Source organism: Dendrobium catenatum, unplaced genomic scaffold (assembly GCF_001605985.2).
Source record: "Dendrobium catenatum unplaced genomic scaffold, ASM160598v2 original_scaffold_71536, whole genome shotgun sequence".
NCBI classification, from domain to species: Eukaryota; Viridiplantae; Streptophyta; class Magnoliopsida; order Asparagales; family Orchidaceae; genus Dendrobium; species Dendrobium catenatum.
Genome location: NW_021389983.1, coordinates 291,745 through 363,833, shown reverse-complemented (window position 1 = coordinate 363,833; position 72,089 = coordinate 291,745). Strand labels below are relative to the sequence as shown.

Below are 72,089 nucleotides of genomic sequence, written 5' to 3'. Positions count from 1 at the left end.
TTGATGGTCAATTGAGCTAGCTCAACTGATCATCTCAATCAATCATTGATTCAGCAGGTTAATGATATTTGATTTGATGAATGGGGCTCCTGAATCAATGATTGATCTTGCACGAATCTCAAAGCAAAATCAAGTTGGAAACTTCAAAATTTAAATTGGAAACCATTTGAACTCCGATTTCAACAAACTTATAGTCGAACTGAAGGTTTCAAAAATATGAACCAAACGACACTAAATTAACCCAATTTAAGCTCAAATAGGTCCAAATCAAAAAGTGAATTTGAAAGGTTCAATCCATAATTCGGATTACCAAATAGTTTTCAAACGTAACATGCTTATTGTCAAATCGAGCAGCTCGACGAGACTTGGGTGCCAAATTATTATATCATTAAGACATTCAAATGCCCAGTATGCGGTCCATGATCAAGGGATTCAACATCATTCGTTCATTCAATCCACTCTCAATTTACCCTTAATATTCCCCTATTTACTAGCTATGACACTCTCATAAAATTATAAATAAACCCCTCATTTCTCATATGGGGGGACCCCAAGCAAGAAGAGAAGAGAATGAAGCAAGGAAGCAAGAAGAGAATGAAGAAAAGGATGAAAATGAGGAGAGCTCTCTTTCCACCAGACTCCTCCTCGACCACCGTCGGATTTCTACCCAGCAGCCGATTGATTTTGGAGTTTTTCCCGACTGCTGACTAACGCCGGAGTTATGCCCGACCACTGACTGATGCCAGAGTTATGCCCGACCGCCATCTGACGTCAGATTTTTGCCCAACCATCAATTGAAGCCGGATTTCCGCCCCACTAAACATCGCCAGATTTCTGATCTCCGTTTGTAATTAGATTTCAACCCAACGCTTGATTATTGTACTATGATTATCCTCAATTTCAGGGACGAGTCAGACACTTGTAATCTAATCAAATTACTAGTATAATTCTCTTAACTCGGCGTGGCCCCTTGATTTTTTCCTTTTCTAGGGTTTCCAAATAAAAATTATTGTGTTACATTTTTCTTCTATTTGTGTGTTGGATATCCATACAATACTGAGACGAAAATTTTCTAACTCTATCGCCGCGAAAATCCTAGCCCACAATACTTGAATTAAATTTGCTTGAATTACATTTTGAGTATTTTGAATGCCTAATGCCTTGTTATAAATACTTGAATTAAATTTTTGCAACTTCATTAACTCATGTTAATGCATATACACCTTATTTGTTTGGTGAACTACCTCCACAAAACAATATCATTGGTGATAGAATGGTTTTAAGTATAATCATATTATTTAAATAGTATTTTTGGAAGCTTCTATTTTAGGAATCCATTTCTATTCCCTCGAACTAATTTATACTCATTTCACTTCGAATCATGAAATTGATTTTATTAGTATTATTATATTGTTTGTTATATGCTATATGAATTTATTTTTTAATAGAAAGTCGTCTTATTTAATCAGAACATATGATTTATTCTATGCAAGTTCAAGACAGGTCCTTTCATCACACCAAATGATATAAGACTATTGGAGTGTGATGCCTTCCTTTAGGGGTGTCAATATTTGACATGACAAGAAAATCCAACACGAAAATTTTGAGTTAGACACGACCCGATTTCAAAATGGGATGGGTTCAGGTTTTCGGATTTGACCCATTTGAAAAAAGGGTCAGGTTCGGGTTGACCCGACAGGTTGGCGGGTCAGCCCAAAAACCCATTTAAAAGGTCTGCCCGTGCCCGTCGAGACTTCCCGCACCTGCATAGGCTGCCTACACACCTGCCCACGGCTGACCGCGCCCTGCTCGCGAGCTCGCCAAAGCTGCCCGCGCATGCCAGTCGCCGCCCGTACGCCCGCCAAAGCTCCCCGCTAGCTCGTGGTTGCCTTCATGAGGGTGTAATACTGAATTAGTATAATGTTTTTATCAATCACCTTAAATCATGATGGTTGTAACATTAAAGTAATAAAGAATCATACTATGCAATAATTCCTTACTAAATTCATCCTTCTTAGTGGGTAGAGGACCAGAGCATTATGTTGGTTGCGTTCTGGAATATTCACGACAATAGAGAAATATAAAGTTTAACATCTTAGCTTTGCACAAAGATTCAACACACAATTAGATAAAATAGAAGAGTGTAGCGTTCATAAGACACGCTAGGGTTTTTACTTGGAAACCCCTAATGAAGGGAAAAAACCATGAGGCTTAACCCAATTTGAATGTCTCCACTAGTGTATGTAGTCGATTACAAATAAGGCCCTTCCTTGGGGGAAAGGCCATGGCTTAATGTAGCAAATATATATCATATTGATTACATTATATGGTGGGAATCAGAAGAATCATTATTGACATGTTTGTTTGGTCAGCAATACCATAGTTAGCGGGCAACAGAGGTTTGAAAGATCGTAGTCAGGTGACGATGGTTGGAAGGACTGTAGTCGGCAGTCAACAGAGATTGGAAATATCGTTGTCAGGCGATGGAGGTCAGAAGGACCGTAGTTAGCGGGTAATAAAGGTCAGAAAGATCGTAGCCGACGGGCGATGGTCAGAAAGATTATAGTCGGGCAACGATGGTTTGGGAGACAATAATTAGTGAACAATTGAGGTCAAAAAGATCATAATCGGCGGGCGATGGAGGTAAGAAGAATCGTTATATGGTAACAGAGGTTAGAAGAACCTTAGTCGGTAAGAGATTGAGTTTAAAAAGATCATTATCTGACGACGGAGGTTGGAAGGACCATAGTCGGCAGTCCAACCTCCGTCGACAGGCGACAGAGATTAGAAAGATCATAATTTGGCAATAGAGGTTAGAAGGATAGTAGTCGGCATGCAACAGAGGTCAAAAAGATTGTTGTCAGAAGGACCATAGTCGTCAGGCGATGGAGATTGAAAAGACCTTAGTCAGCAAGCGACCGAGGTTGGAGAGATCGTAGTCTGGCAGCTAAGGTTGAAAGGATTGACTACAGTCGGTGGTCAGGAGTAAGTTTGGTGATAATCGATAGCCAGGCAGAAGTTTGGTGTCAATAAGTGGTCGATCAGAAGTCCGACGTCAATGGGTGGCCAGGCGAAAGTCGGGCATCAGTCAGTGGGCCAGACTAAAATCTGTTCTTTGTCGGACGAGACCGATGGTCCGACGGTGGTTGAGGAGTGGTGGCAAGAGAACTCTAATTTCTCTCTCTCTCTTCCTTTTCTTCCTTGCTTTCCCTGCTTCCTCCTCCTTTCCATGAGCAATGAGGGGTCTATTTATAATTTTCTGAGAGTTGCATAACTAGTAAATAGGAAGGAGATCAATGGAATGTTGGGAGTGTTTTGAATAGCGTCTGATATCGATTTCTTTGATCAGGGACTGTTTATCAAGTATTTGAGTGCCTTAATGATGTCAGAATTCAATGATCTTGGGCTTCTTGGATTTGAATCGTCAAGCCGCTCAATTCAACTATAAGCATGTAACGTTTGAAAACTGTTTGCTTATCCAATTTATAGTTTGATCCTTCCAAATACACTTCGGGTCTTCGATTTGGTTCCATTTGGGCTTGGATTGAGTCGAATTCGGAGTTGTTGGGTTCGTCTATTTGAGATGTTCAGTTCAAGTATAAGTTTGCTGAAATCAGAGTTCAAATGGTCCCAAATTTAATTTCGGAAGTTTCCAACTTAATTTTACCTTGAGATTCATGCTTAATAAAGATAATATTTTTATGATATAAATGTTGAACCTAATATATTGGCCCAAAGGACAGCTAACAACTATAGGGATCATTATCAACTAAATAGGAGCTTAATTCTTATTTTATTTTTGATGTGGACTATTCTTCGCTCTCTTAAATATTAAGATAGTTATCCTCCTCTGCTACCAAGTAAACCCCCTAAAAAAAAAAACAAAATCTTTCAACACTATTAAGCATATAGCTCTATCATAATCACATGAAATTTACATGAACATCACATCCTCTTCAAATTTGCTTGCGCATTGAAAACTTGTCCTAACCATCAAATCCAATATCACCAACATAGAAGTTGTAACACTAAAGATCTATGTAACACAATATATTAATAGATGAATTCTCATTTATTCAAAAAGCAAAAAAATGATAGGCATATGTAACTAAGATTTCGTTTGGGAAGTCTTTATTATTTTTTAAAATAAAATTTTAGTACAAAAAATTTAACAACCAAAAAGGCGTCCCAAACAAAGCCTTTTATTGTTTTACACAAGCACGATCTTTAGCTTTGATACATCATCAAAAAATTATCTTGATCGGGCACGAATCTTGATGCAAAATTGAGTTGAAAACTTCAAAAATTAATTCAGAAACCATCTTAACTCCGATTTCAGCAAACTTACAGTCAAACTGAGCGTCTCGGAAATACAAATCCAACGACACTAAATTCGACTCAATCAGAGCCCAAATGAGCCCAAATAAAGGACCCAAAGCTCTGTTGGAAGCTTCGTAACACTGTTTGAGTTACCAAATGGTGTTCAATTTTAACGAGCTTATACTCGAATCAAACGACTCGACGAGACGAATCCAACGAGCCTAAGATCACCGAATTCCGACATCACTAAGGCCATCAAATATCCAATGAACGGTGCACGACCATAGGATTCAGCATCGGCCGTCCATTCGATCACTCCCTATTCGCCCTTGATCTCACGCCTATTTACGGGCCATGCCACTCCAGAAAATATATAAATAGAGCCCTCATTTCTCATGAGAGGGGATCCAAGTGAAGAGAGAGAAGAAGAAGAGAAGGGAAGGAAGAAGCTCCTCCTCGACCACCGCCGGATCACCGCAGGAGCATCGCCGGACCACCGCCAAACCACCGCAGGAGCCTCGCCGGACCACCGCCAGACCACCGCAGGAGCCTCGCCGGACCACCGCAGGAGCTTCGCCGGACCGCCGTCGGAGTTTCATTGCACCACCGTCTTAAGGCCCGACGTTCAGACCCGACGTTCTGCTTAAGGCCAGACGTTCAGACCCGACGCTCTGCCATCCTGTTGAAGACCCGACGTCCTGCTTAAGGCCCAACGTTCAGTCCCTACGTCCAGCTGAAGACTCAACGTCCCGCTTAAGGCCTGACGTTCAGTCCCTATGTCCTGCTAAATACTCGACGTCCCGCTTAAGGCCCGATGTTCAATCCCGACATTCTGCTTAAGACCCGACGTTCAGACCCGACGCTCTGCTTAAGACCCGACGCTCAGATCCGACGTTCTGCTTAAGGCCTGACGTTCAGACCCGACGTCTTGCTGAAGACCCAACATCCTGTTTAAGACAGCTTTAAAAAATCGCTTTCTCTACAGCAGCTTTACAAAGTAATAAGAAAGACATCTCAAATGAAGCCTTTGTTTAGCTACTGATTTTTTACTACATTTTTTTTTTTGATAGGAAGCTGCTCTCGACAAAAACTTTTAAAAAAAACTATTTTATTTATAACAATTTTATAATTATCTTTTAAAAAAGCTACATTTATCCCAAAAAAAAAACCTAATGATACTATTAGAAATTAACTTTTATTTTAATTTTTTTACTTAGAATTAAGGTCAAGAAAACTTCGCTTTTACAGAAAACAGCTTTGTTTATTTTTACTTCTTATTATTGTTGGCCTGATAAATCACTCTTTCGTGATTAAATATATGATTGATAAGTGTATCTGTACGCGCTCTGTGGTTGCTCTCATTTTATTAAATGCTGATTAATACTGTTGGATGGTACCCTATATCTAGTTGACCGTCTTGACGCGCCAATCTTTCGAGATTATATATGTGGGGGCCTCAACTTTAATTTCTAATTTATTTCCATCGCTATGGAAAGCCTTCAGGATATAGATCTAATAGCTTCTTATTGTCACTTGAAAATGATTTATTCATCATGATTGATATATATATTCACTTCTCCTCAAAAAGGCGTGTAGTATCCGATACCGTATCCGACACGACACTCATCCGACACTCCTCCGACACGTGTCGGAGACGTGTCTGACTAAAAAATATTAAATAAAAATTAGACACGCCTGCCTGACATCCGTATCTTAAATATTTTATGAATTTTTTTTAAATATAATTTCTTGTATTTGGCGGCATTTAAACTAAAATTCTTATTTCATATCCACAACATAAAATTTACGTCCGCACTTAATACCCAGTCATTGAATATTCTCATGTTCATTTCTTTTTTGCAGTGAATGTATTTTCATCTCCTCTCTCGGTGACTGATAAACGGCATCGACGCTTGACTCTCGACATCCTAATACTAATCATTTTAAGCACAAATTCTAGTTAAATGACTTATTATTTTCAAATTATTTTTAAAATTATACTTATTTAATTTTTATACACTATTTTTAAAATATAAAAACCGTAATACCGTGTTCAACTCATGTTCGTGTCCTATATTTTCAATAACTAACGTGTCCCGTGTCCGTGTCGTGTCGTATCCATGTCGCCGGGTCCGTGTCGTGCATCATAGGTTAAGCCCTTGCTTTTACGCTATTGACCACATCTCTTGGAGGGTTTTAAACATCACCTGTCATACAAACATTTTATTATTTATAATTTATTGTATCCCCTTTTTGCATATGACCACCTGCAAGAAGAACATATATATTTCTACATTATTTACTTAAAGGCAAGTGCCAACAACCCAGACAATCCAAAGGCAATCACGCTAAATCATCAATCATATGTGTAGAAAAGGAAAAATCTTAATCTTAACATAATTAGGGGTTGTGCACCTAAGTGTGTGAGACTTGTGTGACATATCATTACAAGATGTATTTCACTTGAATTTTGACAGCCTCCTAGCAACTTCCCCATATAGGGGGCATTATCGAATGTGCTAGGCCTTTTCATGATACCAAGAAATATGTGCATGGTCCATCATAGGACACCATAACTGGGTGGCCTCCACTCCAAAAAAAGGCGTGAATTGGTTTTCATATACTTATTTGATATTTATAGTGTTTCCCCACTTGTCAGCATATGTATTTAAAATTTCTCCATTTTGTGAAGAAAAGCACGCACAAGACTTACTAGTTGCTTGCAAATGTCCCTTTCAAGTTTCCTACTCGATGCTACAAAAGGTGCAAACATGTTTCACTAGTCACATTGATGGCATCATACTCGAAATTTGGATAGTTTTTAATGTTTGCGAGGAGTGTGTACCTTAAAGTGAGGCCATTAGAGATGACGAGGCTATGAGTTTGTGACGAGGGTGAAAAATATTATTTATTCTCTATTTTTTCTTGAAATTCCATTTATTCTCTTTTTTTACTATTTTTTTTTTTGAGAAAAATTTTCCCTATTTTGAGAGATGAAGAGTGTGTTAGAGAGAAACTATAGGGAGAGAAAGGAAGGAAATGATAGGAAAGAGGTCTCTATTTAGGGAGAGAAATGGAGGGGGGAGAGTGATGTAGTGGATCGGCGGAAGTCGATACCTGCAAGAAGGATTTGAAAATTCCCAATTCAGGGAAGAAGAAGAAGAAAGCTTTTCAAGCTTCAAAAGGTGTATATATCATTCAATGTCTCATTCCTTACAATATCTTGAATATATAGCCATAATAGAAGACTCTAGAACCATACACTTAAGCTAATAAAGGATAGACTATTCCTAAGGATTAATTCTACTAAAGATGTTCCTACATCATACTCCCCTTGCTTGAAAAGAGCTCGACTCCGTCGAGGCGCATCATCGGAAGAGGGACATCATAATGAACCCTCCAGGGTCGAAGATTTTGCGTCTTCGATGCATGTCTGCAAGCTCATTCCTTAGATGCGAGAATGACTTGGACCTTCCACAATTTCGCATACCTCCATAGGTAGAAATCAGAAGTTGGCCAGCTCTTGCATTCCTTGATCCTAAACGTTGGATATAGAGTTGGACAACCTGGACATCTTGAAGTCTGTTAGAATTGATTGCATCAGTACTGAATAATATATTGTGGATATTTGAAATAAGGATGTTCAGAGGATCAACTAAAGGTGGATTCAGCCCTTCAATATCAAAGTGTTCTGCAATCGACCAAGTCAAACGGGCACATATCCACATATCCTTGAGCAGTTGTAGCTGTAAATTTTGTAGCCTTGTCTCATTCAAAATTGTTGTGAAAAAATAAACTTTTTTAAAGCTGTGTAAAAAGCAGAAATTTCTAGAAAATAAAGAGGAAGCGTTAGCAGCTTCATTTGCGGTGACTTTCTTATTGCTTATTAAAGCAATTTTTTAATATAAATATTTTAATTTTTATACTATAAAAATGTTTTAAGAAGCAATAAGAAAATCGTATCAACCAAAAGCCTATGACTCCGATTTTAAAAAATTAAAATAGGAATAAAGTTGTCTCGAATAGGAGAAATTATTCCATGCCGACACTGGAAGGTCCAGAGACCAATCAGAAGGTGTCATATCACCTGGTACGCAGCGGTACCGAACAAAAAATTGATGTGGTTCATTCTGGTTGGTCTTCGAATTCCGTCCGGAATCCGCACAGAATAATTTTTCCTCAAATAAACACTAAATTAAGATAAATTATGTATTTATTATGATTATTTTAACTTTTCCACAATATAAACTTTTATTTTTAATTTTTTTAATTAATTAAATTTCTCTTTTTTGGCGCATCACAGATCTGTATGAATTTGACTTCAAATCTAACTACAATTAAGATCACACTCTCTCATATCTTCTCTTAAAAAAATTATGCACGATAGCCCACGCTTTGGGCAATCTGTCAGTTAAATGAGAGCATCTGCTCGGCCTTTTAATTGTTGGAAAAGGATATCTGAGCAGCTTCAGTTATTGCTGCGAACAGATCTCAGACGCTGACCTCCCTTTTTGATGAATTTTTATTGCGTCCTCCTATCTGATCTAGAGATACGTCCTCCCACCGCTAAAAAATTGAGTTTTTGCTCGGTATTGGTAGCTATTATTTGATATTAACGAAGAATATTATCATGTGAAGACCAATACCGCGTTATACCGAGCTATACCGAGCTATACCGATCAATACAAAAAAATACCTAGATTTTCCTAGAGAAAACTCGGTATAGCTCGGTATAGCTCGGTATAACTCGGTTTATGTCTTCACATGATGATATTCTTCGTTAATACCAAATAATAGCTAGCAATACCGAGCAAAAACCCAATTTTTTAGCGGTGGGAGGACGTATCTCTACGTCAGGTGGGAGGACGCAATAAAAATTCTTGTGATCAATTAATTTAATGCGGTGGAAACTTATTTCTAGCCATTGGTGAGCCTATACTTCAAACAAAAAGCTGTAAAATGATTTATCTAAAATTTGGATGGTTACATAAATCAGCTTTCTACCATAGGAATTTTTGAGAAATGGTAAGTAAGCAACAATAAAATAGATAGAAAGTTGTCCCAAATAAATTCTTAGCAGTTTGAGCACTGAATTTCCTTACACAACTTTTGAGTGCTCGGCCTCAATATATATAGAAAAATAAAAAATGTCGGGACATCAAAATATTGAATTTGTGTTGATAATAATATAATTGGGTATAAATATGCAACATCAATTTCAATGCAAATTCAAAGCTTTAAAATCCTTAGTCAATTTAGTTTTGAATCTCCTATGCTTGGCCTGAACCATAGAAAGAAAGTTATTTTGAGTCTTGAAATTTTTTTTTTTAATTTATGTTGAGAATAGAATAATTCAGGATATTATATGTAGCATAATTTTAACGTTATTTTAAATACTTGAAATTCATTCTGCCTAGTTTTGCATCACGATATGCCAACACAATTTTTTATCGACAATTGTGAAGTCCGTGAGGATGATAACATCAGCTTCAGGAGAAATTATGATGTGCAGTCACCGGATTATTCGGGGGCCAATTAGGACGTGTCACGTCACCTGATATTCATTGGAACACAATGAATTGATGACATGGCATATCCTGATTGGCCTTCGAATGGTGTCAGATGACCGCACGTAACACTTTCATCGTTTTCAATGAAGTCGACTTTATTGAGATATTGGTGATCAAATATGAAGCAAACGAGATCGTATAGAAACCTTACAAAAAAAAACTCTATTGGAGATAATTTTGAGGGGAATAAAGTTACTATTTTTAAAAATGATCATTGCGCATCATGGATTGACTTAATCCAACAATTTGAAGATTTGAAAAGCATTAATTATATTTTAGCTAACTTCTTCAATAGGGCAACCTTTTTGGGTAAAGCTAATAAATGATAGTTGTTGGTGCTCCTTGGGTTACTTTTAGTATCATTAATCATCTCATGACTATTATTGTGGCTTAATTTGGTGCCAATTGGATTACTTTTATAAATTTGTTTGTGGTGATTGTTTTGTGTTGAAAAATTAATAGTGATAGAAAGTGAGAGTTTTGGCTTAATTTGTATGTAAGTGAGAGTTGTGGCTTAATTTGATGATACATGTGTTACTTTTAAAATTTAATAGTGATAGAAAGTAAGAGTTGTGGCTTAATATTATAAAAATTTTGTAATGAAAAAAATCATAGGACCTTACTCAATCAAAACAGATTTGCTAGCGATTTGATAATATAAATATTCATCTTATCCTGAGAAAGCGAGAATAGAATATATAAATTCAAAATATGATGATCAACAAATGTATAATGATGTGGTTTGATGAGCATTCGTGCAAAACTAATATGAGTATTGTGAGTTGAATATCAATAAATATTTGGAGCTATACATTAGTAACTGTTGGTCATATTGATTGACAAATGTATAATGTCAATAAAGAGAAACGGTGGGCTTCTACGTGATAAACTCGCTCAAAATTTCTCGATGGTACATATGGAAGGGGACATCCAACACCGTTGATTAATGAGCATTGGATGTCAATTATTGGATGATGTTAGATATTGATGAATGGTGAATTTTGGGAGATGGACATCACTAGACATTGGAAGTTGGAGATTGATGGATGTTGGGATTCGAATGCAAAGGAATTTCAATTACATGCAATAAAAATGAACAAATATGTAGTAAATCAATGGGATGGTTATTTGGTAGCTTTAAAAGTTACAAAGGCCTCATAATTTTATAATTTTTGAATGGATCAAGGTTAGACATTTTTTAATAAGAAGGATTAAAACCAATTTATATATTTTCAAGAGAGCAATATAGTTTATATCCAAAATTATAATGGAATGTTTCTCATTCTTAGAATTGCCCCCAAATGAGATCAAAAAATGGCTAAACAATTCAGCCACTTTGCTAGCCAAATCAATTAGCCCATGTCTTGGCCAAGTTGTTAACTACGATGATGGTCTAATGATGGTCTCTAGTGATGTAAGTGATGTTCGAAATCGCTTGTGTCTGACTCGGGAATCAATGGTTCCTTATCGTTCGATAGAGATAGAGCAAGGAAGGCGGGCACTCACTGTCGATTGATTCTCACTCCTATGCGATATTCTACCAAAGCTGATACAAGATGAATTACGACCTGCACGATAGTCGTCTTCTATAGAAGATACTGCCTTACATGCCTACAGGTTTAGGTTTGACTTCTTTGCCCGAGCAACATTCTTATGATACTATGAAAGACAAGTTCTTAGAGAGACCGATCAACATTTAATCAATGAATAGAATTGATACGGCATCACAAAAATTATCTTGTATGAATGCTACACCCTCTCACTTATCTGCTTGTGTGCTGGATCTTCGTACAATGCTAAGACGTTAAACTAAATATTTCTCTACCGCCGCGAATACTCCAGGACGCAACAAGAATGTACTATCTTAAATCTTGATGTTATGAGTATCACTAAAATGATGAATAAAATGTAATTAATTAGTTTGGAAGATTAAAAACTCGCTGATAGTTATGAAAAAAAAAAACAACAACAAAAGTGTAATGAGACTTTTGTGTGATTTTGAAATCCTATATAACAAAGAAGTGTTGGGGAAGATGTAATGAGACATATAATGTGTAAATTCATATCTTTGATGGCAAAGAGAAGCTTGAGAATTTATTATTGATGAGATTGGTAGCATCTGAAGTTTGTCAATGAATAAGCCGTGATGGAATCTCGCTATGGAGCGATGAGATAGGGCATCAGAAGGGCCGAAGATATGAAGTTATTGAGGAACAATAGGGAAGGGCATTGATGGGATGATCGACATGCATAGGAGAAGCTTTGATGGAAATTAAGAGTAAATAGTTTGTTTTGTTCTTATTTAAAATTTTAAATATTACGTGAAAAAACTAGAAATTTTAGTTGCTAAATATGTAAATAGAATAATTTAGTATGATGTATCTAAATTCTCATAATTTTTAATTTAATTTAATTTAATTATTTGTTCATGTTCTTAAAATTTTTATATAATTATATAACCTATAGATTTAGTTTTAAAATGAGATATTTACTAAAAAAATTAAAAAGAATTTCTGTTTTTTATCAGATTTTTTTTATTTTAAATTCTGAATCGTACGACAAGTGTCGCATAAAGTAAAAGACCGCTGTATTTTGATTATTTCGGACCTTTCGTTTTTTATTTTTTAAATAAGTACGGTATAAATGTATAATTTGTATTTTTTCTTTTCTAAAGTGACCTATTTAAGTGATAAGCAGCCTAAACGTATCAAACAAAGGAGGGATCCGCTTGGCCGCTGTAGTCAACTTCGGAAGCTGAAAGGCAAAGGAGCATTAGAGGCTAGAGAATCGAAGGATAGAAGAAGAAGAAAAATGGCGATGGATTTGGAAAGAGTTGTTGAGCAGGCAAGGGAGACCTTTGAGAGCGGTGGAACGAGAAGTTACTTTTGGAGGAGATCACAGCTTAGAGCTCTTAAGGATCTCCTCCATGAGAAGGAGGCCGCAATCTGCGAAGCCCTTAAGCTTGACCTCGGAAAGCACCGCGTCGAAGCTTACCGCGATGAGGTATCCTCCTTATCTTGAACCAAACATCTCCCATTTCATTTTCCCATTTTCGAATCCTCCCTCCTCCCCGCCTTTTTTTTTTGTTTGCTTTGTTCCCTGAAATTTTGTGAGCAAGCAATGGTTATTTATTCGTTCTGGTTTGTAGATTGGATTTTTAATTAAGTCAGTGGATCATGCGCTGCAAAATCTCAAGAAATGGATGAAACCTGAAAAGGTTTGGAGTCCCCTGCCTCCTACTACTTCACCATTTGGTATTGTACGGAATGCACTGTTAATGATGGATTACCCTACGATCCTTTTTTTTATTCGGAATTTTGCAGGTTAGCGTCCCACTCGTGGCTTTTCCGACCACGAGCGAGGTGGTGCTAGAGCCGCTCGGCGTTGTCCTAATCTTTGCTTCTTGGAATTTTCCAATAGGTCTCTCTCTCTCTCTCTAACACATGATGACATACTTTGGTTCTTATATAGTGGAACAGAGGAGGGGGATGGCTTGAAATATATAGTTGAAAGAGCTGTAAATTGTTTACAAGTAGAGATGGTAGGGCATAAAAAACAGTTGGAAGGCTGTTAAGATAAGTTTTTGAACTATTAGTAATGATACTTTATCTGGGATCAGTGATTAGAAATATTGATGAGTGGGAATAGAAGTTCATAGTTTTAAATTATTTGTAAAGATAAATTTGAAATTATATCAGTTTACTAAGACAGTATTTTTAAACAATTTTCGAATAAAATATTATTACTGCTAGCACCATTAGAGAATTAAAGTGTTATCAAAACTAGGAATGAATTGAAAAACTCCTGCAGTGATCAGAAAATTTTTTTGATACCAACCTCTCAAATTTTAGATTTTTTTTTTAGCAAAATATTAATTTATGTTTTACGTTTGAACTTTTAAAATTAAAATCAAAACGATTTATCTTTTTTTCTGACTATAAAATTAGATAGATGTCTAAGTTTATTGATTTTATAATTATTGAATTTTCAATCAAATATCTTAAAACTGTAGACTAATAAATTGTTCAAATAATGTGTTATTAAATTTCATATATTATATTGAACAATTTATTTAAATTGAATAAAAATTTATCTACATGATGCTAAAAAATCCATCACTTGAGAAGATCCCTACTGTGGGACTAGTGCATGCAGGCTCTTAGAGTTGTATATGTAGAGCTAAATTTTCACATTATAAAATATTTACAAAATATGGTTGAATCTCCTCATTAAATGCATATATTTTACTAATCCATTTTTTGCAGGTTGTAAAAGGTTTTGGAGATCTTGTATTAATATAAAGAACTTGAAGAATTATTTATTTTGTGAGCTCTTGTGAGATTTCTTATTGATTTTAATAGATCTTGTCAATTTTATGGAATTGTGTGCTCTGAAAATTCGCATCCCGGCCTTTTTAAGGCCCACTTCTTTTTTTTGGGTTGTCGATGAGAGTTTTAATGCTTAGGTTCTGAGGCAAATTTTCAGAATGCAGATTGAGTGGGTTTTAGATAAGACATTCTCCAGAGATTTTTCACTCATTTTGCAATGACTTTATGATATGAGTTCAGGTTTCCTATAGGCACAAACCCCTATAGTTAATTATCCCTCCCGATAACAAGAAAGAACTTTTGATTAAGGCTAGTTATCAAATAAATATGTAGTATTCGGTGTATAGTAGCAGCATAATTTGATATTTGAAAATTAAAATTTATATCACTGTGCATTTAAAGCGAATGGTGTGGGAAGTGATGATGAGCCCGATCAAGATCCTATGGTTCCGTCATCCCGAGGGTGTCTAGTCTACTTAGTCATAGGAGGTAGTCGACCCAACTTGACAGAAGGATCCTTGTTGGCAACGATGGGTTGTTTCGTTCAAGGGTACCTTGTAGACTTGGGGTAGATATTTTCCTAAGGGGATAAATTTGAATTCATCTCAACTAACAGAGGGCTTTATGCCCTATCGATCATATCCTATTGATTCATTGATCAAGGATTTGAAGCCGTTGGGGAACATATGGGCTCTAACCATAACCATAATTTAATGGTGTTATTTGGCGGCAAAACCACCCGGTCAGAGGGTCCAGGTCATAACTATTTACTTATGGTGCCATTTGATGGCTAAACCACCGGTTAGATGACACATGCCATGTCCTTACTGGTAGGAGATAATTTGAGAATAAATCTTAGTGATGTTCTCGAGTGGACATTTGCTTTTTGTGAGTTGAAGTAATTTTTAAATTTGTTCACCTTGACAAACTACTTTGAAGGGTGGATGAGCATTTTGCTTTAAGTGTTTTGACATTTTATTTCAATTTTAAACATTAATATTATTGGAAAATATGGAGCTTTAGATCTTTGATAGGTCTTTGAACATTAACCCCTCTGGTTGAGATTTGTATTCAACATGATCATTATCGAGACAACATTGAAGTCAACTTAAATGCTTGTGTTTTATAAGAATTTTTAAGGCATTTTAAATATTTGGGGTCCCCTTCGACTGAGATTTTCTGTCAATACGTCTATCATCGAGAATTATTAAAATATGTCGTGTATCTATTCTGACCGCCCGCTGATAGAGGATTGTGTTCAATTATTGATGTTGTGAGTTATCATATAGATATTGAGAATCAAGAGTTTTATGCTTTTAACATTAATGAACCTTTTTTGTAATAGATGTTGAAGACTTAATATGAACGTATAAAATCAAATACTCCTGTCGACGCTACGACTGTGTATTTGTTCAGTAGTTCAAGTCGTATCAACTTCGGTCATGTGTGTATATACATCACGTTCGTCGGAGCCCATGCGGGTGTATACTTTTGAATGCATTTTGCAAGATGTATTTGCATAAGCATGCAATGCAACAGGTGCATATAATATATTTGCATATTCACACACTTTCTTATACCTTCATTTGCATGCTAACATACTCACGTATGTATTTGTGTCGGCATATGCATTTGCGCACTGCTTAATAATTTTTTCATTAAGCCTTTATCCCCCTATTTGGAGTCAGCTACATGAATCTTTTTTTCTCAATCGTGTCCTATTAAGAGTCAAATTCTCATTTAAATTTAACCAAAAAAGATATTTCTAATACCTTCTAATATAATCTTTTTAGGTTTACCTCTACCTTTCTTAGCATAGGCTTTTGAACAAATAAGATAGAAAGGGTGTATAATATAAGTTATTACATGATGAATAAAGTAAACAGGGAAAATAAATCTGATAACAGTAGCTTTTTTAAATTTTTTGAGCATGTATAGGGCCTGACATGATAGTGCCTAAATATCTGAGCTAGCTCTTGAGCCGACATGCCAAGCCTGGTCAAGCTCTAATTCTTGCTAATTTAATATATAAGCTCAAGCTCATGTCTCTAAAAGCTCGGCTTGCAAGCTCGTTAGTGAATCAAGTTCTAGTCGGCTCACTTACACCCCCTAGCTCGCATCATCTCAATCAAGCATGAATGTCTTGCCTGTTTTTAACAACTTCAATGCTCATCATGCCTATATGTGGGAAATCTATGCTAGTACACATTGGCAGATAAATACTCATTTATGTGCATACAACCGTCGAATGCTCACATTTCTACACAAAACACACATCATGATCACACAGAGAGCTCAATGAGGATTTTTGGTATTCCAAAAATTGTTTCCTTCTAGGCCATCCTACTTTTATAGATTTATGTTATCTATGGACATCCATTTTCAATTTATTGTACTTCATTCACATTCACGTTTGATTGCCCTTGTACCAGTCACCTTGATTTTACATAAAATTATGTGTACTAAATACTTCATTACTATTTTTGTTATATTTTGCTATATTGTTTTTAAATGCATTAATGTCTGCTTTTTTTTTATACAATAACATTATATTTGAAATGGAAGATAATAAATGAATCAGTTTGATAAAGCTGTAAATCCTTACCAACAGAGCAACTTCTTTGCAAAATGCTTTTGAAAAGCTTGTTAAAGTTGAATATTAATCCATTTCAAACATTGTTCTGATCAATTGAGATAATAATATTATTAATTTCTAGTGAATAATGTCTCATTTGCATTACAATGAGCCGCCAGTTTTAGTGCAAAGATTTTCAAATAATGTCCTTCAGGCACACAGATCATGTTAGTTCTAAGGAACAGCGCCCATTCTAAAATTTAAGCTGTGCTTGATAGGTCCCTTCATTCCTACATTCCCAAAGCAATCTTTTACTTTGAATCTAGCAAGCATATGATGAAGTCCATGTTAGGAATGGCTTACTTTAACTTACTTTTTATGGTTTTTGCTCAAGATTGCTCTTTGATTCTGAAGGTAGATATCATAAATTTGAGTCTTGTTTGTGGGTTTCTATGAATAATATTTTTGTAGTTCTCTATATGAATGCAAACTACAACTAGTTATATCATCTTTATCTGTAATTAATATTATAGGAATTTATTCGTAACTATCATTATGCCATGTTTTCAATTAACGAAATATTTGAGAGTTTTTGTCGCTTAGAAGGCCAAAATGGTTGAATTTGATAGCCTATACTATCATCAATTCTTTTTGCAGGCTTTGCCAGTTAAAATTCTCTTATTGTCATTTGAATTAGTCTGGCATATTTGAAGTGCCCATTCAAAAATTTTCATCGTATTTATGGTAGATGGAAAATACTTTGTTTCTTTGTTTCTTCTTTTGCTTTTAATCGATAAAGCATCCAATTACAAAACTCTTAAGGTTCACAACTATAGATTTCAGCTTCATTCTAGAGAAAGAAGGAATTAGCAAATTCTTCTAAAGGGTCTAACTATTAGAAACAACAAACTTTGTCTCTGTTAAGCATATAATGTTCTAAATATTATCTTAATCAACAAAACTAATTTCTTTTAGAGTGACGCTCCTTTTACTAACCTCTTAGTCCCACTAAGCCTCATTCTTATGCGCTGAAATATGAGGGAGTCCACTTGATGTAGAACGGGTAGGAGGGTTTACTAGGGAGAGGGACTCTTTGCAGGAATTTTCAGGGCAGCAGCAGTTTTGAAGCTTCAAGTTGATGAAAATCCAAAAACCACTGCAGGAATTATCTGGCAGCAGCTTTGGAGAGCAGGAAATCCAACGTGGGATAGGGTTTGGGAGGAGTTTGTAGAGGAAAAACAGCACAGGAGCCTTGGGGAAGAGTTCGGCCAGCAGGGGAGAAAAAAAGCCTGAGAATAAATTCAGGTTTTTTTAGCCAAAATCTGAGAGAAATCTCAGGATTCTGGGCTTTGACAACTCGGCTAGCAGCAGATTGAAATTCACATCTGTTGTGTGAGAGGGAAAGGGAGAAGCAAAATAGCTTCAGGTTTCTTTAGTCAAAACCTGAGAGAAAATATTCCAACTCAGAAACTCTTGCCTTGGGGAGCTTTCTCGGGCAAGAGGGAGAGAGGAAGATGGCGGTGGAGCAAGAGGGAATTCAATTCCTTGGTTCAAATAGCTATTTCATTAAATCTGAAAATTGATTTCAGATTTAAAAGATTATGAAAGTTTCCTAGCTAATTTAAGAACATGTCATTTGGAAAGAATTCAAAATTCAAATGTCATGAACTTTGGATTGAAAGGGGCTTAATTTGGGGAGTTAATAAGGGAGTAATAATGGCTAGAATTAATGAGAGAGAGAGGGATGGGGTTATTTCAAAACCTGAAATTAATTTCAGGTTTTGAATGAAATTTGGGGGAACTTAATTTGAAATTTGATTTCAAATAAGAGGCCATTAATTGCTTTAATTGGGGAATTAATGGGAGGAAATTGAAGGGGCATTTAACTCCTAATTCAAATTTGAATTTTGAATTGGAGAGTTAAAACCTTCCAAATGTGGATCAAACCCAATTAAGAAAAATTTCAAATTTGAAATTTGAAATCCAAAATTTGTCATGGGTTTATGATTTCAATTGAGCACTTTCCAAAAATAGGTGAGCTAAATTAGGAAAGAAATTTGAATTTCTAATTTCAAATTTTGAACAATTTGAATTTCAAATTAATTCCTAATATCATGCACTCCTAATTAGGAAATCCAAGGAGAGAGGGGCAAAGATGAGGCCGGCGGCTAGGGGGCCATGACCGATGATTTTGTGGTGGTCATTCGGGTGAGGTGGTCGGCGGCTTATGGTGGAAATGGAGACGACGATGGTGGACGGAGGTAGAGGATGACACAACAAGAAGGAACAAAAGAAAAAAAACAAAGATAAAATAAAAGGTAGAAGACAAGAACCGCGAGCCTCGGACTCTTCCGAAGACTGACGGGTGATGCTTTGCCCTTCTCCAAGGGACTTCAAATTACGAGCCCGGACCCATCTTGCGGCTGGTGACAACTTCGATTCCTCTCATAGGAACCCACTAACACTCTCTCACAAGAAGAACTCAAGTGTGGAAAATAAATTTTTTTTATATCAATAATTCATCCCTTTTACAATAGCTTAAGGCCCTATATATAGACCACAACATGAGAAAAATAAAAATTAATAAATTGCCCCTTGGGCCACATCACTCACATAAACTAACCTATGGGTAAAATAGGAAATAACATAAAATAGAAACTAAAATGCAGAAAATAATTCATAAATGACAACCTAAATCATAGCCGTCGATTTACGACGCCTCCTGTGATAGATGCGCCAGATTTTCGTGCCGATGTCCGCATCACCACTCATTATGCATCACATAAACATGCAGGCTAGAGAGGAGGATTATAAGAACATTAATCTTTATTTAAAAGAGTGAGAGTGCCGTGAATTCATGTGCACACACTCAAATGATTTCTTGCAATTATTAATTTACATCAAGGTTAGTGTGAGACATTTTCATTTAAACATTCTGATATATCATTTAGTATTTTAAATGATTTGTTAATTGTTAGATCACACTAATGAACCTCAATCACAAGATACTTAATCGACGCTATCTACACCAGCTTACTGAGGCAGCACTACTCCACACTGTAGGACAGTCTATCATTAGTGACATCACCATTCTCTGCCTCTCTATTATCTCCTAATTTCCTATTTATATCATTTGTAAAGCCTAAGTATTGAATCAATGGAGATGAATCATTAAGCCTTCTCTTTTCATTATTCGACAGATCTCCTTCTTTAACAATTCTATGCAGGTTTCTCTCATGGTATAAGAGGTGTAGGTTCAGCTTCTCTGCGCAATGGCGGATCAGGACTCTACCTCACCTGCGTCCTCCCTCTCCGCCTCAATGGCCGAGTTCTCTATTCCCCCTTCTCTTAAGTTTCTCATGAGTGACCTTAAATCCATAGTCTCCACCATTCTCACCAATGAGAACTATCCCATTTGGCGTCTCTAGGTATTCAAGTTGTTCTATGCCAATGGTTTCGAGGGATACCTAACAGGAAGTGTTTCTCTGCCCTCACCTTCTCTCATCGATCCAAATCCACCAGATCTTTGTCTCTGGAATTTAATAGACCAAAACTTGCTCTCAGCTCTACTTTCCACTCTTTCTCCGTCAGTCCTACCATACATCCTCAGTTACTCTTTCAATTGCTCATGAGATTTAGTTAACCTTAGAGAAACGCCTGCAACCAACCAATCGCTTAAGGGTGATCCAGCTTAAGACTGAATCGCACCACACTCAGATGAAAGAGATGTCCATGACTCAATACCTAGCTCAAATCAAAGCTCTTGTTGGCAATATTGCGGCTGTAGGGGCTCACATCGATGCTGAAGATGTCATTATGTACACATTAAATGAATTATCATCCATCTGCAATCCCTTCAATATAGCAATTCGTACACATAGCAATAGATCAACTTAAAAACTCTTTATTCACTTCTATGTAGTGAAGAGATAAACCTATAAACCAAACAATAAAAGGAATCTCCTCAACCATCTGAGCACACTGCACTAGTAACAATCACTCTAGTGCTCCTCAGGTAAGGCAATTTTTCGCTCAACCTGAAGAAGAGGAACTTCCTTCAGACCGAATTCACCTGGACTGAATCCAGGTCGACCTTCGACGCCATCTTCTTCGTGCCCAACCTTTCAGATATGTGGGAAACTTGAACACGTTGCCTTGAACTGTTGATTGTTGCAACATGCAGTATGCCCCAACTTCACCTTCAAACCATCGAGCTTTCCTGACCAACTCCAACAATTCTGCCATCCCACTTGTTATTGAATGGGTCCTGGACTCCAGAGCCTCCTCTCATCTCACGTCTGAGGCTCATCATCTGCAATAGTCGACTCCCTACAACGGTCTAAATTCAGCATAAATCGCTAATGGAGGAACTCTTCTAATTCAACATACTGGTCAAGGCATTCTCCCTCTCCCAGACACCAATCGTAAGCTTCGTCTCTATAACCTTCTTCATGTTCCCTTACTCTCTCACAATCAATTATCCATTTTAAAGCTAACTTCTATTAACAATTGTTCAATTTCCTTTGATGCTCATGGATTCCTTACCAAGAATCTTTTGGACAATAGCATCCTTCTTCGTGGCCGCTCTAGAGATGGTCTCTATACTGTTCACATAGTTTCATCATCCTCTCTAAAAGCTCTTCACTCCACAGCTGTCACCACCGAGCCATGGCATGCTCGACTTGGTCATCCCAATATTAGAATTTTAAAATTGCTTACTGATGTAATACCCCGTGATGCATACAAATTACTGTTTATTTTCATTTTTATTGTAATTTGAATATTATAATTTTTGATTAGTTTTTTTTATGCTATGAGTAGTTAGTGCTTGGGCATGGAAAACCTTGGGTGTGCTAGCTTCTTGGGTTCTTTGGTCTTTTGGGCTGCTGTTGCTTCTCGGGTTGAGCCTTGGCTGCTCGGGTTTGGGCTGTGTTCTTTGGGAGCTTCTTGATTCCAGCTCATTAATGCTTAAGCTACTACTTTTTCAGCTCATAATTTGCAATTAATGAGGCTCTTTCCCCCTTGCCTATGACCCTTTGGTTCCCCCACTTGGCTGCCTTTTTTCTGGTTCCTGTGTGGCTGCTCGGTGCTGTTCTGGAATGAATGCTGGCCCCCTTTTATGGCTGTTTGGGTGCTGTTTTTGTACAGCCCCATGGCCTTCCATATTCTCTTGTTTTAATGTGCTTAATTAGTGGTTATGGTGGTTGTTTAGCTACCTCTTATCTCCTATATATATATATATATATATATATATATATATTTGATGTTTAGAGAGTTTAAAAAAGTGTTATGATGTGATTTTTGGAGCCAAAACCTGCGGGTTTTCTTGGAGAAGCTTGCAAGCTTGTTCCATTTCTCTATTCCTTCTTGGGAAAGCTTGCGAGCTTGTCCTCTCCTTCGTCTTGGGCTTCTTACCTCTTTCTTCTGTCCGCAAGTTCGACGCCATATTTATCTTCTTCTCAAGCGATGCAATACAAGTTTAGGACCTTTATTTCTTAAGTTTGTAAGAGTCATTTTAGAATAAGAAAGTTGAATTTTAACATGTATTTTGTTATTTTTCTAAGTCTTTTAATATGCTTGCAAAAATTGGGGTCTGCCCATATTTTTGCTTGCATCACCCTTTATATGTACTCCTCCCTTCTTTATATGTACCTCATGTAATGTAGCCAAGAGTCACAAACTACCTTTCCTTCCCTCAAAGTCATGTAACTAAACCATTTCAGTTAATATATTCTAATGTTTAGGGACCATCACCTGTTTCTTCGTTTTATGGCTTTCATTATTATGTTGTGTTTATAAATGACTATACTCGTTACACATAGCTTTATCTCATGTACAAGTACACCAAGGATGAAACCATCTCAAAATTCAAATAATTTCATTAGCTCATTAAAACATCGTTTAATCATTCCATTTAAATACTTCGCATTGATGGTGGAGGAGAACAAACTAGTTATGTTTTTCAAAATTTTCTCCTTCAACAGCATCACACACCAACTTAGCTACCTGTACACCCCAGAGCAGAATGACCTTGCAGAATGCAAGCATCATCTTCTACTTGAGACAACCCAAACTCTTCTCCATGCATCACATCTCCCTCAAATCTTTTGGGCTGAAGCTGTTCTAACCTCTAATTATCTCATCAATATACTACCTACTAAAACTCGCAATCTTCAAATCCTATATCAACTTCTTCATGATCATCTTCCTTCATACACTCACTTAAAAACGTTCGGTTGCCTATGTTTTCCTTGGCTTCAACCTCTCTCCATGCTCTCACGAGTGTGTCTTCCCGGGTTCGCTGTCTTCATCTTAATACCAACAAAATTCATGTCTTCTGTCATGCTGTTTTCTTTGAAATATATTTCCTTACCAATCCTCTTCCCCAAATCACATTCCTACCTCTACCAAACCACCACAAAACCCCTTACTTTTCACTCCTACCTCCATTCTTCCCAACACTTTCAAACAAATATCCATACCCCACGTCACTCCACCTACTTCAAGCACTTCTTATCCTCCCCCATCTCCTTTCTCTTCAAATACTCCTAATTCTTCATTACCATCTTCCCTATCTCCATCAACATCCCAACCTCCACCACAGCCTATCACATCCATACATCCCATGCAAACCCGGTTAAAAACCGGTCACCAACAACCCAAAGTTATTTTTGATCTTTTTACAATCACTCAATGCACTATCATCCCTAATTCTTATAATCAAGCTGTCAAATACAAGCCTTGGAGAGATGGCATGTCGGATGAGTTCTTAGCACTCTTGAAGCAAGGCACTTAGACCCTCATACCTCCACCTAAAGACAAACCAATCCTTGGATGTAAGTGGATCTTCAAGCTCAAAACCAGCTCGGATGGTCAGATTGAATGTCGCAAGGCTAGACTAGTAGCTCAAGGCTTTACTCAAGAGCATGGAATAAACTATAATGAAACCTTCAGTCCGGTGGTCAAGCTACCCACGATTCATATTCTACTTCTTCTTGCTCTTCATTGAAACTGATCCTCACTTCAATTTGACATCTCAAATGCCTTTCTACATGCCGATCTCCATGAAAAAGTTTATATGAAACAACCTCTAGGTTTTACTGATGCTCAACACCCTCATTTTATTTGCAAACTACACAAGGTCATCTATGGCCTCAAACAGGATCCTAGGCAATGGTACAACAAGCTAACACATTCCCTTCTCCAATATGGCTTCATATTCAGCAAGGCAGATCCTTCATTTCTTATCTACAACAAATCTGACATTCAACTTTATCTGCTGATCTATGTGGACGGTTTACTTCTTAGCGGAAATCATTCTCAGACCATTCAGTCTTTACTCAAAATGCCACAGACCAATTTTTCCCTCAAGCAAATATGTTATGTTTCCACGTTCTTAGGTATCCAAGTCCACCGAACTTCCACTGCCCTACTTCTCCATCAAACGAAATATGCTACAGAACTTCTGGACTCCGCAGGCTTCACCAATTACAAAACTGTGGCCACACCACTCACTCTTATGCCATCGAAAACGGCTCTAGCCACACAACCATTTTACATTCCTCATTTATACAGACGGCTCGCTAGATCCCTCAATTATCTCACAATAACAAGACCAGATATTGCCTTTGCTGTAAACTCTATTTGCCAACATATGCATATCCCAACGAATGCTGACTATCTAGCCCTCAAACTTATCCTTCGATATATACAGGTTACCAAATCCTATGGCCTACCTTTGGTACCTAGCAATCTGCACCTTAGCACATATGTGGATGCGGACTGGGCCTCCGATTCAGCTGACAAAAAAATCCATAACAAGATTCTATTCTTATCTAGGTGCCACTCTCATATCTTGGTGTGTTAAAAAGCAAGTTACTGTTGCCAAATCATCCACTGAAGTCGAATACCAAACCCTCTCCTTAGCCACTTCTGATGTCCTCTAGTTGCGCAAATTACTGGCATAATTCCTGGAGCCTCAGAACACACCCACAGTCATCTATTGTGACAATACGTTGGCCATTGCACTAGCTCATAATCCGGTCTTCCATGCTCGCACCAAACACATAGAGATAGACTTTTGTTTTATCAGTCATCACATCCACAACGACATAATCTCCATCCTTCATCTCAACTCAGTGGATCAACCTCCAGACATACTTACTAAACCTCTTTCTCCACTAATATTTTTGAAACTCAGGGACAAACTAACCATTCAGTCCTCGAATGATTAGTTTGAGGGGGGCTGTTAGAGCACACAAATGAACCTCAAGCACAAGATAATTAACATATTCGTACTGCATCAGCTTATTGAGGCAGCACTACTCCACACTGCAAGACAATCTGTCATTAATGGCATCGCTGTTCTCTACCTCTCGATTATCTTCTAATTTTCTATTTATATCATCTGTAAAGCCTGAGTATTGAATCAATGGAGATGAATCATTAAGCCTTATCTTTTCATTATGCTGTAGATCTCCTTCTTTAAGAATTCTATGCAGGTTTCTCTCAATAATGACTAAATGCCTTGATTCATGGCGATATGCTTTGGTGCCAGAATTAATAAAAATATCCGTTTTTGAACTTAAACAGTAATTAACTACCAGTACTAAATCAGAACAAATTATATAATTACTATTTTGGAATCAAAATAGTCCCACCATGGAACAAATTATGCAGAACTTTCTAATTTTATTTTTTCTGTTTTCCTTTGTATACATTGTGACAGCAACTTGTATTTATGTGTAGGATTGTCCCTGGAGCCATTGATAGGAGCAATATCAGCTGGGAATTCTGTAGTTTTAAAGCCCTCAGAACTTGCTTCTGCATCTTCCAAATTTCTGGCAACAAACTTGCCCAAATATTTGGACAACAAGGCTGTGTCGGTTATTGAAGGTGGCCCTCTCGTAGGGCAGCAACTCCTGGAACAGAAATGGGATAAGATCTTCTTCACTGGTAAGTTTCAACCATCATTGTGCAATCTTTCTCAAAGGAAAAGCCAAAAAGAAAGATAAATTCCTCCAAACTAAGATATTAAAAAAGAACAAAAGATTTTATTCCTTAATTTTTATCTATTTCTTTCTTTTTAGTTTAACACCGTAAATCCCTGAGGAAGGTTGCTCGTTCGCTTTTGGTTTCATGCTGCTAGATTTTATCTATTTATTCCTTAATTTTTTTCGCAAAGCCAGCATATGCCGTTGTTTTTTCTTTTGGATCATTTGATGCTTTAGCCGCATAAAATTTCTGATATTAGGAATAAAATTAGGGCTAGCATGTGTTTATGAAAATGGCATTTATTCATACACATATATTCAGAAGTATTTATGTTTGCTTTTAAGCATACACACATATATATATATATATATATATCCAGACATATGGATGCATTCTTGTAGATTGGACTAAGAATCTAACTTAAAAGGTAGAAATTGGCCTAAAAATTGTATTGATTTTTGGTTTGTAATGAGATTGTCAAATTTATGAGCCAAGTCTAATTCCAAACGAGATCATGTTATGCCAATCTATAGCTATGCTCAACATAACTTGAGTTTAGATCAAATTAAATCAAGCAGATCTTGTGTTAGTGTCAGATTGACTCAAAAAAATCAAGATCACATAATTAACTACACTATTAACATAGGTTAATGGAAGGCTCTTATTGCTTTATTTTAATAGAAGTTTCTAATACCAGGGTGAGGAAAATTAAGGATTTCTTAAGCTTTCTTTCTCCTTCTGGCCAAGAGACTTAAGGAGGAAAACTTTAATTTTGTCCCTTATATCGAGGTGAACCGGATGCTTGCATTTGTTGATTCCCTATAGATGAGAAGAGGATGCAATCAAAGAAAAAGAGCAAATAATTTAAGCAATGATACTTTGTAATCAGGAGAGTAGAGCGAGAATGGACTCAATACGATCCACATACACATCATAGATTTATCTTCATTGAAAACTTGGATCAAATGGGAGAAAGTGTACACAACTTTGTTAAGGATAAAGTGGTTGATTTTATCTTCAGGCTTTCATCATTTAATCATCAGTCATCTTATGCATATATACATGATGCATATTTAAAGCAACAAAATCATACTTTGGACTAAATTACCCGTAACTTAATACATTCAAAATAATCAAGAAATTACATATAAATAATATAAAATTTAACCAACACAAGGGGAAGGTCTATTAAAGCATGAGAAAGGCTTATTAATGATTTGATTCATCTATCTTATTACTATATCTATATAGTCATATGTGCTGGATCATATATAACAAAAATCTTTAATATTCATTATCATGATATCCCTTTTTTTGTTTAGGATATTATTCTTTATTATTATTTTATATTGCCTATATATAGGCAAATATATGCTTGCATTAACAAAATAATTCAATGGATTACAGTTCTCCTATTTCTCCATATCTTATCTTATGCTATCTACTACGACTCGTAGAAGCCATCTTAGTGTCATTAGCCTCATCTTTGTGGTATGCTATATCTCTCTATACATCTCCTCTTAGTGTCTTGTTCATCCAACCACCAAGCGCTACTATGGTACCTACTTTTATGGCAGTGTTATTGATCATTCTATGGACATCACTTCTTCCTTCGCCAAAATACCTTGGATGACTGCAGCCTTTTCGTATATTCCTCGTATATGAACACTATGTCTTGCAACATCTCATTGCTAAAGTCATACTATTCACATATTCCTTGCTCCTTAAGCCGTCAATAAAACATTTGATGAGGACATCGTCAGCATTTTCGACGCCGGAGATCGACGGCCACGAGCATGAGTTGTATTTTGTCATTTTATGTAGTAGTTTATTTTATTTCTATGTTTTTCCGCTTTTGCCCTTGTGGGTATTTAGTCGCTATTGTAGCCCAAGGGGCATTTTTGTCTTTTGTTTTCTTTGTCATTTGGTGGCCTATATATATGGCCATTTTCTCATGTAATAGTAGTTTTGATGAATGAAAATTTGCCACTTATGTTCTCTTTGTGAGTTCACCCTCCTCGATCTCTTAGTGAGTTCGTAGGAGAAACTAGATCTCTTTGTGAGTTCTAGGTTTTCTTGTCCTTCTCTTTTCTTTGTTTATCTTGATCAAGTCATCATTGTGTGGATTTGGATTGAAGCTTTTCGTGGGAAATTGGATTTTCACTCGCCGAATCCCTAGAAATTTTCCCTGTCTTCCTTCCCCTTGCATTTGCCGCCGCCTAGCCTTGAGCTGCTCAAGCCGCCGACCACCTTAGCTGCCTCCTCCCGCCGGCCAGCCCACTCTCCAGGCTTTTGGCCGCCGGCCTAGGGTCCTCCCGTGCAGCCACCCCCCTCCACCGCTCCCCAAATCCACAGCAGGCAGCCCAAACCGTGAGCCCAGCCCACTGAATGTTCCTGCAGCCCTTGCCGCCGGCTCTCCCTGTTTGCCCAACCCGTGAATTTCAAATTCCTAATGTTTGATTAATTGCCTAATTAATAATCCATATTAAGGCAGGAAGTTAATAGCATTTAATTATATTTGAAATTCAAACTCCTATTTCCCTCTCATTTCATATCAATTTTGGGAGGTTACTTAAACTTAAATTAAATCTGAAATTAAAATTTCAGATTTGATTAAGAGTATTTACTCTACCTTGGGTCCCACCTATTTAATTCCAAGCCTCTCTCTCTCCCATATGGCCGGCCACCTTCCCCTATTGTTTCTCCTCTACTTGCCACCTCATCACCACTTAAACACCTCTTTAATACCCCTCTCTCTCAGGTTTAATTTCAGTTTTCCTTGATTTTAATTTCAGATTTCCAAATCTGAAATTTGAAATCAATTCCTCCCTCTTTCCCCTTGAAAAAAATCTGAAACTAAATTTCAGATTTCTTCTCTCCACCAAATAACTTCACCCTCTCTACTTCAATCCGCCGCCTTCCCCTTCCGCTCTCCTTCTCGGACGCCACCTTACCTCCGGGCGAGGATGCATGGCGGAACCCGAGTGGAACTTTGGGTTTGTGCATGACGACCAAGATCAAGTTGACATCCTACAATCACCATTCTTTGACGTGGGCTTCGATTTCGACGACACTATTGAAGATTACCTCGACCGTATCCAGTACACACTAGTTGATGTGATCGACGAGCAAATATTAAAGGGACGTTGGATCATCATCGGACGACCATCATCCTCCACCACTCCGGCCACCTATCCAAGAACGATGATCTTAGGTTCCTTCTTCCTCGGAGTGACCTCGATTATAATATGGAGACTCTTCTTCCGCTAAAGCCTTGACTAGTTGAGCGTATGAGCTCCAAAGGTGAAAGTTCTCTTTATTAAATCGTGGATTCTTGTTTATCGTCGTAGCATACACTTACTCTTTGCGTTTTCTTGAATTGTTTGGTTAATCGGTTTTGCTCTTCTTTGCCTAAGCAAGTTAAAAACTAAGGACTCCAAGGATCAATCTATTGCTATAAGTAACAATTTTATTTTGGATTATTTTGTTAAATGTACTCTCTTTAATTTCCCTAAGTAATTCCATGCAAATTTTGTTTCACATCAACATTTATATTGTTCACAACATTGTTGTTCTCAATCTACCTTGTGCTATTACACTTGCACAATCTTGAGCACTCACTCATTTATAATCATTGCTAATCCCGTTGATTACACTTACATCTCTTCCTAGAAATCATGATCCTTGTCTCCGTGACCTTAATTATTTGATTGCCAATCTCACCACCCTTCGCCTTTGGTTGCTAGCCACATCACCTCAACATCAATCTTTCTCGTCATGCCTTAAACAAAAAAATGTTATAAGCTTCTATTCAACGGTCTTCAATTATTTCAGCATTATCCAAAGATTAATCCTCTTGTATTATCTTTGTCAAAACCACCATCAACATCAATACATCTATATTTATGTGGATGATCTCTATCGATACTTTTGTTAGTGCTCTCTATCAATGCCTTTGTTGATGCCTCGATCAATAATGTGGTTTATGTCTATAATCAACACCCTAGTCTAATTGTTCATAGCGTTCCTTGTCATCTAATGGTCTCTATTCATCCTTTGTTTGAGATTTTGTTTATCATTTATGTAAACATCCATTCATCCTCTATTTAAGGATTTGTTTATTCTCTATTTTAGCATCTATTCAACCTCCGTTTGAGAACCTTTTATGTGCCTTCTTAGTCATGGTTCTCAATGCTATACCATTGAACCCCAATATCATTTATGAAGGATTCTCCTTCATGGATCTCGCAAGCTTTAATTGCTTTCATATTGTGATACTTAACAACCTCTAGACAACAAACCTTTGACTACATCCGAAGTCAGGTTTTCGTAACTCAAGTTGGCATCTTTTATGTTTTGAATTTGCAGTGACGAATTATCATACTTTTATTATCATGAGTACTAAATCATATATAGTAAGAATCTTTACTATTCATCATCATGATATTCTCCCATTATTGAAAATATTCTTTTTATTTTTTATATATGGGTACATAGATGCTTCAATTAATAAAAAAATTCAATGGAGAATAATTTCTCTCTCTCCTTTTTTAACTCTAATTTTCTGGTCTTATTCCTTGTGATTGGCTTGCGTAATAGGACTTGGGATTGATCCCGGTTGAGCTGAATTAGTTGTAGTCAACCAACACTTAATATATCGCATCGCTTATGTTATATTTTTCACCAACTTTGCTTAAATTTATTTCATATTGGCCTCTACACAGAGATCCTTCCATTTTCTATGTTCTGGCTTTTCTTTTTTCAGGGAGCGCAAGAATTGGACGTATTATAATGACAGCAGCTGCAAAGCATCTGACTCCAGTCTGTCTTGAATTAGGAGGAAAATGCCCTGCTATTATTGACTCTCTTTCGAGATCAAGAGATGTAAAGGTTTGCAAATTGAATATTTTGTAAAAACTAATCTTCACTACCAAGTATTTGTATATAAAATCCCTCGTGTGTTCCACCCACCTGAACTTGGCTGCCTCCGTTGCGCAGCTTACTAATCAAACATTTATTTTATTCTCGTAAATCATTTGAGTATATCATAGCATGACCATTTAATCTTCTGGTAGTGTTTTTTTTTCTTCTAGGTGGCCATCAACCGAGTAGCTGGAGCAAAGTGGGGGTTTTGCAGTGGTCAAGCTTGTATAGCCATTGATTATTTACTTGTAGAAGAAAAATATGCTCCTTTTCTGGTATTATCTTCTTATAACATGTCTTCCTTAATAGAGATGCATGTAAAACCACCGCAATAGATGACCAATGAACCGTCACTTACTCTTCCTACATCTGTTTAGGTTGACTTGTTAAAGGAGAAGATAAAAAATTGCTACATGAGACCTGCAGATCTCACAAGGATTGTCAATAAGCAGCATTTTCAAAGATTAAGAGAAATGATTGAGGATCCATTGGTTGCAGATACTGTAGTTCATGGTGGCTCCTTAGATCAAGAAAGCCTGTAAATTCTAGTCCTTTCTCTTTTTGACACATTTTTTATCTATTTGTGGATATGTTAATTAGACTCTTTTTGTTGCAATATCTTCAGATATATTGAGCCAACCATCTTGTTGGATCCACCTTTAGATTCTGAAGTGATGAAGGAGGAAATTTTTGGCCCATTGCTTCCAATAATTACAGTAAGATACCAAGGTTTTGGTACCCTTTTAATGAAATTGATCAGAATTCAGACGTGTCTCAATCTTCTTCTTTCAGTTAAAGAAGATCGGGGATAGCATTGAATTTTTGAAGGGTAGGCCAAAGCCTCTGGTTATTTACGCCTTTACTAATGATGAGAAGCTGAAGAAAAGAATCATAGAAGAGACATCATCTGGGGCTGTTACCTTTAATGATGCAGTCATACAAGTACGCTTTTTTTTACTCTAAAATTTCAATAGCCCTCTCGCACAAAGTTTTGTTATGCAAGAAGTTATACATAGTTCAAAATTTAATAATTAAAACTTGAGTTGGAATAATTCAATATTAATGGCTGGTCCTTCTCCGTTGATTCGAGCTACTAGGTGATTGACGACTAGTGCTTTGAATTCATTTTGATCTCCTTTAGAACCTTATTCATTTAAAGTTTGTTTAGAGATGAAATTTCAACTTTGGTTAGAATATCAAGCCCATATAAAATATTGAAAAATACTTTACTGTTCATATACTAGGAATTGCCTCTCAGATATTAATATAACCTTGCAGTTGCAGAGCAAATAATTGTTTGGATGGCCACTAATAGCAAGTCAAATTTAACCGCTTGGTGATCGACATCCCTTGCTCCCAATGTTTCATCTCCTGTTGCGAGACCGTCGATTGATGGCGAGCCAGAGACAGAGGCATGCTGGAGGAAGATGAGAATGGGAAAGTGAAATTTCCCTTCTTACTGAAAATTATTACATAGTTTTATATAAATATGAAACAAGAAATGAGCTATATGGCTACATCAACAAAGATAAATGAAGTGCATGAAGGGTGGTCGATTGTGTAGCCGGTATGCTGTTGTAGTACTCCCTTTCAAGATGCATTGCATATGTTTTTGATGGACATCAGTGTTGAGAGAGGTCTGCGAGGTAGAGGTTTGGTAAATATGTTCGCAAGTCAATGCAATAACCGCATAGACACGAGCTTGGTGGATTCATCGGTGACTTTGACTTGGACGAAGTGGCAATCGATTTCAATGTGTTCGGTCCATTCATGAAATGTTGGTTTTGTAGCTATATGGACGACAACTTGACTATCATAAAATATAAGAGTTAGAGTTTGTATGTGTACTTCAAAAAGAGTTGAGTTATCCAAGTTAACTCATTTAACTATTGATGAGTACACGATATTTTGCTTCAACTAAAGAGTGAAAAACGATGTTTTGCTTTTTGGATTTCTAGGATACTAATGATTTTCTTAGAAAAATACATATACCACTGACAGGATTTTTAGTGTTTGGGCAAGATTCCCAATCGGCATTTGAGAACGCTTTGAGTTAATATATGGAATTTGTGGGAAAATAAATTCATTGTCGGGGCATAGATTTGAGGTAGCATAGGAGAGAGTGCATGGCTAGAATGTAATACCCCACAATACCTCTTATTAGTATTGTAGAGTGTCACACACATAAACATAACATTTTTATTCTTAACATGTAATACTTTTCATTATCTGAATATTTATATAAAACATCTAATAACATTACATTTACTATATAACGGAAGCATCTAATAACTCAAATTATATCAAACAAATATTTACAGAGCAACTAATAAAATCGCAAATAGTATCCACCGAATTGTCTACATACTTCAGCTGTAGACTTAAAAACAGAGTTAAACACTAGCATATGAAATAAAATAACTTGCTAATTATACATCGACTTCTTATTTTCCTTTTTCTGTAATAACAGCCAATATGAAAAAAACTGATGAGTTATGAGGCTCAATAAATTATGCAAATTAAATAGCAATTAAATTGCATGATTAAATTCACAACATTGAAATAATTAATTAACCAAACTTAACATTATTTATAATACAACTTAAAATCACAATTAGCATTAACCTTTACTTCATTTGAAGTTGATACTGAATATCAATATTAGTCTTTTAAAGATTTGACTAAACTTTCATAAGAATATTCAATGGAGCTCAGGTAAGTCTGATATTATCGCCATTAAATTACATAGAGGTCCATTTTGCCTCTTTAGGGGTCCATTTTTCCACACCTACTATGAAGGTATTATGTTTTTGGGATCTCTTTTGCCCCACCTACAATACATATATCATATCTGAGATCCCTTTTTTCCTACCTGAAATTACAGGTATCGTATCATATTATAGTCAATCTTTACTTATTTTATATTCAGTAGACTTTACATTTTCATAATTCATATATGTTTATTATGGTTGTATACATTCTATAATTTTTATAACCATATATCTATTGCATAAAGAGAACATATTCAATATCTAAAGAATTGAATTTCTTTTTAAAATCTTACTAGCTAAGAAAAGATTTAAACAATCATGCTAGTTTGTATGTTGACACCTATATATCAAACTATGCACAAAGGGAGTAAAACCAGTGAATCAAACAGCAAGAGCGTCAACGCGACGAGCCACTTGAAGGGTCAAATGACCTTTGATTGTCAAACGGATTGCGTCATTGCAATTAGAACGTCTAATCCGCCTGAGTGGGGACCCCTCGCAGTCAAATCGGACGAGATCTGTCCAAAGAGACGATCGACGCCTGAAATTAACTCGCAGTGTCGCCTAAACGATGTCCGATCATAGAATGGATTTTGTCGTTGCATTCGGAACATCGTTAACATCCAAAAACTATAATTAATTTGTTTAGTCATGGTTGTCTGAGGCGGTGGTATGAATCCTGAGGCAACAACCCGCAAATCAAGGAAATTAGCCCACGACATCGCCCAAACAATGTCCGATCGCAAAACAGACTTCGCAGTTGCTTTCGAAACATCATTAATACCCAAAAATGATAGCCAATTGGAGCAATTAAAGACGTATGAGGTGGTCGGCATGCATCTTAGGGCAATGCAAGCAAAACAAGAAAACTAGTACGCGACGTTGCCTAAACTGTAACGTCCCAGACATCAATAGTGAAAGGATTCGTCTGACATTCTTTTTCTTCTTCTCTTTTTTTTTTCTCAGATCAATACAGACATCCAGAAATGATAATTGCATTACAGAAAATAAATACATCAAAATACTATAATTCACATTCCGATATTTCATATATACAGTCCAAAATAACATTTACATCCAAAAGAACATTTACAATAGCCACTCGGGCTACAAAAAAATGCGAGAACCAAAAACTACGAAAAGACTATACTAGCACCTTCTGCACATGAAATCATTAACCACATATAATGAGCTTAAATAGCCCAACAGGTCACCAAAGCTACAACTGAAATCAAAACACGGCACGAAAGTAATATGCATGTCAAATAGTCAAATCAAATCCATAATAGTCAGTTGCACATGATCAGTGAGTCGATACAGATACGGAAATCACTACAGAAACAGAAATTAATGCATAAACAATAGAATCCCAAAATCATCAATGATAGAATCAGTGAACAATAGAAAATCCATAAAGCTCAATAAATCAGAAATCAGTTCGTGCATCAAATCTCTTTAATAGTCGTCTTATCTATCACATCAGTCTATAACACCAGTCAAATCAATGTAGTAGAATCGTATCAAAACATACACTTGCAAATCGATCAGTTATTCAATATAACTTTCTCAATAAATCATATGCAATCCAGTAATCGATATCACATATTCAGTAAATCACATACCACTTGATCAGTATCTCAATCAGTAACAGCAACGTATGTATCAATATCAATAACAATCCAGTGACGACATGAACGATTATACGATAACAGTAAAATCGTGTAGTAACAGTAAATCCGTAAATCCGTCAAATCAAATACGATTAACATCACTCAATCATATCAATAGAATCAATCAAATCAATAAAGAAATCGCTTACGGTCAATAATGTCAAACGGTATGAAATCACATAAAACAATCAAATCAATAATAATAATGAAAAGCAATCAAATCTATCAATACAGTAAAATCATATTTTAGATCACGTGCTCAATGTATCACATGAATCACATATATCGGTCAGTATTCGGTGTATCACGTGCTATAAGATCAGTACAATGAATCAATAGTATCAGTGAATCGGTAGTATCGGTATCGGTATCGGTATCGGTATCAGTAGTATCAATAAATAAATGGTATCAATAAGTCTATCGTATCGATGAATCAATAATATCGATATCCATAAGATCAATGAATCAATGAATCGATGCAATATCAATATCCATATCGGTATCTGTAATTAGTGACATGTACAGTATGTACTATCAATGAAATCGTGCAATGACAGGAAACTCATAAATCCGTACAGAATTCAGATAATCACAGAAATCGTATATAATCAAATGAAATACGATATTCAGATACTTGATTAGAATCAAAGAGCTGATACAGAAGAACTGAATTTATTTCGAACAGCAGGATATTCAAGTCAGATTTTGCAGAACCAACAAACAGAATAAACAGAATCGTACAGAATAAACAGAATCGTACAGAATAAACGGAATTGTACAGAACAAACAGAATCATACAGAATAAACGGAATCGTACAGAACAAACAGAAATATACAGAATAAATGGAATCGTACAGAACAAACAGAATCGTACAGAATAAACGGAATCGTACAGAACAAACATAATCATACAGAATAAACGGAATCGTACAGAACAAACAGAATTATACAGAATAAATGGAATCGTACAGAACAAACAGAATCGTATAGAATAAACGGAATCGTATAGAACAAACGAAATCGTACAGAATAAACGGAATCGTACAGAACAAACAGAATCGTACAGAACAAACGGAATCGTACAGAACAGAATTCAAATCATAAAAGCACATTTCACATAACAGATATCAGCTTCCCGGACCCTGACAGAATCTCAACGGATTCTGGCCCCTTATGCCTCCCTTCCCTGACACTCACAAAATCTCAACGGATTTTGGCCCCCTATGTCTCCCTTTGTGCTTAAAGCACCAGAACAGAACAGATATACATAATTTTCAGAACAAAACTTATTTTCACATAACAGATATCAGATTCCTGGACATTGACAGAATCTCAACGGATTCTGGCCCCTTATGCCTCCCTTCCCTGACACTGACAGAATCTCAACGGATTATGGCCCCTTATGTCTCCCTTTGTGCTTAAAGCATCAGAACATAACAGATATACAGAATTTTCATAACAGAACTTGCTTTCAGATAATTTTCAGAACAGAACTTGCTTTCAGATAATTTTCAGAATAGAACTTGCTTTCAGATTATTTTCAGAACAGAACTTGCTTTCAGATTTCCCAAACCCAGACAACGGAATCACAAAGGATTCCGGCTCCTTATAACTCCCTTTGTTCCCGGACCCAGACAACGGAATCACAAAGGATTTCGGCCCCTTATAACTTCCTTCTGATATCTCTGCACATCAAAACATTCAAATCAGAAAAATCGAATACTTCAGAAAATTCATCAGCGGCATAACGGCAGTATACGGAATTTTCACAAAATTCACAAATTCAGAAAATCACCAAATTACCAGAAATTATATAAAACAACGTTACAAAGCTTTACTTGTACTTAAGTAATATTTTTCAATAACCAGATAATTTTCTATTCGATAAAAATCGCACAGAACTCAAAATAACCGGTAGAAACTTTCCAGAAAATACTCAAATCGTGTAAAAATATCATATCAGAAACATATCAAAAGTTGTGTGGTAAAACTTTCGTCAATACAAAATTATGCGCGTTTTTCGGTAACGGAAACACAAAACTGAGCAGAAAAATACCAAAACTCGAAATCTTTGAAATCAGAAATAGGATTCGGATTCCTTACTGCGAGACGAACAATTCTTTCAACAGTGGTGTCGTACGAAAAGTGCACCGCGAGCTCCAAAACCCAGCTTTTTTCCTTTCTTTCCTTCTCTTTCTCTCTCCTGCTTTCTCTTTCTCTCTCTTCAAAAATGATTCAAAATTTCTCAAATCCGATACTTATCAAGCAGGATCGTCCAGGACGATGCCTAGATCGTCCCGGGATGAACTCCTCTGGACACGGATCGTATAGACGAAAATTAATTCTAATTTGTTTCGTCCCTAGAAGATGCTCTCTGTTCGGTTCGTCTCGACGGTTCGTCTCGACCCTTACAGGATCGTCCAGACGAAATTGACAGATTCTTCACAATTTTCTTCAGTTCGTCCGGGACTAAAGTCAGTATGTCCGGACTATCAACACTCAAAAAATAAGCTTTGGAGGGGTTTTACATAAACAATATCCGATCGTGAAACAAAATTCATCGTTGCGTTCAGAACGTCGATAATACTTAAAATTGACTGCCAATTTGGTTAATTAAAGTCGTGCAGCAAAATTGATGCAACTTCCAAGGCAATAACATGCAAATTATGAAAACTAGCGTGTGAGTTGCCCAAACAACATTAGATCGCAAAACGGACTTTGTCGTTGTGTTCAAAACGTCGTCAATACCCAAAATGGACTGTAATTTTGTCCAACGAAAATCGCTTGGCGAAAACGACATACAAAATGGGACCAAATACACGTAAATCAAGGAAATGCATGGATCAAGGCAAGTTTGTGGTAATCAACGCACTGTTGTCACTTCAAATTAAGGATAATAATTTATTATTAATATTATTATTAATTTTAAGGAAATCGTCAGAAGTCAAATGGAATTTCAAATTCAATTAATGCTCATTAATGCAGCTAACCTCGTTCTGTCGAAGCAAATCCCGATTTCTCCCTGAACTCTGCGTCGCTTCCGTCTATCCCATGCCTGGTTGTTGACCTTCATAACAAAGCCAAAAGGAAACCAGGGAATAAAAAAAAAATTGTAAAACATCATTACCTGTCAAAGCCCAGCTCAAATCGCTGCCCACGTCGTGGCTATAATACCTATCCCGATCCCCTGAGAAAAATCTTATCGCAGCTTTACAACGGCATCGAAGTGTCGCTTCCTATGCATGGGATCTCACCTCGAGCTCAATCCATTTTGCGTCAATAAAAGAAGGAAGAGCTGAAGCCTTCGGTTGGCTCTCGCTCATCTTCTCCCACACGCAGAAATCCCAACCTCCTCTTCTTCCATTCCGCCTCTTCCCCCATTCAGTCCGACCGAGCTCCTCAAGCGACCAAAGCTTTCGACCTCCCCTTTCCTGTCCAACCCGACGTGCGACCAACCCCCATCTCCCTCCTGCTTCGTCCTAGCAAGCCGGAGAGATCGAACTCCATCCGACTACACTTCGATCCACACAAAGAGAGAGAGAGAGAGAGCTCCCCACCTTGTGTGACCTCCATCTTCTCAAGCCACTTGTGTTCTCATACAGATACTTTGGAAGACCTCATACACGCTCTTGTAGCGTGGTGGGATGAAAAATGTATGGCCCGGTGTCCCCCAACACCTTCCATACACGATCGAGTAGCGTGGTGGGACGGCTCAGTTTCCTGTAGTTTCCCTTAAACGGGGGAGATGTCGGGAGGTTACTAAAATTTCTGGTGAACGTAAGACTGTACGTGGACTTGATTGAACTCAAATGACAACAGAATTTGGAATCGAACTTGTGAACCTTTGAACATAATTTGAACTTGATTGAACACATACAAAGGACATGATTTGGGACTCCAATGAATGAGCTACAAGGACTTGTATTTGAACATAAATCAAGTGACTAATCAAGACTTGCACCTTGACTTTGAAAGATTTGTTCTTTAACTTGAATTGAACATAAATCTAACTCAAATTTGAATAAAGCAACAAACTTAAGCCAAGTGCATAAGAATTTGAACTTTACTAAACGTCTAAACAAAAGGATTTGAATCAAATATGATCAAGGAGAAGTCGAGCTGAACAAGACTAAAGGGAACAAGACTTGTACTACAAAGAAACTTTGGATCAAGGAATTAACAAAACTGTAAATCATGGATTTATGGGTTCAAATGCATATATTAATTGGTCCTAATCATCTAAATGAAAGCCAACATATGAGAAAGGGATTGATTTGAATAATAACACTAAGCTTTCGACAAAGGATAAAGAAGTATCATTTCTATTTGAAAGAGAATCCTAAGTGAACTTGTGGGGGATGCTGAAAGTGAATTTTAACATACGACAGGGGACTTGTGATGGAGGAAACTTCAAGCAAATGAAAGCTTTAATGTGTGTAATAATCCATACATAAGCAACACAGAACTTCTAATGAGTGACAATTAAAATGCAAACAAGGACTTATAACATGTAATATGAGTCATGCATAAATGGTGAATAATCAATAATATACCCGACAAATCATTTAGATGCATATAATAAGAAGCAAGTAATGAATATGATGACATGCTAGCAATCATATATGCTCACAAGTGAAACAAGAGACTTGTGAGGAAATAATCTCCTTGGCACCGAGCAATCATCAATTGACAGATACATGTAACAATTTCTTGTGAACACTAAAAGACATGCAACAAATACAAACACTACAAACTATGTAGTAGGAGGCAATAAATGATACATCATCCTTGCGCGCAATCTCAAAATACAAGCAAAAGTATTCGACCCTTGCAAGCAACGATGATCAACATATGATGGATGTAGATATATGTTGACAATGACATAAGACTTTTTTAGATTGCCACAGTGGCCCACCCACAGGTGAAAAAGATCATCATACATGAAGAGGTTGATAATAAAATACAACTCGCCCATGGTCAATGAATACATTGATCTACTGCAAGCAAAAGGGTCCAATGGCGCTGTGAAAGACATCCCAAATTCAATATGTCAGTCGCAACCAAAGGGATTCGACATGCAGTGGAAGTAACAATGTGGTACATGTAGATGTATGCAAGTGAATGTCATCGTACTCTGCATCATGTCCACCAAAATTAATGAGCAATGTTTGACAAATGTGTTGTTAAAGATTAATGCAATCTCGGTGGCCTAAACTTGTAATTACAAGCGAAAAATACACTTTCTATTCCAATCATCCCAAGGGCGGCAACAATTATTTCAGAATGGATAACTTGCAAGGATCTCCTAAACAACTTGATGTATCTTCCATCACTATAGTTGTCAGTTCAAGGTAGTGGCCACGGATTTCTATATGAGTTATTTGAAAAGAAAATCATATCAAATCATCATTTTCAAAGATGGGGTGAGTGAACCTCAGTTCAACCAGGAAAACTACAGCAGGTCTAAGCTTCCAGGAGCTACTGCAGAAGATCCGTCATACATCTAAAAAAGCCCCCGCACATGCACATTAATTTGTATACACATAGGTACACAAAATGGGTAAAGGCAATCATGAAACCCGCACGGGCCTCGGCAAGCGTGTTAAGGGTACACACGTGACGTCTAGGGATGCCGTGCGAGTCAATAAATTTGAATCCGATCTTCCTAAGCATGAAAATAGAAGTCGACAATGTTCAACAAATAATTATAAAATGCCCCCAAATACCCGCATGTGCCCCGACGAGTGTGTTATGGGCACATGTGACGTCTAGAGATATGCGCGGGTCAATAAATGAACGTAGTTCGAACCCGATCCTTCTATATGGATAGATAGGAGTCGACATTGCTCGAAATATCAAATAGATATATGATCAAAGCGTTGATCGAAATATCTATTTTATATGTTCATATAAAGCATTCAAGGCCTCCAACAAAGAAAATCCATCAACAAAGCCATAAAGCCTACGAGAAACTCGATCCTCCATCGATCGCACGATCAAGTCGACAATGTTCAATCCACAAATGGAAGTAATCCCAAACGCCCCAATAATGGCCTTGTTGAATAGAAAATCTCAACCGGAGGGGTTAATTTCAAATATTTCAAAATGACATCCCAAGTACCCGAAATCCAAAAATCATTCCAAATTCCATATGTTTAAAATTAAAATTATCCATTATTGCTTAAAATAAAATCCATTCACCTTCCCCAACAGTTTGTCGGGGTGGAAAAATTGAAATTTATTTCAGCTCATATGAAGCTAATGCCTAGTCGAAAATATCACTAAGAACTATTCTCAAATAATCTCCTGCCAGTAAGGACGTGGTACGTGTCCTCTGACCTACGATTTTGTCGCCAAATTTCACCGTAGGATAAACTGTCATGACTCAGGACCCTCTGAACTGAGTGGTTTTGCCATCAAATGGCACCACAGATAATGGTTATGACCAGAGTCAGTATGTTCCTTAGTAGCATCAAATCCTTGAAATATGAATCAATAGGGCACAAAGCTCTCTGTTTGCTAATGTGGATTCAAATTTGTCCCTTTAGGCAAATATTCACCCCAGGTCTACAAGGTCCCCTTGGACGAGGCAACCCATGGCTGTTGATAAGGATCATTTTGTTAGGTTGGGTCGAATATCTCCTCTAACTAAGTAGACCAGGGACCATGATGGCTCGGGATGACGGAACCATGAGTTCTTGATCGGGTCTATCATCCATTCCCCCACCATCCGCTTTAAGTATAAGATGACGAAATTTCTATCTTTAAATATTAAATCTTCAAACCTTCAAACTCCAAGCCCATGCTGCTACTATATGAGAAATAACATGTATTTTTTTACATATCTGATGGACGACTAGCCCTAATCTATAGTTCTCTCTCGTTATCGAGAGGGGTAATTAACCATAGGGGCTTGCGCTATAGGAAACCAGAACTTAGATCATAAAGTCCTCGCAAAATGAGGGCGAAATTTCTGGGTAGTGTCTTATTTGCAAACACATCTGCCTTCCAAAATTTACCCCGAAACTTAATTCGGTTAAGACTCCCCCAGAAATGCAAGCAAGGGAGGCCTGAGCCGAATTTTCGGAGCCCACAACTGGCCTCGCTTCTTTGTTAAATTGAAATGAAACAAGTGTCTTGGGCTAGTTCTCACGCACAAATCTGCTGCACGCAGCCGCTTCAGCCAACTTCAACCTCCGACTACAGCAATCGCACGACTCAGCTTCATGGCCAAATCACTCGTGTTTCTCCAAACTCCCTCACACGAACTAGCCGTCCTTTCTTCCCACTTCTCGTCTACTTAGCCGATGCCTCCCACCCTGTCCGAGTCAGCAAACAAGCCGTTAGAACTCCTGCAGCAGCTCCGTCACGCCTACGTCGCCATTCACGAACACCCTGCCCGCACCTTCACTGTGGCCTTACCTCTGTTAAGGCTTTTGTTGCAGCCGCACACTTCCAGCCGCTCATTGATACCAACTGTTGCTCTCTACAAGGTTCATCCTTCAATCTCCCAACAGCCCGTTAAAGTCGGACGGCCGAACTCCACTTCTCCCTTTCAGTCATTTGTTCACCTGCGCAAGCCATTCCCTTCCACGCAAACCAAGCTCAACCTCTCCATTCGTTTGAGCCCTCCACTTCCCCGTCAACACCCGAACCGAACCATTAGTTCCACACGTCCCCCCCCCCCCCCTTGCAGATCAACGTCCAAGCTTTGTAAACCGAAGCCTTCTCCATCCACCTCTTTGCTTCAGCCGAATACTTTACCTTCTTTAAATGCAGGAATTGTACTCTTGTTATTGTTTCACGTGAAGTCCCCCTTTATTCTACTTACACTAACGTCCAAACCAAAAACTGCTTCTCACTTCACTCTTGTCTCCTTTGCAGTAGCCTCCAATCACTTCAATAAATCCATTTCAACATTCACGACCCACCACTCTCATCACAACAAACCAAAAGCCCAAAACCTCTTTAAAAAAAAATCCCCATATAATCAAACAGTAAAGCCTTTTTGCATGTCTTACTTATCTTCTTTTTATTATTATTGAACATTTGCTGTCATTGATGAGATTAAAGTTACTAGTTGCTGGTAAGCCAAAGTCAATAGTTATTCATATTATCATCATTGATTTTAGATATATATTCATATATGTTTACGTATATATATGCATATGCATAGCTATATCTATATATAAGTGTATTTACCTATATATATGTATATACACAAAAAATAATAATGATGAATACAAAAAAGGGTAAAAGAGAGAGGATCTTATGTATATTCATGCATCTTTGCAATTTCCGTCGTCATCGTCATGTGCAAATGTATAAATCTCTAACTAAAAAATCCCGCACTCGACGCTTGCGACGAGCCGGCGGACCACCCTACTTGCTCACGTAGCACAGTAGGAGGAAAACTAGTGCGATGCTTGCAATGAGGCAGGTAGGCCTCGAAGCGCTCACGTAGCGTGACGATGACGAAATTAAGAACCCTTAAGCGCTTGCATAGCATAGCGGACGAAAGAAAATTGCTTCGGCTTCACAGCCGCTACTTTTGATCAGAATATGTTTGGAAATTAAATGAAGAAAGGCATGTGTTGATGTTTTATATGTTTGTCTCTCTACTTGGTATGGTGGAGCTCAAGTTGTTGGAGATTATTTTTAGTTGTTGTTGATATTGATGCTTGTTCAATGATTGGAAGAATCTTAAATCACTGGGGGGTTCTTGAACTTTTTTTATCAAAATTTGATTAATACCTTTTAGTTGCCTACTTGGATTTATCGAACTTTCAATTTTGATAACTAGGGGGGATATTTGTGTATCTTGTATCCCACCTGTGACCATGAATATTGCAAAATGTACAAAATGATCATTTCTTCTTAAGATCCTTTACTGTAGGAAGGATCAAAGTTTGCGGCTTCAGATTTCTAGTTGGCATAATTGTTGTTGTTTGCGGATTTAATGGTAAATGCTTGACCCTCTTCTCCTAGGTATGAAAAGAATTTATTTAGGTGATACTAAATTGGTTTTCTTCTTGAGATATCAATGCGAAAACCTTATTAATTAGTGGGACAGGATCCATTAGAAGGATTTTCCCTCTTAGTTGTATGAAAAGTTCATCTGAGTTCCATGAGGAATGATATGGTGTACTCATATTGATAGTGAGAAATAATCTGCTTGATTCCCTCACAATAACACATACCACAAGTGCAAACGGGTATAAAATTATACAATTCTTGCCAAATTATTTTTAGTTTTGTGAAGTAAACACTAATGACATTCTGTTCTTATTTCAAGTCGATCAATTCATGTCTTGGTTGAAAATTTAGAGATTTTGGGGTCGTTGGTTTGCTGAAATTGATCTTTAAGATTATTCTAAATGTCAGAAGCATATTTCAAGAATATAATACTAGCTGAAATTTTCTTAAATACTGAGTTGAGAAACTTGGAAATGACAATATAATTGTTCTTTATCCAAGAACTTACAAGATTTGAATTAGCAGCTCCTACAAGTTTTGTTAGAGGCCTTCTATGAACCCTAACTTATTTTTAGCTGATAGAGCAATTACAATGCCTTGACTTCAAGATGCATAATTGTCGCCAATGAGAATTTGTGAGACCAACGATAAATGAAGTATTTGAGGTGTGGCCAGTTGTATAGCTGGTATGCTGTTGCAATATCTCCCAGTATTTTAGTTTGGCCTTAGTTACATCAGAACAATGTACAAAAGTAATCTTAAATCAACAATAATCTGCAGTTCTGACCAATTACCAGGCAAGTTTGTCAGTTAAAATGCTGTGGTCAATGCATTTTCTTTCATTTTAGGCCTAGACCTTTTTTATTCAACTTCTATTATTTTCTTAAAAGAATAATACTGTTCTGTTTGAATTCGTGCAGTCAAACCGCATTCATGCATTTTATGCAACTTTTAGAAAGTTTCGCCCCTACAAGTTATATTTCAAACTGCTTCAATTGCAGGAGTACTTTTTTTTGTTTTTGTTTTTGTTTTTTTTTTTTTTGACATTTTGGTCAATTGAGGTAAACTCACACATAAAAACTCACACATACATGACATACGCAAGACTCTAATTCAGAACCTTTTAGTTGGTAGCTAAATCTCCAAACGAACAGACCAAGGAAGCTGCATGAAGTAGTACTTTTAGTGAGAATGTTTAGGATTCAAATCTCCCCCTGTTATTGCATAAAATTGGCCAACGACAAAGTTTCATATTTACCAACAACAACATCAAGCCTTTGTCTCAGTACGTCGGGTCCGCTATATGAATCCTTTTTCTCCATTGTGTCTTCTTAAAAGTCAAATTCTCATTTAAATCTAATAAATAAAGAACATTTCTAATATTCTTAGCCAAGTCTTTTTAGATCTACCTCTACCTTTCTTAACATAAGTCAAAACTAATACCTCAACTTTCCTAACCGGCTCATCAAAAGACCTCTGTTTAATGTGACCAAACTATCTAAGGCGACTCTCTCTAATCTTATCTTCCACTGGAGCTACTCCAACATTTTCACGTATATGCTCATTTCATATCCTATCTCTAAAGGTAAAGCCACTCATCCACCTAAGCATCCTCATCTCTGCCACACTTAACTTAACTTCGTATTATGCTTCTCTTTTAATGACCAACGTTTCATATTTACCAATCGAAAAGAATTTCATTTGCCATTTGTTCTTGCAGTTTGCACTAGACACGCTACCTTTTGGAGGAACTGGCGAGAGCGGCTTCGGAAAGTACCATGGCCGGTTCTCCTTCGACCAATTCAGCCATAGAAAAGCCGTCATGAGAAGAAGCTTTTGTTTGGAATTTTCATTCAGATACCCTCCTTGGAATGAGAGGAAGCTCCAGTTCCTCAGATATATTTACAGCTTTAATTACGTTGGACTGCTGCTTCTGTTCCTTGGACTAAAAAGATGCAGTTCCACATAGTTTCTTCTGCATCATAACTGTTCTGCCATTAATACCGAAAACATGTTCTGCTCCAGATTATTTTTTATTCTTGCTTTGAGCTCGTCATAAATATTGTTAAGCTTTCTTTGATTTAATATAGTTAAAGACAAGTTTTAAATATTTTCCAACGTTCGGCTAAATTGAAATTTACCATTCAAAATTATTGACTTGTCCTTCAAAAATATGCAAGTTTTATAGGGAAGATATAATTGTAAAAAAAAATGAAGTTGATGTGTTTTTATTCTATAGAGGACAAATCAACAGCAAAATGTTATTAAGCATAGAAATGTAAATCAAATCAAAATCCAACTGAGCAATTTTATTGAAAATTATTGATTTGGATCAATATTAGATTTGGTTTGGGATAATTTTCTTGTTGATTCTTAAAGCAGGTTTTTAGTATAAAAATTTTAATTTTTGTACTAAAGAGGTGCTTTAAGAAGCAACAAAAATATCATCCCAAATAAAGCTGTAGCTTTAGATTTTATTTGGGATAATTTTTTTATCATTTTTTAAAACATTTTTTTTAGTTAAAAAACTTATAGAAATAAAATAATTTATACTAAAAAAATTACTTCAAAACATTTTAGACAAATTTTTATACTAAAAAAATTATTTATATTTGAATATGAGAAAATCCAATAGAACTATATCTAAAAGTTTTAAACTACATTGATTACTTTTTAGGATGAATTCTTCTAAGATTATATATGGTTGGTCATCAATTACTTTTTTTAGTCCTGATTGTGAATCTTATTGAGAGAGTTCAATGTCTCACATTACACCAGAGCATAAACCCATACATTTATAACACAAACAATGTGAAAAAACTAAATGCAAATTTGTAAAAAAAAAAAAAAAAAAAGACTTAATGGACCCGCAGGTCGATCAATGAAATTCAAATCTGAATTAATAGTACAATTCGATTGATTGACACAATCAAATTTTACAATGAACTAACACAATTTTTGGCTCACAATAGATTATTCTATCTCTCAATATAATAGTAGAATTATTTTAATTTAATTAAAATTTATGAAGTTTCCATTTCATATTTTTTACATAAGAAATTTTTGTGCCTACTATGAAATATAGTCTATATTCAATTATGTGTGCAATAAGCTTTTATATAATAGTTGATGCATCACCAAATTCGCATTGATCGAGCATGAATCTTGTTACATATTCTAGTTGGCAAATTCCAAAATTAAATGCAGGACCATCCGAGCTCCAATTATAGCTAGTCAGATGATCCCAACGACATCAAAATTGATCCAATCCGAGCCCGAATGGGCTAAAATCATGGGCATAAAGTATATTCGGAAATTCCAAAGCATTAATTGGATGACCAAATAATATCCAAATATGACATGCTTATAGTCAAATTTAGCATCTCATCTCGATGAGACAAATCCAATGAGCTCAAGATCGCTTAATTCTGACATCATTAAGGCACCTAAATACTAAACAAACACTCCATGATCGAGAGAATCAATATGGAACGTCAGATGGAGCACCCTGAATTTAACGTGGATTTCTCCATATTTTATGGAGCATGCCACTTTTAAAATATATAAGTAGACTCCATCTTCCCACATGAGGAGGAGCTTGGTGGCTTGAGCATTTGGAGGCTTAAAGGGCTAAAGACTCAAGAGAGCTTCGAGGCTTGAAGCATTCAAAAATTCAACCTCAGCACCACTGTCGTCGAATCCTCCCCACAAGGGCGCCGCCACTAGATCTTTGCTCTACCATTGCTAGCATAACTCCATTTTGTAGCCATCATTGGGCCTTTGTCCTACCTCTACCACCCGTCGATCCCTTCGACCTCGGTCACTAGCCAATTACAATCCCTTCGACCTCTATTGCCCACTCATTGCGGTCCTTTCGACCACCGTTACCTGCCAACTACGATCCCTTATTTTTGGTTGACTTGAAATAAAATGAATGTAGTGTAAACTGCAAAGTATGACTGGTTGTAGCTAGCGACGGTGGTGGTTAATGGTGGTGGCTGGCAATGATCGATGGTGGCCGTCAACGAACGATAGTGGAGATGGGCGATTCACGGTGATAGCAATGGCCGCCAATTATGGAAACACTTGGTGCTAGTAGTGGTAGTTAGTAGTGATGTCGGGCAATAGTGGTGGGGGTCAATGACAGTGTTTAGTAGTGGTAGCGGGCGACAGTAGCCAAAGGGTGTTCCAGCGTATTTAGAAATTACTCAAATCTTAGAATTTCAAATACACTGAAAATGAACTAAAGAGTGAATTTTAAATATATCAAAAATTTACACTGCTTTTGATTTATTTTAAGGAGTTGCTTGGTTGCGTGATAAAGGAATGCGAAGGAAAATGAATATTTTTGGGTTCTTTGGATGTGTCTAAAATGAATGTTTTTTTTTCTTTTGATTTGAAGTAAAGTGAATGCGATATAAAATTGGAGGCTGACGGTGTTTGGAGGGGGGATGGTGGCCGCGATTTTCGGTGGCGCCAACGGGATGATTGGCTAGAGGGCGGCGGTAGTGGCTATCAACAGTGGTCAAGCAAGCGAGTGAGCAGTGTAAATACTTTTGGGTCAGAATGGGTGAGAACGATTTTATCTAAAAAATGAACTAAAATAGAATAAAGTCCATTCACTTTATCTTATATGTACTTTTCGTTCAATCAAAAACCAAAAAAAAAACAAAAAAATAATACATTTTAAATACGTCACATTCACTTTTCTTTCACCCCAATAGCCCCTAAATAAAGAACTTTTATTCGGTCCAGTGAACGTACGCTCCTCTACGTTCGGCCACCAATGTCTTAGCGCCACGTAGCATGAAGAAAAGACGTCTACCCGACCCGCTGTTTTTTGGGTTCTCGCACGTGCGTTTTTTTAAATCCTTGACGAGCCGAACAGCAACCCATCACCTTTTGGATATATTTCAAATACCTAGCAATACCAAGCAAATACCGAGTTGTACCTAGTTTTTTCTAGCAATACCGAGCAAATACCTAGCAATACCGAGCAAATCCCTAACAATACCGAGCAAATCCTAAGAAAATACTGAGTTGTACCGATTTTTTTCTAGCAATACCGAGCAAATACCTAGCAATACCGAGCAAATATCTAGCAATACCGAGCAAATCCTGAGCAAATACCAAGTTGTACCGAGTTGTATTGAGTTGTAGAAAAACTCGGTACAACTCGGTATTTGCATGGTATTGGTCTTCACATAGCGGTATTTCTCATTTTTGCAAAGCAATACCTAGCAAATACCGAGCAATACCGAGAAAATCGCGAACATAGCATTCCCGGGTTCCGCTACGGGTCAAGTCGTCGGGCCGCGCGGTAAAGAGTAAGAGCACGTGACGACATGTTATTGGCGGCCGAACGTAGCTCTACGTCAGGTCAGAGGACGTAATAATTGTTCATAAATAAAACCTCACTACTCTTCAAATACTGCATTTAGAATATTTACACCCTCCCTTTCATTTAAAACCAAACCCTGTTTTCATTTAAAACCAAACCCTGAACTTTTATTTTAAGCCTAACAGTCCCTATTGAGAAAAAGTTGCCGAACTCACTAACACAGCAAGGGGAAGAAGCGCAACTGCTTGAACTGTTCATTAAAGTCTCATTTATTGCTCCTCGTGCTTTCCCCCTGTTTCCTACCTCACCTTAAATTTGTGCAGCGGAAATGCCTTATTTAAGCGGAGGAAGAGGAGGCCGAGGTGGAGCGCAGCGCCGGCGACAGTCAAGCTCAGAAGGATGGAGGTGAAGAGGGTTGTGAAGGAGGCAAGAGAAGCGTTTGAGAGCGGCGTCACAAGGAGTTATTCTTGGAGGAGGTCTCAGCTGAGGGCTCTCAAAGCTATTCTCCTCGAGAAGGAGGCCGACATCTTCAACGCTCTCAAGCTCGACCTTGGCAAGCATCGGATCGAAGCTTACAGAGATGAGGTTACTAATTGTCGTTTTTTTTTTTTCATGCGTTTTTATATTCTCTTAAATTTCGTTTGGCACAGTTTTTTACAGCTTTCAGAATGAGCTTTTTAATTAAAAAATTGTATTTAAAAGCAGTAAAATAGCTGTAAAAAATGAAGCTTTACTATAATCAAATTATTAGATAAATATTATTAGATTATCTGATAATTTAATGACCAATTTATAAAAATGGGCATGTTTTAAATATAAATTAGTTTAAGAAGCAAATTAGTGAAAATTTTTAAAAAGGAATTTCTATAAATTACTCTTATTTAATTTAATTTAAATTTTTTTATATTTTCATATTTGAGAAGAAACCGAGATATAAAAATTCGGTTTCTTAAGAAATCAAATTTTAAAAAATCAAAATTAAATAAAATTTATATCCGTTCTTAACAGTTATAAATAATGATAACTTTTCAAAAAATTAAATTAAATTAATTTTACTTTTTTTCATAGAAATTGATAAAGATAGGTTAAATAATGTTTTAAAATTGATTTCTTAAGAAACCGGATTTTCATGTACCGGTTCCTTCTCAAATTTGAAAAAAAAAACAAATAAAATTATATTGAGATAATTTATAGAAACTGGAGAAGTAAGTTTCGTATTTATTTATTTTTATAATTTTTCACTAATATGCTCCTTAAATTAATTTAGGTTTAAAATATGCTCCTTTTTATATTTTTATTAATTGGTTTAATTTAATTATATTATCTAATGATGCAATTTATTAACGACCCTCATTTCATTTAATTTTCGATTATCTCTCTCTCTAACATAGATCTTGAAATGATACTTACATTCGGGATTTCAGCTAGGGTTGCTGATCAAATCTGTGGATTACGCGCTTAAAAATCTTAAAAAATGGATGGCACCAAAAAAGGTTAGTTTTTTTTTTTAATTAGTTAATTTTATGAGTTATTTAAATATCAGTTCAGTTATTGGTTGTAATTTTAATTTTAATTATTGTTTTTGCTTTTTTATTTTATAAAAAGTAAACAAATAAAAAAAAAATTATACTAATTGTTTAAATATTAAATTAATGAAATTGATGAGTTATATATAAAAAGAAGAAAGATTAACATGATTATTATTTATTTTATTTATTAGAATCATAAATTTTTATGAAGATTATTTGTTAGTTCTTTTAATATAGATTATACAAACAAAATATAATTATATTTATAGTTAAATAAATTATATTTATATTCATCCATAACTAAATTGAACCGGTTGAATTTAAGTTTGATCGATTTAATTTGGATTGAATTGACTACAATTTTTTTACTAAGGATTCATTTGCGACGGCTTTTCTCCCACTTCTTAAAGCAGCTTTTTAGTACATAAATTTTAATTTTTATACTAGAAAGCGTTTTTTGTTGTTTTTTTAATATTAAAAAGCTATTTTAAGAAACAATAATAAAGCCGTTCCAAATGAAATCTAAATCTTTGCTAAATGTGAGAGGAGTCAATATTTGACACGACCCACAAAATCAGACCCAAACCTGAACCGGGTCAAGTTCATGTTAAGGATTTCGACCATTTTATAAAACCAGGTCAGGTTTGGGTTGACCCAGAAACCTAAATTACTCTGTTTGACTCGTTTTTAATTAATTTAGGATGGTTTTAAAAGTTTGTTATGAAATAAGTAAATGTTATTTCTAAAAAATAATAAATTATGTTGCCCAAATTGAATTAAGCTTGATTTATTTTAAATTGATTGAAGTAAATCTTAGCTTTATTCAATTTAGGTTTAAATAAATCAATTAAATAAAAAAATTTAGTAAAATATACTCAAAGTGGGTCGGGTTCAGGTCCAAAAAGCCGACCTGTTTGCAAAAATGGGTCAAGTTCTGATTGGGTCGAACAATGACGAATCAATTCCATGTTAGACCCAAACTCACCTATGACCTGATTTTGACAGACAATTGTATTGATTGCATAGGATTTGAGCCTTTGGGCCCAAGAATCAATAATGTTTGCTAGAATAATATTTGATGAGTAAAAAAGGAATTTTGGTCACTGAGTTTGCTGATATAGTTTGCTTTATAAGCAACGAATTGTTAGACACAGATTTGAAGAGTTACGCTCAGATTAAGAAAATGACAGAGCTTTTTGTGCTTTCAGGTTGATGTCCCGTTAGTATGCTTTCCAGCCACCGGAGAAATAGTGGCGGAGCCGCTCGGTGTTGTTCTTATTTTCTCTTCATGGAATTTCCCCATAGGTTTCTCTCTCTCTCTGTCTCTCTCATCTTTAATCTTTGCTGTTATTTGTGAGCAAAAAAGGTCTTTGTCCTGCAATGTAGAAAAATATTTGTTTTCTTTTTGAAAAATTACTCTTAGCATATCCTTAGTCATTTGTCTCACTTAGGTTTTATTTGGGATAGCTTTTGACCATAGTTTTTTTTTGTTGCTTTTAAAATATTTTTCACTAAAAAATTATAAAACCAATTATTCATAACGAAAGTTATTTATATTCAAGTCCAATATCATTGAAAGTAGTAACAAGCATTATACTTAGAATACTTTGCTCTCTATATTAGAGATTGAGTATTACACTACAAATAGTAGATTGGCCTTAGAACGGATTTCCTTACTCTTATCGCCTCAAAATTTTGATCTTTTGTACACAACCAAAGAAAACATTAATATCCTCAAATTACAATAACTTTTCTAACATACCAACTCAATTTTAAATCAAAATTACATTAAAATACTCTTTAAACGTTAACATTTTAGCAATACAAAATGTTTATTCTATGCAGGGTTGTCGTTTGAGCCTCTGGTTGGAGCTATAGCAGCTGGAAATGCTGTAGTCTTGAAACCCTCAGAACTTGCTCCTGCTTCCTCTGCGTTTCTGGCAACCAACCTGCCCAAGTATTTGGATAATTCTGTGAAGGTTGTGGAAGGAGCTTCTCACATCGGAGAGCAACTCTTGGAGCACAAATGGGATAAGATATTCTTCACTGGTAACTACTGAACTATCATTAGGATCTTCTTGTTCAAATGAGTATCCTATTGAAGCCTCCTTTTTTCTTTCCTAGGGAGCTCGAGAGTTGGACGCATTATTATGACTGCTGCTGCTAAGCATCTGACTCCAGTCACTCTTGAACTGGGAGGAAAATGCCCTGCTATTATAGATACCCTCTCAAGAGCAAGAGATATAGAGGTTTGCTGATACAATAATAAAGCCTCAACTCCTCTTATAGTTTTTGTGTTGGAAAATTTTCCTTTTTTTTTTTGAAGCATTATCTCTATTTACATCTATGTATTCCACGTCTTTTTTCCCCAATTTTTACCTTACAATTGTAAATTTCTACATTAAGTTTTCCCATAGTCTAAGGCTTCATTTGAGACGGCTTTTTTACTGTTGCTTATAGCAGCTTCTTAGTACAAAAATTTAGTTTTTGTAATAAAAAGCTGATTATGAAACAGTAAGCCGTCCCAAATGAAGCCTAAGCCTAATTAAATAACACAACAATGAATTCTAAAATGCAAAATATAAGACACATTTTCTTTATAGGTGGACTAAATTTAGATTGGCATTCTTGCTATCGTAAAAAATTTACAATTGTAAGGTTAAATAATGACTCATTCCTTGTGATCTATCTTTTTCTTTTGAGGTATTTTCACTTGCCATGTACGTATGAATGCCTTAAGTGGTTGCCTTTTCATGATACCTGTAAGCAATAGCCTCTTGTTGTTCTCTTTCTCAAAATGCGTGATAGAGAGAAATACATATGCATGGTTGTGATAAGTGATATTTGGTTAACTCTTCCAATCACTGTTTGTGACAAAACATAAATAGACAACATATTTTGTGAAAAATCTTTCTTGAGGTGGTTTTATAGTTTGTTATCGAGAAGCGATGTTATATCTCTTGAATAGTATTTAATCAGAATTAGTCATGCATTCATATAATTTATGTTTAGTTTACAGAAAGATCATATGCAAATCTATATATGAATTACTTTATGATTTGTTTCAAAATAAAAAAGAGTTCCAACACATACCGGTATTTGGATTATTCTATAAATGGTTCCATGTAAAATACTCATGCAACTTTATCATAGTGTGATTCATGATTGAGTAGAAGAAGTTTATATATGAATTCATGTCGCTGTGCAATAGTCCACATACATGAAATTCTTCTTTTGGAGGATTCTCTATATGTTTGAATATACATTTTATATTTTGATGCTCGCATTAAGTTTAGATATGTGCTTTGTGCATGGTAAAGGTATGCATATATCCATGTACAATATAAATGTCAAATTGTTACATTGGAGATATGTTTCATGTGCTTCTTAGGGTGCAAGATGTGTGCCTTCTTGTGTTGCTTGGTGAATAACTTTTCTCATGACACCGATAGTGTAAGCATGCTTAGCAAAGTTCAATATGTAGAAATGTGCGTATTCAAGATTATGTTCCAACACCATGTATTCATTTGACTACATTAGAAGATCTCATATGTATTTTTGTGTTGGTTGTTAATATGAATGCAATCAACTCACCTATTCAATTCAAAGATTTGTAGCTTTTTTCAAAGCCTAAATATGCACATTTCTCTATTCTTTTAATATCATGTCCATCCATTCAATAGAGAATTTGTACGCTAATCAAGGTAGAAGACATCTCATGTGAATATCTCATGAATGATACTTGTTTTATGTTCAATCAAATCATATTATTGGTAAGTATTCATTGTATAAATGTTAAACATCACTCTACTTATCTTGATTTATTAAAAGGTAACATATGTGAGTTGTTCACATTTGAAAAATTGAACCTCAATGTTACATATACAATCAATATTAAGTAAATTTTATAAGCTTTATTAAGTAAAATTTATAAGCATTATTGAAAAGTTTCACAAGCATGTTTGAAACTATGCGGTGCAGAGATTTGTATCTAAGCTAACAAGCTCGCATGTATGTGTTTCTTGATCATGCTATGAGTGGTGGTTGTATACAAAGCATTTATATAGCTTCATAGTTGCATCATTTATGATTGATCGGAGAAATTTGTATATGATGGCATGTTTAGAATTGATCATTAATGAGATTTGAAAAGTTCTTATGTTTGTGCTCCAAATGATGTAAATGCATAGGATTTTAATACTCTGGGCAAGCATAGATGCAAATAAAGTATGCCTACATTTCATTTGTCTGCATTTACGCCAGTCATGTAGGCCCATTTGAAAGTTTATATGCATGTTTTAGATTGCAAAATCACCTACTCAATGCAAAACCTATGGATTTGATGAATATATATATATGTTTCCACATCATGTTACATATTCAATGGAAGATGTGTAGCTAATTAAGGTAGAGAGCATGTGTGTGAATACTTTGTAGATAATAACTGTCTTATATGTTATTAACCATATCTTCATTAATCACTTGTTGTGTTAGTGTTAGATACTACTTGGCATGCTACTTCAAAACTCTTGAAGCAAAACTCATCCACCTCCTTAACAGTTTGTCGAGATGAACAAATATTAAAATTACTTTAGCTCACAAAGAGCTAATATCTGGTTGAGAATATCATTAGGATTTATTCTCAAACAGTCTCCTGCCAGTAAAGGCGTGACATTGATCTTTTGATTGATAGTTTTTCCATATGGCTCCTCAAAGAACCCGTGGCCTGGCCATATCGGCTCCATGTGGTTAACGATTAGGATCGCGACCCTCTAACCTAGTTGCCTGGTCTAACGACTCAATTGTATTACAATTATGGTCATAGCCCGTATGTTCCCCAATGGTATTAAATCCTTGAGATATAAATTAATAGGATATAATCGATAGGGCACAAAGCTCTCTGGTAGCTAAGGTGGGTCCAGTTTTGTCCCCTTAGGCAAATACTCATCCTAGGACTACAAGTTTCCCTTAGACAATGCAACCCATGGCTGTCGACAAGGATCCTTCTGTCAGGTTGGGTCAACTACCTCCTTTGATTAAGTAGACCAATGACCATAATGACTCGGGATGACGGAACCATAAGATCTTGATTGGGTCCATCATCCATTCTCCTACCATCCGCTTTAAGTGCAAGATGATGAAATTTCAAATTTTAAAAAATAATTCTCTCAAATATATCAACCCATGCTGCTGCTATACACCGGATGACACGTATTCTTTATGTATCTGATTGACGACTAGCCTTAATAAAAAATTCTCTCTCGTTATTGGGAGGGGTAATTAACTATAGGGGCTTGCGCCATAGGAAACCAAAACTCAGAATGAGGGTGAAATATTTGGGTAGTGTATTATTTCAAACCCAATATGCCTTCTAATAATTTATCCTAGAGCCTAATTTGTTAAAACTCTCTCGAATGAGGGTCGTGCTAGGGCACAAATTTTTGGAGCCCACATAAAGTGAACAAACTAAATCAATCAAATGCGCACTCCTAGCTAAAAGAGCCACATTGGAATTTGTTAGTTGAGCCAAACACATTACGGGATAAGATGGCTAGTTTCAAAGGTTTATGAAGGAAAATGAAGAAATGTAGAGAATAAAAAGGATATGATTTTTATGAACCATGAGAAGGCATACGATCTATCACAAGAAATTATTTGGTATACTTGGACGCAACAAGGTGTCTGTCAAATATACTTATTAGTAAAGCTATGCGATGAAACATTGACTAGAATTAAAAATAGTTTAGATCAATGATCAACATTGAATCCATATTTTTTTGTATTAATTATGTTGGAACTTATAAATGGTATTTAAAGCCAGCCACTTTGTGCATAGTTCTAAATTGGCGAGGCATCCATTGAAATCACTTTGAAGTAAGATAGTTATAAAAATAAAGATGATGAAATTCATAGATAAAAAATTGAGTTATGATATTTAATTTTAGTTAGCATTATGTTAATAATTATTATACAAAGTTATCAAAAGATAAGGTGTTACATATGTGTGACAGGTTTTAATTTTTTAGATCTATTATATGAAAAATAGGGATATAGATGATTATATAACTTTTAAAATCAAAGTTGGCTAATTAAAATAAATAAGCGTCTTAGAAGTTGTATGATAAGAGGGTATCATGAAAAATTAAATATAAATTTAAAATCACAATTAGGTTGATATGTTTTATGGATCCAAATATTGAGTTATAAAAAAGTCATTGATATTTAAGTTGAGTGTTGTAAAATTGTAAATATTAAAATGGATATATGGCAAAATTAAAAAAGGATAAATTAAAGAATGATCATGTTCGCGAAAATATTACAGTGAAATCTATTAAAGATTAGGTGGTTGAAAATAAGCTTAGGTGATTTGAACATATGCAATCAAGGGTAGAAAGTATGCCTAGTAGGCAAGTTGATAAAATTAGTGTCAAAGACTAATGAAAAAGAAGGATAAGTAAGATTTATGGATAGAAGATGTTCTTAAAGATTTGCAAAAAGTGTGCTTGAATAATATGAAAATCATGCATGTTTTTATTTTGGTCAAGTTGTCTTATAATATTTTGTTTTTCCTTGTATATTTGATGCATAGGTTACTATAAACAGAGTGGCTGGAGCGAAGTGGGGTCCTTGCAGTGGCCAAGCATGCATAGCAATTGATTATTTGCTCGTGGAAGAGCAATTCGCCCCGCTTTTGGTAACCCTTCTGTATGCGAAAAGCCATACTACATTAAACAAAAAATTCATATTATTCTAAATTAAAAGCATTCAATTTATGATTATCTAATCATTACCCATTCACATTTCAAATGTATGCTTGAATTGATAGGTATCTTGATCAATCTTAAGTCAAACTTTACAGTCGGTTATCAGTCCAAATATTGTAAGAGTTATTATCATTTGCATTATTTACATAGCAGATATGTGCTTAGAAAACCTTATTAAAACAATTCTCATAATCTCAGATATCTTCACAGTTTCCATCACTCCACCTCACATGAAAGGTTTTTAAGAACATTAAGGGCTCATTTGGTTCCACGTAATTCCTCCGTTTTTTGGTTTGAAACGGAAAACTCAGTTGACGGAACATGTTTGGATGTGAGGCATACTTTTTAAGAAACTCAATTTCTCTACTGTTTTGAGAAGCGTTATGTATTAGCTTCTCCGTTTAAAAAATTCCATTTCTCCTATTGACGTTTTTAAAACCGAAACGACAAAGAAACCAAACGAAGCCTAAGTATTATACACCAAGAGCCAATACAATCATGTGAAGTTGTTGTGGGAGTTACTCTTTCTTAAACCTTGATCAACATGATGGAAAATACTAAAGACCCATGAGACCCAAAAACCCAATGAACTTCTCAATTCTAGTCAAATCATTGGATATGATATCACTTGTTAAATAGTGTGGTATAAGTTAGGATTGACACACCAATGATCAAAGTCATTTTTAGCCCAAAAGTTTAAGTGCGGGAGGGGTAAAGGCCAATCTTTTGATATTTGTTCATTAAATATATCTAATATGAGATTAAACCCGGCACTTCCAAATACTTTAATAGTACATTGCTGCATCCTGTAGGTTGATTTACTCAAGGCAAAGATCAAGAAAACGTACAAAGATCCTGAAAACTCTGCAAGGATTGTTCACAAGCAACATTTTCAAAGACTGAGCAACTTTCTCAACGACTCGGCAGTTGCTGCCTCTGTTGTGTATGGTGGTTCCTTCAATGCTGAAAGCCTGTAATGCCTGAAGTTTTCCCTTTTATCTATCTTTCCCATCCACCAACACTTTTTTCATAAGATAATAATAATTGCACATCAATTCTTGTAGGTTAATCGAGCCCACCATTCTTCTAAATCCTCCTTTAGACTCTGAGATCATGAGAGAGGAGATTTTTGGACCCTTGCTTCCTGTAATCACAGTAAGATATGAAGCTAAGTGTTATTTGAAAAGAAATATAGATCTTCTATCATTCATGTTGTCTAAATGCCATTATTTTTTGGATATTAGCATTATTTGGATTGTAGTTTTGTTGGTCAAATGTTCTGTGTTTGATTTACGGTTTATGTCCATAATAATAGTAGCGTTATCTAGATATTTGACTTATTTGGATGTTATCTCTATCTAAATTACTCTGACAATCATACTTCAATGCAGAAGATAATGTCATACTAAACACATTTCATTTTTAGAAAGCAAAACACAGCATTACATACAGAAATATTAAAACCAAACAGCCACTGAAAATCATTTAAGCTTCACACAGCTGCTCATCTCATTCACAGCTAAAGAAGATTGAAGATAGCATTGAGTTTCTGAAGGTAAGGCCGAAGCCTCTCGTCATTTACGCCTTCACCGTCGATGAGAAGTTGAAGAGGAGAGTCATCGAAGAAACATCATCAGGAAGCATTACTTTTAATGATGCAATGTTACAAGTATTCTTCTTTTTTCTTCCTCTAACTTTCTTAATTTTAGAAGCAGTAAATGCTTAACCATTTGAGAAAAAACTTGTTGCACAGTTTGCAGTAGATTCATTACCATTTGGTGGAACTGGTGAAAGCGGTTTCGGAAAGTACCACGGAAAGTTCTCCTTCGACCAGTTCAGCCATGGAAAAGCCATATTGAGAAGAAGCTTTCTCATAGAACTCTCATGTAGATACCCTCCTTGGAACGAGTGGAAGCTCCAGTTCATCAGGTATATTTACAGGTTTTACTACATTGGGATTATACTAATGTTACTTGGACTCAAGAGATGAGATAATCGACTATGGTAGCTTTTTATGTAGCCAAGTCTGGGAATTCTGTGGGTGAACCGTTAAGTCTTATGTATTTGTTATTTTCTATAACTTTGTTGGTGGTTTGTTATTAAGCAAGTCTGGATTTCTGTTGGGTGAACTGTGAAGTCGGTTACAAGCTTCAACATGCCCTTTCAAGCCAAATGTTTCCATTAATCTTTACTGCTCACCAATCCATTGGATTGCGTTCAATGAGTAATTCATCCTGCAAATATTGTTGCACCTGTTTGGCTCTACCTGCCAAAAACCTTCTTTTATGGCTTCAACACTCTCCCTTATGGTAGAGATCTGATATTTTTAGTTTTTTCAGAATATTTTTGAAGTTGTGATGGCAAAGTTTTTGAATGTATTGATGAGTTGATTGTCTTTCCGAACAAAATAAAGTAATGTGTGTATGTCGATTAATGATTTTGTGCGGACGTCGAACACTATCTAGAGGTCAATCAGAATGCGCCACATCACCCTTTCGCTCAGTACCGTGGGTCGGTACTGTTCGGTACCGATCGATATCGCTGCTATGTACTGCTGATGTGGCACATTCTGATTGATTTACGGACAGCATTCTGCATTCGATCTCCACACAATAATTTATCGTGTATACGTGACTTCATGGCCTAGATGGTAACATCATTTCATGGAATCTGGAAGGGATGGGTTATGTTTTGTTGCTGTGGGCTTTACTATTAAGATGTTTACTGTATGGAATGCTTTATGTATATGAGAGAAGTTCTCAAAGGATGAGTACTTGGTTATGGGCTATAGGGGATGTTTAGTATATTTTTTAATACCTTTTTGTATAGCAATTGATCGAGATCATAGCTATAAGAGGTGATAAATTTATCTTACAACTTTGGTTTTGAACATGCAAGAGGGCTTGGATGAGCTCATCTTTCTTATATGGACTTTGCTTAGTTTAATAAACATAGTCTATATGATGCAGGACTACTTAGATGGGATGATTATGCATTCATTTAGACATTGCACAATTTAGAGATTATAATAAATCTAGAAAACAATTATTAGAAATTCTCACGATGATTCAAAACAACTGAGGAAATGCTTTGCTTAGGTGAGATTACATGCTCTGAGCTTTGAAGCTTTCAAAAATAAATAAGAAAAATCAAACAACGCAAAATAGTAGGCTTCAAGTTAATCCCTAATCTAACAACGAGATGTAGGATGCATAGAAGGTACGCTCAATTCCTACGAGTGACTAAGCATAGCAAGAGCACTGGGAGGAGCTTTCGTGAATACAATCAAACCAATTGAGAATTTAGATTCCAAAGAAATAAGATACAAGTGAGAAAAGAAACCTTCGCCAAAAAGATGTGGAGATCCGTCATGCGATGCCTTCAACGTCTTCGTCCATGGTCTCCGTCACAATGGAGAAGGTCCCTGAGTATTTGATGTGCCTCTTACGTAGTGACAAGGAGGAAGAAGTTTCTCTTGGTAAAGGATAGGATTGCGTTCTCAAACCTCTTCTCTTACAATCTGAAAATAGTTTCAGATTATCAATCAAGAAAATCTGAGATGGATTTCTCAGTTTCTAATGGGCTAGGATGTAGGGAATGTGGAGGAGAGCTTAGCCTTAGTTGTGAAGGAAAAGTTGAGAGCAAGCCTCCTGTACAGATTTTGGAAGAGGATTTATTTCATGCAATTAGAAGAGGGAAGAGGCGGTGACAGGGAGAGGGAGTTGGCGGGCTAGAGAAGGAACAATTATTTGGTTCGGTGAACGTACGCTCCTCTATCTTCGGCCACCAACCTTTTAGCGCCACGTAGCACGAAGAAAAGTCGTCGACCCGACCCGCTGTTTTTTGGGTTCTAGCGCGTGCGTTTTTTTAATTCCTTGACGAGCCGATCAACATTCCATCACCTTTTGGATATATTTTAAATATCTAGCAAATACCGAGTTGTACCTAGTTTTTTCTAGCAATACCGAGTAAATACCTAGCAATACCGAGCAAATCCCTAGCAATACCGAGCAAATCCTGAGCAAATACCGAGTTTTTTCTAGCAATACCGAGCAAATACCTAGCAATACCGAGCAAATCCTTAGCAATACCGAGCAAATCCTGAGCAAATTCTGAGTTGTACCGAGTTTTTTCTAGCAATACCGAGCAAATACCTAGCAATACCGAGCAAATCCGTAGCAATACCGAGCAAATCCGGAGCAAATACCGAGTTGTACCGACTTGTACCGAGTTGTAGAAAAACTCGGTACAACTCGGTATTTGTATATTTTTGGTGTTCACAGAGCGGTATTTCTCATTTTTTCAAAGCAATACCGAGCAATACCGAGAAAATCGCGAACATAGCATTCCCGGGTTCCGCTCCGGGTCAAGTCGTCGGGCCGCGCGGTAAAGAGTAAAAGCACGTGGCGACATGTTATTGGCGGCCGAACGTACCTCTACGTCAGGTCAGAGGACGTAATAATTGTTCCTAGAGAAGAGGGTGGGGCCTTGTTTCCCAAGTTAAAACTCTAGCATTAGGGAATAATTAAAACAAGGCAAGAAAGAAAATTCGGCCCAGGCAAAAGAAATAAGTTAAATTATTTCCAAAGTAGTCTAGGGTGCAATTAGGAAATATATCCTAACTTGCTCAAATAAGTGGCCGGTGGCATGCATGGTCAAGAGAGGCTTTAATTAGAGCAATTAAAGTTTCTTAACTGAAGTTTTGAATTTAGGAAATAGTTATTTTAAATCCAATTGAAATTTAAATTCAATTTAGATCAAAAATAGAAACTTTCTTAAATTAGAAGAGTTGTTTTGGGATGGATTTCGAAATTCAAAATTCAAAGATTTGAACTTTCAAAATATCCCAAACCCACTCATACCTAATTAGGAAACTCAAGGGGACGATGAGGTAAGGTGGCCGGCGGGATGTGGGTAGATGGCTGGCGATCCCGTGAGGGGAGGGGGGCGCTCGGGTAGGAGGAAACAGTGGAGTTGAATGGGAAAGGCTGGGCTATGGCCGGCGGTGGTGGGATGTGGGAAGAGAGAGATGAACGGGAAGGGATGAAGACAAGATAAAAGAAATAAAACCACGAACCCGTCCGTCTCCAAGGTTGGTGGGTGATACGCCAAGATCCCTCTCCAAAGGATCTCTCAAAACTCTCCAAGAATTCTCAATGCTCTCAAACACACATGCAGGAAAATTTTCAATAATCATTCCTTAACCTCAAAATAATACAAAGGGGGCTTTAAATAGCCTCATACAAAAGACTCCAAATAACATGACACAAATGTCCTTAGGCTTACAAATGACAACTCCCATAAAAAGGGGTACAACGGGAAATAATAAAACACACATAAGCAAATAATAAAATGCATGAAAATAAAATACATCAACTCAAAAATACAAAGACTCGATCGTGGCCGAAGATCGGCGACCACGTCGCTGGTAAACTTTCCATGATGATCTGATGTCCCCATCACTATAGCTGTTTGGAAAAATAGCTATAGAACAAACATGAGAATAGCAAAATATTTTACAATTATTGTGAGATATAGAATTTTTCTTTTGAAAAAAATCAAGTTTCTTAGACTTAGCTACTATTTGATTGTTCTTCCCTAAAGATAAGTTTGATTACAGAATGATTATGTTTCATTAAATTAAATATCTTTTGAAATTTAAAATTGTTAGTGGGAGGATGCATTTATACTCCTTTTTAAGTGGAGGAATATTGTGTTACCTCATTATTATTTATGAATGAATACAAATGATTGTTGGGGATGATGAGGAGGAGCAAACACAACAATGACAAAACAAGCAATAAAGTAAAAGAAGCAAAAAAGTAAAGGATATCAGAATTTAATTTAGAAAACTCCAAAATAAGAAAAAAATTATAGAGCCACACCACACCAAGAAATTCAGTATGAAAAGTGGGAAAAATAAGTTATATTTTTATTCTCTACCACTCACTCCTTGATTCTCTTCTCACATGCACCCTTCTCAATGTTTACATCCTCAGGAAATACAAGAGAAAGTAAGTTATAACCCCGAAGGGACGCAACCCTTGAGAAAAACAAGAAAAATAATTGTTCAGTCCGTCTCGTAATGCTGCAACACCAGTTTGGGGTCATGTGGTGCCTTGTGTCTATTTGACAATGCTGTAGAGCTCAAACACCCAGAGCTGCGGTGCTCAAGCTTTGGCTTCAACTGCCATGGCGCTCAAGTACGTTGAGCCAGGTCATTGTACGGAAAAAAAAAAATTCAAGTGCAAAGCACCTGAACCTAAGCAGGGGCAAACCCCCCGCATCCCTCAGTGTACACGACAATCTTTGAGGTTCAAGACAACAAAATAACCTGATTGATCAACACAAACAAATTCCACACACAATAGTCATGACAATATGATTAATGAATAATGACTTCATTAAAGTAATCTTTAACATTATTTATTTTGATTTCCTTAATGTTGGCACTAAATTAATTTTTTTATCACACTAGCAATTTCAATTTTTTATTTAGTAATATATATATATATATATATACTTTTTAAAGGATTCTCAAATATCAAAGTGAATTAATATGAAAGGAGCATGTGATCATAATTTACGATGTTTAGCAATCTCTTAAATTTATAATAAAAAATTTTTATATTAACATTTTTGAAAAACGAATGGAAAATATTTTTTGGAATTTTAAAAGATAAATTTCCTAACCTATTATGATAATCCAAAATATTATCTTTTTTGTGCATAGATATACATGAGAAAAATAAATGAGCATATAAAATGTATATAGTAAGGTTAGAGATATGTAGTAAGCTGATGACGGTAAATGAAGGGAAAATAAAATAATTCTCTTAAATTGCAACGATGGTTAAGAAGCCATTAATTAATTTAATCCTTTTTATTATCATAATATGGTTGGTAGGTTAGAGGATATTAATACAGTTAATCAAGTGATATATAATATTTGAGACTTTTATCCAAACATTGGAGAAGTTTTTTAAGGCATTAAAATCGTAAGGATTTAAACATTTGAGTTAGAGAACATAATCTATATGATTTTTTTGGGAGATTATTATGTGCGGAGTTTGGATACAGAAAATTGTTATGTTTTATGACTGTGAACAGTAAAAGCGATGTTACTGTTCACCAGTTGCTTTTACTGCTCACTATTACACTCTTATTGTTCATAGTCACAAAATCAAATGGCTATGTATTCAGACTCCGCACGTAATAATCTCTTCTTTTTGAAGAGTTGGGAAAGCTTTTTAACTTGTTAATTTCTCCTAAGTTGAGGTTTTCTATTTAGGAGAAAAGAGCATGCCATTTTGATTGACTTATTTTTATATCCACTATAGCCTTGTGGTCTTTCACAAGGTTTCTAAGAATTTTTTATGGTATGCTTCTTTATCTTGTAATAGTTGCATCATAGATAACATTTATGATGAAATTTTTGCCCATCATCTTCGGAAGGGTCAATGTATTTATTTATTTTTTGGAATGGTCAATGTAAATAAATCAATCATCTTAAATTTCTACTTTCTAAGATTTTCATAATTGACTCTTCGGAGTTTAGGATTTTTCTGACATTATCGTCCTATTTTTTAATTTGTATAAGGTAGAAGGCTTCATTAATATAGTTCATTATTTCGTTGTCCAATATTTGGATGTGAACCAGAGCAAATTTCAACTTCAAATATGGAAGATAATTGAAGATCATTTCTTGTAATATATACTATTTTAGAATCACATCATTTTCACTAGATTTCATATTAAGATATGGATAGTAATCTAACTTTAGTTACAAAATCTTCAATGAATGATAGGATAGGTTAACTTTATTTGATGGTTGAGATTTTTAACTTGATATCATGGAGTTCCATAGATATGAAATGATCACGGGTCTCCTTCATCCTAATGAGTAAGCTTTGGGTCTCAAGATTTGGATGATGAACACGATGATAAAGTTCTCATTTTTCTTTCTAAGTCTTCTTAATTTAAGATCACTTTAGATGATTTGTAACTCCTGAGAGTTTTCTTTTGATGGAATTAGTTTGCTTCTGTCTATTCATGATTGTTGACTTTTTTGTAAAGAAGCCGTAACTCTGAGACATAAAGGACGAAGAAAAAAAAAAGCTTTAAGTTAGAATAAAAAAGGTCAAATTTTGGGACAATACATCAAGTTGTCTAGGTCATATTGGGAGCCTATATACCTTTAGAAAGAGTAATGAATACAATTAAAAAATATTTCCTAAGTATGCCTTGAATTCATGTGCCATGTATTTTCATTTTTCTTGTTTTGCAACCCATGAGCCTTAGATCTATAGTACACTTTTTTCTTGGTTGGTCAAGCCACCAACTATGGGCCTTTCATATATAGTCAGAAGTCAATTATTATTTCATGATGTAATTATTGTTAAAGCTATAGATATATAAAAGTCTAGTAGAGCTCAAGCCACTGCATTATCGAGTTCAAATTTGATTAATTAATCAAGTTCGAGGTAGAGCTAAAGTTTAATGCTTTAGTTTTATGAGTTATAATCAGCTCATTTGCATGCTTATTTATTATGAAAGATCATCTTTCTAATTCAAATAGCTAATGCAATAAAAATAGTAAAAAGAAAGAAAATTTAAAGTAGAAATAATTAAAAAAATTATTTGAGATAAGGAATAAATACATTGTTTAAAATATTTTACATAAATTTGAACTTAAAATTTTTAATTCTAATATTCTTTAAATGTATTTTATATTAATATTTTTTTAAATTAGATGGTTCACAAGCTAATGAGTCAAGGTAGGGCTAGCTCAAATTTGACTCATTAAATTATGGAGCTCATCTCCCAAGCTGTTTATCAAGTCAAGCCTAAATTAGATGATGCATTAGCATGACCATACACCCCTAGCCGCAATTGTCTGCCTCTTCACATAATTGTTGCAATTAGCCACCTTGTTGCGTTTCTTGTATGAGGAAGATTGAGCTTCTTGCACAAGAGAGAGAGAGAGAGAGAGAGAGGGGGAGGGAAGAATGGAGCTGCAGGAATCTCTTATTCATTTTATTCATGGACTTGGAGCTATTACAAGGGGGCCCTCAATACATCCACCTATAACCTATTTATAGGGATATATACATGTTGCGGTGTCTTGCAAGAACAACCTAATCTAAAATCGGATCACTACACAACAATATACATCTTGGTCCAATTTGACAACCAGAGAACCACATTGCGCTAGCTGCGATTTGACTAGTTCCCTGCAATAACTCCACGAGCAAATCCGCCGAATAGAGCCCAATCCCGCTGGTGAACGGCCTCCACTATGTGTTCCGGTCCATAGCTCCACTGCACACCGGTCATTACTCCTCCCGTGATCTATACGCCCGTACGTACCTTGTACATTGCCTGCTCATGCATGCTTCTGGCCCACGCATTAGCTTCTGCACGGTACACCCGCACTCCAACATCGAGCATTCTCTGGCTCGCCAGTCTTCCCCGTGGCACCCATGCATACTCCAACATGTGACTTCGCACGAGCCACCATTCTTGATCGTGCAAATTTTGATTATATTGCTTCGACGCACACACCTTATGTCTCCACCGAAATACATCCCATGCACAAAAGTGTACGTCCAACTTCCATGCATGCGGTCTGATCCGCGTGAAATGCGCCGTGGCTCCACTCCGCGCTACTGTCAAAGAACAACTCGACTCCTTGCTTCTCGTGCAAATCATGAACAACTTGTTGTTTCTCCTGTTCGAATGAAGCCTGCGCTGCCTCACCCATTGTTCCAAGCGAAATCGCGCTCCAACTCGTAGCCCGCGGTCCCTTATTTCAAGTAAACTGCAGCACGCGATCGTGTACGTGTTCCACTGTCGAGCCCCATGCCGCGCACTTTTCTTGCTCCTTACATGTACAGACTACTCTGATCGATCGTACACTATCCGACTTCCCTTTTTTTGGACAAAAAAGAGAATCTTCCTTCCCGAGTCGCCTCAACGAGGCTCTAATACCACTTGTTGAGTTTCTTACATGAGGAAACCAAAGCTTCTTTAGAGAGAGAGAGCTACATGAATCCTTATTTCCATTTATTCATGGGCTTGGAAGCTATTACAATGGGTCCTCAATACATAACACCTATAACAAATTTATAGCGAATTATATATATATATATATATATTTATAAATATATATATTTATAATATATATTGGTGTATTTCAAGAACAGCTTAAGCTTAATCTAAAAAAACGGACCACTACACACACAGCTTTAATTCTGAGCCTGCTAATAATATTCTCCAGCATTCTCCAACAAAATTATACCTAGATTTACTAGTTAACAAATCATCCAAATGACCATAATCATCACCATTGGCATTATATGATTATGACCCTTGTAGCTACTCTATCAAGACATTATCAAATATGAATATTTTGATAGACTAAAACTTTTCGTTTGGGATGACTTTCTTACTGCTTCTTAAAGCAGTTTTTTAGTACAAAAAATTAAATTTTGCATTAAAAAGCTACTTTAAGAAGCAGGAGAAAACCATCTCAAACAAAATCTAAGAGTCTATTTAAGATAGCTTTCTCAATATCTTACTTCGCAAACAACAATCACTATTTGCAAAATGACCATAATCGCAAACAACTACTAAAAAAAATTACAACCATCCCAAACGAACTCTAAGTTGCTTTTCTCACAACTTCACTATAAAGTTTATAAAAGCTACAGCCGTCCCAAACAGGCACCTAAGACAACTTATCTTAAACTTTAGATTAAGCTTAGTGATGAAAATATGGGAACATCTTTTCGCCATAAGAATTCACAAAGATAGTATTGTCGTCAGATGTTAGAATGATCCTTGTGCTGGAATGCTGAGTTGGTGAACAAATAATAAAAGAAAGATAAGGGAAACAAAAAACCTCCTTGCCTACTATCGCAATGAAGGAGATTTTAGTTAAAAATATTGAGTAAAAATTGAGTCAAAATATATTTTATAATTATTATATTTATTTTTAATCAAAATATAATAAATTTATATCACAATTATCTTAAAATAAATTCAATAATTATAAAACCCATCCTAATAAAATTTTGCTCAAAATATTTGACCTAAAACAAACATTTTGCAAAAGAATAGAAACAAATTGATCCCAAGCCGCCTCTCTAATATTAGATTAATTATTCTGTGCAGACGCCGAACGTCATCCGGATATTAACTAGAATGCGCCACGTCACCTCTTGCTCGGTACCGCAACTCGGTACTACTGACTTGGCGCATTCTGGCTGCTCTCCGTAAAATATTCTGCATCCGGTCTCCGCACTAAATAATTTCTCATTATTATTATGAATAGCTGCAAAATAATCTTGTAGTTAGTTTTGCAGCTGAAAAATCAAGATGTTTTTCCATGGAAAAACCAAAAAATTCACAAAACTATGTAAGATTTCATAAACATAAAGCAGAGACAAACAGATTTACTACATAGGAACTATTTCACTCCTGATTTTCAAGAGGATTGACAAAACCAAAACAATATGGGCAAAAAAAAAAAAAACCGAGTACTAATTAATGCTTGCCTGGATCAACAGAAATACTGTGAAGGATACCAACAGAGCCAATCCATGGCAGAGGTGGCCATCAGGAGGTGGAGAAGCAGTGCTACCTCGCGGCAAGGAAGGATATTCATCCGGCGTCGGCATCACACATTCTTGGCCATTGAAAGATATCTTCCTCGGAAATGGCCATCCTCCCTGAAATGTGAAAATAGCAGGGTCCTTTTTAAGCAATATTTCGGTCTGCACATTCCCAAACTCACCTTGCTGCAGCAGCAGGTCATTGTAGTACTTAATTCCCCAGAACACTCCAGTGTCATCTGCAAAAAATCGTTTCAAAATGCTATAATATGAATAAACAATAGAAAGAAATGGTTAAGGAGATCAGCCAGCATCATTATTACATGAATTTAACATTTGGAGTGCTTAAGGCTTTCTAAAAGATTCCATGTAGTTGACAAACAAGTCATCTTTGGAACTACTAGGAAGCCATTAGGAGATCCAAACATTATAATATTCACTTTTAATCTAAACCATTAATGTCACTTATTGACTCTGAACAAACAAAATATGTTGAACATTCAAGTTTAAATTCAAGCAAATGATTGATCCGTCATAAAGACAACTTTAAATGATAGAAGAAAAATAGGAAATATACATATAGGAACATTATTTAACAAATAAATTCATACTATATCAAATAATGCATATACTATATGATTTTGGCTTATTTCATTTTAATTGAAAAAGAGTTTTGTTAAGAATAATATAAAAACATATATTTTTGATTTACGGAAACTTGCCATCATTATTGTTGCAAGAGAACATTGCGATGACAATTATCATTATTGAATTGAATGATATATTTCAAATGGACCAAATTGCTTTGATTTGATGCACGAACACTTTAACTAGTGTCACAAAATAAATAAAGAAATCAAGATCAATGAGGATTCAACTAGGTATATTTGGACATTTGACTCTTTATGAAGGGACAAAATAATCTCCAACTATATTAAAGAATCATTTTGGTCTCTCAAGTCTTTAAAAATGAATCAAAATAATCTCATGATAGAATAATTCTGATTCCTTTTTAAAGAGTTTTGAGATTAAAATAGTCTTTTGATATAGTTAGGGACTATTTTAATCTTTTATAGAGAGTCAATGAATCATTATGATCCTTTTCTCACTAGGTATAGGAGCTTAGTGACAAAAAATAATAAAACATTTCAAGACTGAACTTCAACTGGATTGAAAGTTGAAACATACTAATAGTATTATACTGGATGAGAGGTTTATAGTTGAAACTGAAGACTTGAGTTAGGCTTTGCAGATTGGGGTGTTGCACCACTAGAGTCCAGTCACTATAGTTCTTCAGCATATTGAAGTTGTTGATAGTCACTTTAACTCTCCAATACTCCTTATAACTAAGCTTGAGATGCCAGTGTACACGGATTGGGCACATATGTCTTGTGCACATAACGATATCAGGTACAGGATCATCATAACCTTGAGGCAACTGCAAAAATGTGGGATGTTGGCCATCGCTGTTACAAGACAAAGACAGACTAAGCTGATTTAACCACAATTTTCTATAGAAGAAATGGTTTTCTGAGATGCTTACTTGGCACATTTTGGCGCTTCTGGTGATCCTTGACAACCACAGCTACAAGTAGGACATGGAACTATCGTCTCGTTGTAAAAAGTAGACAAAGATACACAACACTTGGGTGCTTGAGATTCTCTGAACTGGGAATATGAACAGCTAACCAGCCATGTTACTACACAATTTTGTCCACGAGAATAGTAAGATAAGCTGTATTTGAATGATGTTACGCAGAGAAGTATTGTCAAAATAAAAAGCATGACATGATGAAGAACAACTTGACGCCGTGAAATTTGAAACCCAAAGAGTATATCAGATTCCTTAATTACAGTAGAAGGAACTTAGCAAGTAATGGAATTACGTGATGACTATATTGTGCCACGAAAACAGGAGAAATTATTCTGCGCGGAATCTGGATGGGAAGAACCATTTGGACTCCGCACATAATAATTTCTCAAAAAACAGAAACATATTTGAAATTGATCACACCATATAATGATTGTAATAAAGCGTAAGCATCACTTCATAGAAAACTGGTCAATCTATGGAATTCTGATTGCTATTCATCCAATTCCAACATCTGAATTTTAATTTTCTGATCAATCCAGAAATAAAAGCAGAATGAGCAATCTAGTTTCCAATAAACCGAAGTGAACCAAACGGATGAATTTTAAGCAGTATGTTTTCAGTTTTGGTTTAAAGTTTCATCAGTTCGGCTTACAAGTTGATAACCACGAAACCGGTTGGTTAAATTACACAATACCAGTGAAATTCTCGCTTGGGCAAACAAAAAATGGTTTTAAACTATGAATTTAATTCATCTTGTGGTTTTTTTTCATTTACGTCTAAAAAGTCCTAGTAAACAGATAAAAGTAGTCATTGAAAAGAAGTTACGCACATATCTACAAGGCTACTAAACAGTAATAGATCTTTATAATAACGTCAGCACTTCTATCTGGAGACTTATAATAAACTCAATTAATATTGCACAGATTGTGCAAAAAAATAATAATCTGGCTATAAAACGACATTCAGTTTACGAGTTAAATGCCAAAATTGGACATGAAAGCTTTAGCTTCAGCATACAACTATTTAAATACCTAAGCAACATCCGTGGCTGAGGTCTAGTTGCCGAAAATATATGCCGCATCGTTAATAATACAAGTGGTTAGGATAGGGATGTTAGTT

The 72,089-nt window shown here is 36.0% G+C and overlaps 3 protein-coding genes across 6 annotated transcripts in view; 2 read left to right on the top strand and 1 right to left on the bottom strand.

Moving 5' to 3' along the window:
• The first annotated feature begins 12,585 nt into the window (after positions 1-12,585).
• Positions 12,586-46,237, top strand: LOC110108951 (aldehyde dehydrogenase family 3 member F1). The gene is made up of 10 exons (XM_020839819.2): positions 12,586-12,893; positions 13,039-13,107; positions 13,214-13,310; positions 25,542-25,748; positions 30,553-30,677; positions 30,881-30,985; positions 31,088-31,248; positions 31,336-31,426; positions 31,503-31,652; positions 45,848-46,237. Exons 1-10 carry the CDS (start codon positions 12,702-12,704, stop codon positions 46,094-46,096), a joined length of 1,446 nt encoding a protein of 481 aa, XP_020695478.1. The 5' UTR covers positions 12,586-12,701; the 3' UTR covers positions 46,097-46,237.
• A 3,424-nt stretch (positions 46,238-49,661) lies between these two features.
• On the top strand, positions 49,662-60,014 carry LOC110108968 (aldehyde dehydrogenase family 3 member F1). Of its 3 annotated transcripts, XM_020839840.2 has the most exons (10): positions 49,665-50,053; positions 50,893-50,961; positions 52,206-52,302; positions 52,843-53,046; positions 53,122-53,246; positions 57,587-57,691; positions 58,574-58,734; positions 58,826-58,916; positions 59,281-59,430; positions 59,515-60,014. In XM_020839840.2, the coding sequence occupies exons 1-10, from the start codon at positions 49,868-49,870 to the stop codon at positions 59,749-59,751; spliced, it is 1,425 nt and encodes a 474-aa protein (XP_020695499.1). In that variant the 5' UTR covers positions 49,665-49,867; the 3' UTR covers positions 59,752-60,014. The 3 variants fall into 3 exon arrangements, with proteins under 3 accessions (XP_020695500.1, XP_028547636.1, XP_020695499.1); XM_020839841.2 differs by lacking the exon at positions 57,587-57,691 and having other exon boundaries at positions 49,662-50,053; XM_028691803.1 differs by lacking the exon at positions 50,893-50,961 and having other exon boundaries at positions 49,663-50,053.
• A 9,181-nt stretch (positions 60,015-69,195) lies between these two features.
• LOC110108964 (COBRA-like protein 7) overlaps positions 69,196-72,089 on the bottom strand; it is a 7,638-nt gene continuing 4,744 nt past the window's right edge. For both annotated transcript variants that reach the window (XM_028691809.1, XM_020839835.2), the window contains exons 4-6: positions 70,920-71,076; positions 70,565-70,842; positions 69,196-69,615 (exon numbers count right to left, since the gene is read on the bottom strand). In XM_028691809.1, coding sequence (XP_028547642.1) covers positions 69,305-69,615; positions 70,565-70,842; positions 70,920-71,076 — 746 coding nt within the window. In that variant the 3' untranslated portion in view covers positions 69,196-69,304. The remainder of the gene's footprint in view (positions 69,616-70,564; positions 70,843-70,919; positions 71,077-72,089) is intronic.

Bases quoted from the DNA above. Each gene is read 5' to 3' on its own strand.
- LOC110108968 (XM_020839840.2), top strand. From the start codon at position 49,868: ATGGAGGTGAAGAGGGTTGTGAAGGAGGCAAGAGAAGCGTTTGAGAGC. The intron at 50,054-50,892 runs GTTACTAATTGT...TCGGGATTTCAG, and splicing joins TCGAAGCTTACAGAGATGAG to CTAGGGTTGCTGATCAAATC. The intron at 58,917-59,280 runs GTAAGATATGAA...TCTCATTCACAG, and splicing joins CCTTGCTTCCTGTAATCACA to CTAAAGAAGATTGAAGATAG.
- LOC110108951 (XM_020839819.2), top strand. From the start codon at position 12,702: ATGGCGATGGATTTGGAAAGAGTTGTTGAGCAGGCAAGGGAGACCTTT. The intron at 13,311-25,541 runs GTCTCTCTCTCT...ATTTATGTGTAG, and splicing joins TTCTTGGAATTTTCCAATAG to GATTGTCCCTGGAGCCATTG. The intron at 31,653-45,847 runs GTACGCTTTTTT...TTGTTCTTGCAG, and splicing joins TTAATGATGCAGTCATACAA to TTTGCACTAGACACGCTACC.